The 60,948-nt window shown below is 35.3% G+C and overlaps 1 protein-coding gene across 1 annotated transcript; it reads right to left on the reverse strand.

Moving 5' to 3' along the window:
* Positions 1–33,678: 33,678 nt before the first annotated feature.
* AADAC (arylacetamide deacetylase) lies at positions 33,679–51,666 on the reverse strand. Its single transcript, XM_042954374.1, is given in 6 exon segments — positions 33,679–33,968; positions 33,971–34,274; positions 41,537–41,708; positions 42,785–42,854; positions 45,120–45,342; positions 51,529–51,666. Coding segments are annotated over 6 exon segments (1,197 nt in total).
* Positions 51,667–60,948: the final 9,282 nt, after the last annotated feature.

The raw sequence follows: 60,948 nt of genomic DNA on the forward strand, positions 1-60,948 counted from the left end.
AGCCTCTTTCCAGATAGAGCTCCACATTGACTAAGAGCTGTTGGGAATAGAATCCAAATAAACCAGGACAGAGGAAAGGACAATGCAGATTAAATGGCTAGAACATAATGTAGTATTTGATAAGAAAGAGCTCAAGAGTCATAAAATTAGGAAATCTGTAAAACAATTCTTTCCCTACAGCTTCTAGAAGTTAAGATAATTAGTTTCATGTAAAAATGAGCATCAGAAGTAGGAGCCAAGATGGTGGAAGAACATGGAAGTTTTTTGTGTGTCTCGCGTCCATGAAATACAGCCAGACCAACACTAAACCATCCTACACACCTAGAAAAGTGATTTTGGATTAACACAACAATCTGCACAACCTGAACCACAGAAATCAGCAGGCATGCAGCGTGGAGAGGTGAACTGGGGGAGAGAAGCTGCAGAGGGCAGGGAGCCACTTTTGCATGCAGAGAGAGGATGAAGATGGGGCGGGGGGAGAGGGCAGATAATATAGGAAAAGCACCCCTCCTGGAAAGGAGGTAGAGACAAAGTGGAAAATTGGAAACAGCCACAGGGACAGAACTAAAAAGGTAGAAAGGAGAAAGGAGAAGGTTTAAATTCCATTAAGACTGTAAACAGGGGGAGCACAGAGTCTGAACATCCACAGCTTGATAACTGGTGGTACTCTGGTGGGAAGGGCAAATCACCAGTAGCAGAGTGGGGTCTTGGAGGTTCTCAGGCCAAACAGGGAGAAGTGGTTCCACTGCTGGAAGGATATGTGGTGGAGGCTGTGAGGCTACATGGACCCAGCAGACCCTGAGAACAGCCACATTTGCTGGTGCTGGAACAAGGTTGTTGGGGGTGAAGTCTGGTGCCAGATGTCTGTTGTGATTTTCCATAATCCCTGAGGCTCTGCTGCTACACTGTCTTGCAAACTTTTTCTGGGACAGGCTGGCAACTGGATGCAGTCTCTGGGCATTGGCAGCAGCACAGTACCGCAAGCATTCCTTGGTGCAGCTGGCACCCGGCCATTGATTGCTGAGACATTCCGCAGAGGGGTAGAGCGGGTCAAAGACACAGTCCCTCAGAAGTGGGGGCTGGTGAAGGCAGCCACATCTGAGACAAAACTCGGGAGGAAGGTACTTCCTAGGGCTTGATCACGGACAGTGTGGAAGTGGGGAGTGGGTGGAAATCAAAGATGAAGGACGGGTATGCGATTGCTGATCAAGAAGAAAAGAGTTCCAATACTAGAGACTGGGTAGCTGGGTGTCGCCACTTTCACCACTCCCACCTATGCATATAAGCACCTATAAGCTCCAAAACAATCCACCCCAGTAGGATAACAGTGCCATCTAGTGGAGAATGGAGAATGCCAACCAGAAGAGCCATTACACTAAGCTCTGCCCAACTGGGCCACCCTCGCTCTTCAAGAACACAAGCCTCACTGCCTACTTACTTTATGGTCTATCAAGCACTTCATACTTTGACTTTTGGGGGAAAATGAAGTAATTTCAGCCGTATTTCAGTCTGTTAGCCAGTCCAACTATTCAATTTTCTAGCTGTTTTTTTCTCTTTCTCTTTTCTTTTCCTTTTCTTGAATACAGATAGAAAAAAATTCATTTTTATTTTCAAATTTTATTAAAAATATTTTTCTTTAATTTGTTTTCTACTATATTTTTACTTTTGTGTAATTTTTTCCAAACTCTAAATTACTTCCATCATTTCAGTTAGCCTACTTCAGTGTATTCATTTTTTCAAATTTTCAAAACATTTCCTTTTTTCTTTTTTTCCCCTTTTTTCTCTAATCTATCAAGCACTTTCAACACCCAGAAAAAACACACCTAGGATCTAGCATCTTTTATTCCATTTTTTGTGTGTGTTTTTAATTTTTAATTTAAATATTTTTTAACTTTAATTTTTTTAATTTTGATTTTTCTACCTCATTAATTCCTTTTCTCATTTCAAAATGATGAAACGAAGGAATTCACCCCACAAAAAAGAGCAGGAAGAAACGACAGCCAGGATCTTAACCAACACAGATACAAGCAAGATGTCTGAACTGGTTTTTAGAATCACGATAATAAGAATACTAGCTGGAGTCAAAAATAGATTAGAATCCTTTTCTTCAGAGAAAAAGGAAGTAAAAGCTAGTCAGGATGAAATACTGTATATACTGAAAATATACTGAAAATGCAATAACTGAGCTACTCTTGAATGGATGCAGCGGTGTCAAGGATGGATGAGGCGGAACAGAGAATCAGCAATAGAGAGGACAAAAATATGGAGAACAATGAAGGAGGAAAAAAGGGGGAGACTAAGGCAAAAGAGCATGATTTAAGAATTAGAGAAATCAGTGACTCCTTGAAAAGGAACATCACCAGAATCATAGGGGTCCCAGAGGATGAGAGAGAAATAGGGATAGAAGGGTTATGTGAGAAAATCATAGTGGAAAACTTTCCTAACCTAGGGAAAGACACAGACATCAAAATCCAGGAAGAACAGAAGACACACATCAGATTCAACAAAAACTGATCATCAACAAGGCATATCATAGTCAAATTCACAAAACACTCAGGCAAGGAAAGAATCATGAAAGCAGCAAGGGAAAAAAGGTCCTTAAGCTACAAGGGAAGACAGATCAGGTTTGCAGCAGACCTATTCACAGAAACTTGGCAGGCCAGAAAGGAGTGGCAGGATATATTCAGTGTGCTGAATCAGAAAAATAGGAAGCCATGAATTCTTTATCCAGCAAGGCTTTCATTCAAAATAGAAGGAGAGATAAAAAGTTTCCCAGACAAAAAAAAAAAAAAAATTAAAGGAGTTTGCGACCACTAAACCAGCACTGCAAGAAATTTTAAGGGGGACTCTCTGACGGAAGAAAAGACGGAAAAAAAATCTAAATATAGATATATAGATATATAGATATCTTAAGGCAACAAAGATTAGAAAGGACCAGAGAACACCACCAGAAACTCCAACTCTACAAGTATCAAAATGGCAGTAAGTTCATATCTTCCAGTATTTACTCTAAATGTCAATGAACTCAATGCTCCAATCAAAAGAAATAGGGTAACAGAATGGATAAGAAAACAAGCTCCATCTGTATGCTGTTTACAAGAGACCCACTTGAGACCTAAAGACACCTTCATTGAAAATAAGGGGATGGAGAAACATCTATCATGCTAATGGTCAACAAAAGAAAGCCAAATAGCCATACTTATATCAGACAAGCTATACTTTAAAATAAGGACTGTATCAAGAGATGCAGAAGGGCATTATATTGTAATCAAGGGGTCTATCCACAAGAAGACCAAACAATTGTAAACATTTATGCACCAAATGTGAAAGAACCCATATATATGAATCAGCTAATCACAAACATATAGAAACTCATCTATAGTAATACCATAATAGTAGGAGACTTCAACACCCCACTCACAGAAATGGACAGATCATCTAATCAAAAAATCAACAAGGAAACAATGGCTTTGAATGACACACTGGACCAGATGCACTTAACAGATATATTCAGAACATTTCATCCTAAAATAGCAGAATATACATTCTTCTCCAGTGCACATGAAACATTCTCCAGAAGAGACCACATCTGGCACACAAATCAGGCCTAAGCAAGTACAAAAAGATCGAGATCATAGCATGCATATTTTAAGACCACAATGCTATGAAACTCAAAATCAACCACAAGAAAAAATTTGGAAAGGTCACAAATACTTGGAGACTGAAGAACATCCTACTAAAGAATGAATGGGCTAACCAAGCAGTTAAAGAGGAAATTAAAAAGCATATGGAAGTCAATGAAAATGATAACACCATAACCCAAAACCTCTGGGACACAGCAAAGGTGGTCAAAGAGGAAAGTATATAGCAGTCCAGGCTTTCCTCAAGAAGGAAGAAAGATCTTAGATACGCAACCTAACCTTGTACCTTAAGGAGCTGGAAAAAGAACAGCAAATAAAACCCCCAAAACCAGCAGAAGACAGGAAATAATAAATACTGGAGCAGAAATTAATGCTATCAAAACCAAAAAAAAAACAGTAGAAGAGATCAATGAAACCAGACACTGGTTAGTTGAAAGAATTAACAAAATTGATAAACCACTAGCCAGTTTGATCAAGAAGAAAAAGGAAAGGACCCAAATAAATAAAATCAAGAATGAAAGAGGAGAGATCACAACCAAGACAGCAGAAATAAAAACAATAGTAAGAGAACAGTATGAGCAATTATATGCCAATAAAGTGGGCAATCTGGAAGAAATGGACAAATTCCTAGAAACATATACACTACCAAAACTGAAACAGGAAGAAATAGAAAATTTGAACAGACCCATAACCAGTGAAGAAATCAAATTAGTAATCAAAAATCTGCCAAAAAACAAGAGTCCAGGGCCAGATGGCATTCCAGGGGAATTCTACCAAACATTTAAGGATGAGGTAACAACTATTCTCTTGAAGCTTTTCCAAAACATAGAAATGGAAGGAAAACTTCCAAACTCTTTCTATGAGGCCAGCATTGCTTTGATTCCAAAACCAGACAGAGACCCCTCTAAAATGGAGAACTATAGACCAACTGCCCTGAAGAACATGGATGCAAAATCCCTCAACAAGATATTAGCCAACTGGCTCCAACAATACATTAAAAAAATTATTCACCACGACCAAGTGGGATTTATACCTGGGATGCAGGGCTGGTTCAATGCCTGCAAAACAATTAACATAATTCATCACATCAATAAAAGAAAGGACAAGAACCATATGATCCTCTCAATAGATGCAGAGAAAGCATTTGACAAAATACAACAAACTTTCTTGATAAAAACCCTTAAGAAAGTAGGGATAGAAGGATCATACCTCGAGATAATAAAAGGCATACATGCACCACCCAACGCTAATGTCATCCTCAATGGGGAAAAACTGAGATCTTTCCCCCAAAGGTCAGGAACAAGACAGGGATGTCCACTCTTGCCATTGTTATTCAACATAGGATTGGAAGTCCTAGCCTCTGCAATCAGACAACACAAAGAAATAAAAGGCATCCAAATAGTCCAGGAGGAGGTCAAACTTTCACTCTTCTCAGATGACATGATACTCTATATGGAAAACCCAAAAGATTCCACCAAAAAACTACTAGAACTGATTCATGTATCCAGCAAAGTTGCAGGATATAAAATCAATGCACAGAAATCGGTTGCATTCCTATTCACCAACAATGTAGCAACAGAAAGAGAAATCAAGGACTCGATCCCATTTACAATTGCACCAACCATAAAATACCTAGGAATAAATCTAACCAAAGAGGTGAAAAATCTATACACTGAAAACTATAGAAATCTTATGAAAGAAATTGAAGAAGACAAAAAAAAATGGGAAAAGATTCCATGCCCCTAGATAGGAAGAAAAAATATTGTTAAAATGTTGATACTACAGGACAATCTACATATTCAACGCAATCCCTATCAAAATCACACTAGCATTCTTCACAGAGGTAGAACAAATAATCCAAAAATTTGTATGGAGCCAGAAAATACCCTGAATAGCCAAAGCAATCTTGAAAAAGGAAACAAAAGCAGGAGGCATCACAATCCCGGACTTCAAGCTGTACTACAAAGCTGTAATCATAAATTAATATATATATGTAATCATCAAGAGAGTATGGTACTGGCACAAGAACAGACACTCAGATCAATGGAACAGAATAGAGAACCCAGTAATGGACCTACAAACATATGGCCAACTAATCTTTGACAAAGCAGGAAAGACTATCCAATGGAATAAAGACAGTCTCATCAGTAAGTGGTGCTGGGAAAGCTGGACAGCGACATGCAGAAGAATGAACCTGGACCACTTTCTTACACCATATACAAAAGTAAACTCAAAATGGATGAAAGACCTAAATGTAAGACAGGAAGCCATCAAAATCCTCAAGGCGAAAGCAGGCAAAAACCTCTTTGATCTTGGCCACAGCAACTTCTTACTCAACACATCTCTGGAAGCAATGGAAACAAAAGCAAAAATGAACAACTGGGACCTCATCAAAATAAAACCTTCTGCACAGCGAAGGAAACAATCAGCAAAACTAAAAGGCAACCAACAGAATGGGAGAAGATATTTGCAAACGACCTATCAGATAAAGGGTTAGTATCCAAAATCTATAAAGAACTGATCAAACTCAACACCCAAAAAGCAAATAATCCAGTGAAGAAACATATTGCCAGTTATAGTTTTTTTCCTTATGTGATAAACTTACTGAAACTTCCAAAGCAAAAACCACCACCATGAATATAGATGACAGCCGGTCTTGGGATTTCTGACTTTCTCTTTGGCAAGTACAAATGTACTGGAGTACCAACAAATGCTGTATCGGTCTCTGTGACATTTTCATCTAAGAGTGGTTGTGTATAGTCCAGACTGAATATCATGGAAATTAAGTCTCCATGTCTAATAATACCTAAGTTTTCAAAACACATACGCTGTAAAAGCAAAACAAAAATGAATATTTTCATCTTATATTAGACCAAATGTATATAAAGAGAAAATAAAACGTAAGTGAAATGGACAGAAATAGAATATTTGTAATATTTATTTCCAAGTAATACTGTATAGACTTTATTCAATACCTTTTTGCCCTTGAAAATCTCAAGTGTCCTGTATTTTATTAGTAACTGGGTCATTCAAAATCTGTCAATTTACTGGCAGTTATTTTATAATCGTAAATTCTTACCTGGAAAATTTCCAGGTCTTATAACACCTTTTCTTTCCTTTTTGTTTTATAGGCATGCTGTCATATTTTTCTTCTTTGTTGTTCATTTTACCTAATCCAAAATTTTAAAAGTTCTCTTATGCTCACACTAACAGTTATTTAATGCTGTGGTTATCTTTTTTTTAATGCTTTTTATTTATTTATTTTAATCCAGTTTAGTTAACATTCAGTATAGTATTGGTTTCAGGAGTCGAACCCAGTGATTCATCACTTACATATAATATCCAGCCCAACAAGTGCCCTCCTTAGTGCCCATCACCCATTTAACCCATACTCCCAATTACCTCCCCTCAAACAACCCCCAGTCTGTACTCTGTATTTAAGAGTCTTTTATGGTTTGTCTCCCTCTGTTCTTATCTTATTTTTCCTTTCCTTCCCCTATGATCATCTGTTGTGTTTGTTAAATTTCACATGAATGAAATCATATGGTATTTGTCTTTCTCTGACTTATTTTGCTTAGCAAAATATACTCTATCTCTATCCATATCGTTGCAAATGCAAGATTTCATTCTTTTTCATCACTGAGTAGTATTCCATTTTGTGTGTGTGTGTGTGTGTGTGTGTGTGTGTGTGTGTGTGTATACATACACATACACATACATACACACCACATTTTCTTTATGCATTCATCAGTTGATGGACATTTGGGCCCTTCCATAATTTAGCTATTGTCACTATTGCTGCTATAAACACTAGAGTCCATATGCCCCATCAAATCAGTACTTTTGTATCCTTTGGATAAATGCCTACTAGGGCAATTGCTGGATTGTAGGGTAGCTCTATTTTTAATTTTTTGAGGAACCTCCACACTGGTTTCCATAGTAGCTGCACCAGTTTGCATTCCCACCAACAGTGCAAAAGTCTTCCTCCTTCTCTGCCTTCTTGCCAACATCTGTTGTTTCCTTAGTTGTTAGTTTTAGCCATTATGACAGGGGTGAGGTGGTATCTTGTTGTGGTTTTGATTTGTATTTCCCCGATGATGAGTGATGTTAACCATCTTTTCATGTGTCTGTAAGCCATATGGATGTCATCTTTGGAAAAGTCTTTGTTCATGTCTTCTGTCCATTTCTTCACTGGATTATTTGTTTTTTGGGTGTTGAGTTTGACACATTCTTTATAGGTATTTCATATTAACTCATTGTCTGATATGTTATTTCCAAATATCTTCTTCCATTCTGTAGGTTTGCCTTTTAGTTTTGCTGATTGTTCCTTCACTGTGCAGAAGCTTTTTATCTTGATGAGCTCCAAAAGGTTTATTTTTGTTTTTGTTTAATGCCCTGTTTTCAACTTTAAATAGCTGTGTCCTAGCACCCAGCCCCCATCCTCAAATCCCATATTTGATATCACTGGAAAAAACTATCTCCCTGGTATTTCTGATAACTTTTCTAGGAAATTCGTGACATGTCACTTGGAAGTTTACTCAAAAGAAAAAGACTTAAAAATACATGGTCAATAGTACATTAAACACATTCCTACAATTATTTCAAAGAGTATGGTATTACAGGATCTTAGAGAATGTCTAATTCCTACACTTTAACAATGAGGAAGCATGCAGAAGCTCTAAGTTGCAGCCAGTAAAGGTCAAAGCTAAAATGCACTCATTTTTCCAGACCAACCACTTATACCATCACTTACTGAATATATGAGCTGAAGCAAATTAAAATTACACTCTACTTCAATTTTTTATCTATATAATTGTAATCATAATAATAACAATAAATCCCTATGTGGGCTGTTGTATGATTTAAGTGAGTTAGGACTTCTCATGTACATAGAAGAGTGCCTACTACATGTACGTATTTAATAAATCTTGCCTTATTTAAGTATTCTTTACTACTAAAAATTCTTAAGTAATTTCATGCTAATTGAATATAATCAGGTAGAGTGTCCTTTAAGGCAAGATTTTGGGAAATGGGTCAATTAAACTAATTTTTCATAGTGAAGTGAATTTTAAAAGATATTTGACAGATTGCTTTTTTTTCCTCATTTCTCAGACATTTTCTGTTTTTGAGCAGGTAAGTGTTTTTTGAATAACGAAAGTATCACCTTAGAGATTATTTTTTGCTGTTCGACCATACATGGTCTGTAATTCTCAGAGAAATCCTGAAAAGTATTTATGATTAATATCCCCACTTTATAGGTTAAAAATGTATAATGGAGGGTTAAGGAAAGTTTAGAAGATTGGACATGCTTTCTTTTACCAAACTCAGCCTTCCAAGTTAACATATGACTCCATAGCAATACATTTTATTCATCAAAATTACTTCCTCAAAAACTTTACTTTTCACTTCCATTTCATATGATAAAGTAATCTACCTTACTGGTATCTCAACTTTGAGTTACAAAATTCAGTACTGACAAGAATAAAATTGGTTGTTTTTTTTTTTTGTTTTGTTTTTTTTTTTTTGAGAACAGCCAAGGACTGTTAATTTTACTAGAATAATCTTGCATGTAAATACATGGGTGCTCTTCTTAGCATCTTTTTAAAAATAAAGAACAATCCATATACAATGTGAAATCTATAAGGTACATACTTGTGTTATAGATGGACAATGGTGAGAATAATTTGTAGCTGGAAAAGGAAAAGACTATGGAGTTGGCACTTTTTTCCCCACATCTTCTTTCATGTTACGTTAAATCAAGGAGTAGGAGCATTGGAGAAAGAGGCAGTTGTAGTGAAGGTAAGCCACTAGAAGTAGTGGATAGGTAGACTTAATATTGTTAAGATTCGTCAATACAACCCAAAGTAATGCAATTCCCATCAAAATTCCAACAACCTTTTCCACAAAAGTGGAAAAGCCAATCTTTCAATTTGTACGGAACTACAAAGGGCTCCAAATAGATAAACAATCTCAAAAAATAAAAAGTAGTTCCATATTTCCCACTGGGGGCCAGTGGAAGTTACTACTGAATCAGAAAATATCTGAAAACAAGCCACTCTAACACTTTATAAAAACTGAAGCAGGAACTCTTTGATATTAGTAAAAAAAAAATCTGAACTGTCTCTTTCTACAAGTTATAAAAAAACAAATTAAAAAAAATGGTGAAGAATCAAGGGTCAAATCTCATACAAAAAATATACAACATAGACAAGAAAACTAAAATAGAAGAAACAAAAAAATAAACACAACTATCCATTTATACAAAGAAAAGCAATGTGGAAAAAACAAAAATTTAAATATTAAACAGAAAAGAAGGGGGCACCTGGCTGGCTCAGTCAGTTAAGCGTCAGACTCTTGACCTCAGCTCTGATCATGATCTCAAGGTTTGTGAGATCAAGCCCTGTGTAGAGCTCTGTGCTGACAGTGTGGAGCCTGCTTGAGATTCTCTCTCCACCTCTCCCTCAATCTCTTAAGAAAAAAATAAATAAAAAACATTTTTTTTAAAAAAGAAGTGATAAATGGTGTTTAAGAGAAAGTGACAAATATTAAAGATAGGCAAAGAAATGACAAATATGACCAATTGCACTCATTTAAAAAAATTAAAACAAGATAACAGAAAAAATATTACACACTATAATCAAAGAAGCTTTCCTAAAAAAAAAGAAAAAACACTTGAAAATACATAATGAGAGCCTGCTCTGTGTACCTGAGAATATTGAACCAGAATAGCTAATAGCAAGATATATTCCTGTAAGTTATTGTACTGTAAAGAACAAAGGGAAAGACATTATATGTTTAGGCAAAAAAGTCATTTGGCTTCTGAGGGAAATAATTAGACCAACAAGAGAACTTAGTGGTCATTCTTTTTGTCAAGAGAAAATATAATATTTCATTATATAATATAATAATAATTAATTTTATTATATAAATGTGAATAAATAATTTAATGTCTGGATTTTTTTCAACTCAGTGTATTGTACTAAGAGTGCATCCTAAAGAATCTAGTAGAGAATGAGCTTCATGCAATCAAAATTAATAAAGAGACAATGTAAATACTGGTTAACATTATTAATGATATTGTTACTGTAAAATCAGTGTTCATTGATGGTTGAAAGGGGGAGGGGTGTAGCAGCAGATAAGGTATTGCTATTGCTGTCTAATAGCATAGATAAAGTGCAACCAGACAGTGAAAAGAAAGAGCAAAAAGACAAAATTTACTATTTTTAGTTATCAAAAGTAGTGGTGGTGGTGTTCATATTGTTATTCAAAGACCACCACCTTTGTAAGGTGAGTAAAAACAAGATGGGGGATAGGGTATATGTGGGTGGTTCAGTTAGTTAAGCATGCAGTGTTGATTTTGGCTCCAGTCATGATCTCACGTTTTCTGAGTTCGATCCCCACATGGGACTCTGTGTTCACAAAGCAGAGCCTGGTTGGGATTTTGTCTCTCCCTCTCTCTCTGCCCTTCTTCCATTCACACTATATATCTCTAAATAAATAAATAAATAAATAAATAAATAAACATTAAAAAAAAGAAATTGTGGGATGTTTTTATTCCCTCATTTACATGTATCCCCAAGTGTCTAGATTCTTGGATTGTCAGTGTGGAAAAAAAAGACAAGCGATATAGAAGAGATCAAGTAAAAACCCTGTGGTCTTCTCTCTGACCTCAGCCGTAGCAATTTCTTACTTGACACATCCCCAAAGGCAAGGGAATTAAAAGCAAAAATGAACTACTGGGACCTTATAAAGATAAAATCTTCTGCACAGCAAAGGAAACAACCAACAAAACTAAAAGGCAACCAACGGATTGGGAAAAGATATTTGCAAATGACATATTGGACAAAGGGCTAGTATCCAAAATCTATAAAGAGCTCACCAAACTCCACACCCAAAAAACAAATAACCCAGTGAAGAAATGGGCAGAAAACATGAATAGACACTTCTCTAAAGAAGACATCCATATGGCCAACAGGCACATGAAAAGATGCTCAATGTCACTCCTCATCAGGGAAATACAAATCAAAACCACACTCAGATAGCACCTCACGCCAGTCAGGGTGGCCAAAATGAACAAATCAGGAGACTATAGATGCTGGCAAGGATGTGGAGAAATGGGAACCCTCTTGCACTGTTGGTGGGAATGCAAACTGGTGCAGCCACTCTGGAAAACAGTGTGGAGGTTCCTCAAAAAATTAAAAATAGACCTATCCTATGACCCAGCAATAGCACTGCTAGGAATTTACCCAAGGGATACAGGAGTACTGACACATAGGGGCACTTGTACCCCAATGTTTATAGCAGCACTCTCAACAATAGCCAAATTGTGGAAAGAGCCTAAATGTCCATCAACTGATGAATGGATAAAGAAATTGTGGTTTATATACACAATGGAGTACTACGTGGCAATGAGAAAGAATGAAATATGGCCCTTTGTAGCAACGTGGATGGAACTGGAGAGTGTGATGCTAAGTGAAATAAGCCATACAGAGAAAGACAGATACCATATGTGTTCACTCTTATGTAGATCCTGAGAAACTTAACAGAAACCCATGGGGGAGGGGAAGGAAAAAAAAAAGAGGTTAGAGTGGGAGAGAGCCAAAGCATAAGAGACTGTTAAAAACTGAGAACAAGCTGAGGGTTGATGGGGGGTGGGAGGGAGGGGAGGGTGGGTGATAGGTATTGAGGAGGGCACCTTTTGGGATGAGCACTGGGTGTTGTATGCAAACCAAGTTGACAATAAATTTCATATATTGAAAAAAATAATAATAATAAAAAAATAAAAGCAAAAAAAACCCCTGTGGTCTTGAATTTGAGTTGGAATAACAGACTGCAATAATTATCAAGGATATCAAGAATCATTTTTTTCTTTAAAAATGGGTATTTGTAAAAAAATAAATAAAAAAAAATTGGTATTTGTATAAAATTCCTAGTTTTTTCCACTGAAGAAACCTAATGCTCAGACTGTGGTATTGAAATATCACCACCATTAAAATAAATCAAATATTAAAGGAAAACCAGGGATCTGGGATGAATGGCTAATCCAAGATCCCTTTCAGAAAATGTGTAAGATGAGCCTGGAAAATACTGACATATCAGGTTGCAAGGAATATCATATCAAGAGCCATATCAAGAGGACTGAAAGGAGCTTCCAGTGGCCCAAAGAGGGAATACTGAACTACTTTAATAAGAAATTAATCAAAATGGGGCACCTGGATGGCTCAGTTGAGTGTCCAACTCTTGATTTTGGCTCAGGTCATAATCACATGACTTGTGGGTCAAGCCACGCATAGGGACTCTCTATCTCCTTCTCTCTGTCCCTCCCCTACTCACTCGCTCTCTCTCAAATAAAATAAACTTTAAAAAATGCTTCAAAAAAAGAGAAATTAATAAATAAAATAGGCTTTAATTCTCAAGTGTGTACTGATATGTTATTTTTTAATTAATCATTTAATTACATTCTGAAGATAACAGGGAATCAATTCATTATCTTGAAAAGAGGAAATGAATACAAGGAAATAACAAACATTTTATCTTGCTTTTCTTATGTGAAGTATGCGGTTGTTGAACTAAAAATGAAGGTAACCATCTTGTATAAAACTTTCAAGGTAATATATAAAAGAAATAATCAAATTAAAATATCACTTTGCAATCTCCATTGAATTAATAAATCTGTATCTTCAGCCTCAATGGTTTTAACCTAACATGTAGTGACAAATATGTGTTTCCTGATGAAATAAAGCCCCATCATATATATTCTTGCTAAACAGATTGAACCTAAGTCTGGTCAAACCTCTGGATTCCAACTGATAATTCCCAGGAAACACAGAAGACAGAAAAAAATGGTAAACTGCCAAGAAGTGTGCAGTCAGCAAAATCTAGACTGTAGGAAACCGTACAGGCTGAGATTCTTCCACAGATAAATTAGGAATAAAGTGTCCTTGTAGGAGAGCCCAGTGGCCAAAGGGAAAAAAAAAAGTATGAAGCGTACTTGGAGAGTGAAAGAGATTTAAGAAGACTGCCATGTTTCAAGTTGTGAAAGAATAAATTAGAGTTTCTAGGGATTCACAGTTGGGTGATAATATTATATAGAAATGCAGTGAAGCTATAACTAAAATTCAGGACAGCAGTTCCACTTGGAAAGAGGGGAGAGTAGTGATTTAATTGTGAGTCAAGGATGGGCACATGGGTAACTTGGCAAAGTTGCATTTCTTAACCATAGTGGCGGTTGATATGGGTCTTCACAGTATCCTAATTCATTAACTATATACTTGTTTAATGTGGTTTATCATATCTGTTTGATTTTACAGTAAAAAGTATTTTGAAATAAACATAGTCTAACAACATATAAAAAAAAATTAACTCCATAACCTAATATAAGACCTAAAACTATTCAACTAGAAGAAAACATGGGGAAATTGGATTTGGCCATGATTTCTTGGATATAACACCATAAGCACAGTCAGTGAAAGCAAAATAGACAAAAATTAAACTAAAATTTTTCAGGGAATCAAACTAAAAATTTTCAGGGAAACAAAGGAGTCAATCAACAGAGTGAAGAGTGGGGGATGCCCTGGAGGTTCAGTCAGTTATGCATCCAACTCTTGGTTTCAGCTCAGATTGTGATGTCATGGTTCATGAATTCGAGCCCTGCGTTGGGCTCTGTGATGACAGTGCAGAACCTGCTTAAGATTCTTTCTCTCTCCTCTCTCTGCCCCTGTCCTGCTTGTACTCACTCACTCTCTCTCTCTAAGTAAATAAATAAACTTAAAACAAAAGCAGAGTGAAAAGGCAACCAGTGGAATGGGAGAAAATATTTTCAAATCAAATATCTGATAAGAGGTTAATATCTGGAATATATAGACAACTTCTACCACTAAACAACAAAAACGAACAACATCCTTAAAAACTGGGCAAAAAACTTGAATAAACAGTTCTCCAAATAAGATACACAGATGGCCAAAAAGCACACAAAAACATGTTCAACATCTCTGTTCATAGGACAAATGCCAATCAAAACCACAGTGCGATATCACCTTATAGCATTAGTATGGCTATTATTCAGAAAAACAAAACATAACATGTGGGTGTGAGGATATGGAGAAATGGAATACTTGTGCACTGGGTTGCATTAATGTAAATGTAAGATGGTGCAGTCATGTGGAAAACGGCATGAAGATTACTCATAAAATTAAAAGTAGAATTATCATGTGATCCAGCAATCTCACTTCTGAGTGAGATGAAAGAGAATGAAAAGCAGAATCTCAAAGAGATATTTGCACACCCATGTTCACTGCAGCATTATTCCCCATAACCAAAAGGCGGAAGCAACCCTAATGTCCAACAACAGATAAATGGATAATGAAAACATGGCATATACATATATTAGAATACTATGCAGCTTTTAAAAAGAAGGAAATCATGTCATGTGCTACAACATGAATGAAACTTGAGGACGTTATGCCGAGCAAGAGTCAGCCAGTCACAAAAGAACAAATATTGTCAGATTTTACTCATATGAAGTATCCAAGACAGTCAACATGACAAACAGAAAGTAAAAAGCTATTGCCAAGTCCTCAGGGCAGGAAAGAGGGGAATTAGTGTTCAGTTGGTAAAGAATTTCAGTGATGCAAGATAAAAAAAGTTCTAGTGATCTGTTGTAAAACAACATGAAGATATTTAACACTACTACTGAACTGTACACTTAAAAATGGTTAACGTGATAAATTTAAAAAATGGGCAGTAATTCTCATGACTAGAACCATAATAAGAGTTGCTTTAATATAGCGTAAAAATAAAATAAACATAGTCTGATAGGATTCTTAAATATCCATATATTGGTCACAGAAATCACATCTAAAATATAGTATGCAAAAATATTGGCATTCAATATATTACAAAACATATTTCAAGAAACATATGGTCTAGTTGGCAGCTGGTATAGCTACATTGCTCGAGGCAAGAATCATTTTTTGCCTATAGACAGATAAAGAAACGATAGATAGATAGATAGATAGATAGATAGATAGATAAAGAAACTATAGATAAAGAAACTCACCAAATAGTGACAAAAAATTTTTATGCACCTAGATGACAGATCAATTCCATACTCTAGTAAACTAGCCTCAAAATAGGGACAGAAAAAAACATAAAACTCAAAAAGAAACTGAAAAATTCACTGCATTAATGAGAGAATTTTAATACTTCTTTCCTATCATTAAGAGATCAAGTAGATAAAAGTTTTAGGAAAGATGTGGAAGATTTATACAGCACATTAATTAACAAGCTCAAACTCATGGTATAAGTAGACTGTTTCAACCAACAATTAAAGATTAATATTCTTTAGAAATGCATATGAACGTATACACAAATTGATCACATGTTATGCAATAACCCTAATCTCAAGAAGTTTTGTAGGACTGTAACATACTGACCATATTCTCAGGTCTTATCACAATTAGGTTAAAAACTAAAAAAAAAAAAAATCTCTAAACAACTAAATATCAAAAAAGACTCAATTGAAATAGAAAATACTAAGAACGAAATAGACATCAACAAGTATAGAAAGCCATTTAAACAACAGGGGAAAATCTATGCTAAATTCTAAAAAAAAATCCTAAAATTTATGAGTTATGCATCCATGGCAAATTCTCCATTTTTCCTAGCTCTCACCAATAAATGAAAGAACAGCTGTATAGAAACATAGTCTATGCATATGAATGTATGTACATGTGCATTTGTACACACTCTTTTCTCTTTATTTCAGTGGTGAATTCTACTGAGAAAGGGTCCCAAGAATGTATCATAGAGCAGTTAAATACCTCTGAAGAAGTGAATCGAAAGCTGCATATGTGCTTCTCTGGTGTTTGTTTGGGGAGGCTAAGAGGTAGCATCTTCCTGGCACAAGGAAAGCCTCAGGCATGTAGAAGATGTTGGTTTGGTGGCCTCATTATATACAGCTAAAGCCACGGAGACAGACAGACCTGGAGACAAAGACAGGCTTCGTAAGACAAATGTGGGAATTCGAGCTCTATCCTGAAGGAACTGGGGAAACGTTCCATGCTGTAGAGGGTGATCATATGTTCCTCTCACCTGAGGTCATCACCTTCACAATTACCTTGGTTTACACAATACATTATTTGGACATCCATCTATAAAGGTGTTTAAAGAAAACACAAGTCTGACCTGGTATAGTTAGGCTGAGAAGGGAAAGGTATTGGAAAAAAATACCCAAACACCCACAGAAGATCAGATAACTGTGAATTGTGTGTGATGCAAACACCTGAAGAGAGGACAATAATCTTCCTCCTGTTGCTTCATAAACTTGAAACCAGAAGGCAGAATTTCACAAACTAAATCCCTGGAGTCATGATCTTTAACTTGGAACTGTAACACCATGACTGAATATTTCAGCAAGGAGGAGAAACAATATAAGCTAAAGCCCAATGAGAGAAAAACTCTCTAAAGGCCTGGTCTTTAAGGGAAGCCACTTTAGATTTCTTTCCAAGTCAGCACGAGTGTACATAAACTTTGCTGAAACTGAAAGCCTGATTTATGGCCCACCAAATGCATGTTGTATACCTGGTTTGTAAATGAGCAGCCTGAAAGAAAATCATGTTGTCTTTAAGATAGCCATCAATGCTTCTACTCCCTGCATTCCTTGATGTTAAAACTCATGATTCCTGTCTATATGTTAATCTAAATCTTTTGAACTTCCACAAAATGTACAAATATTCATTCTCTGTAAAAACTGTTCATTCTCTGGAATTTTCTTCCCTGTGAAGAGCCTGTTTCCCAGGCAGCTATCCTAACTTGGGCACAAATAAAACTTTCTTTTAGATATTCTAAATGGTCTGTCCATTTTGTGTCAATAAGCCCATCATAAAGCAAAGTGGAGGATGGCTCGTGCCAGTAGGAAAATGCCGCATCTACTGAGTTGGAAGGAGGAGGTGTGTGCTCTATACCTTTCTCTAAAATTGGCATAGGCTGCCTTGGGGGTCAGAATAGCACCCAGGGATGAGGCACAACCTACAAAGTGGGTCAAACTCTTCAGGTGTCTTCAGTTCCACTTTCTGCAGACTCTCCCCTGTCACCTTCAAAGTGGCCACTCCCCAGTGGCCACCTGTTCTTGGATCTTCCCTTTCCTGCAGTGCATGGGTGCTACCTAAATCACCTCTAGTTCTCTCCTTCTAATCCCAACCTCCTTTCCTTTAGAGCAGCTGAACTATTATGAAAATATTAATAACAACAGCAACAACACACTATAATTGAATAAACATACACCTGTATCAGGCAAACCGGCACATTCTGATTAAAGCAAACACAATCATCACTCGGTACATCTCCCAGATTTCCAAATATCCAATTGTTAAACCTCAAAAACATGATACCCTATTTTTGAAATAACCTCACTTCTGATTGTGATTTTATTGTTGTTGCTTTAACTGTATCTCTTAAAGCTCTTCATTTAGCTCATCCAGCCACCTCTATATACCTACAGATACAATTCCCCTGGTAGTTTGAAGAGTAGAGAACTTTATCTTCACCTGGTCCTTCTTTTCACTAAAGACAAATAATGTACCTCAATAAGAAATAAATTGCCAAAAGATACTCTCTGGGTCACCTGTATACGTGTCTAGGTTATTTGAGTCTAGGCTTTGTCTTTGAAATATTTTACATCTATGCATTGCCTCCATTAAGTACACTCTCTATGCTCATTGTCTCTGAGATGTTTGCATTATATTAGTCCCTTAGGTTCTCTTTTAAAGAAGTTACAATATCTGCCTGGTTTCCTAACTGAATTAATCAAAATACAGTTTTTAATATGTATTCATTTTTATATCTGCATAAGTCATAATTTTAAGATATTCGAAAAATCATATTTGATGACATAGACCTGGTTAATCACTGTATTTACACATCGGTATGGTGGCTTATAACATTTATAGCTACAATGTTTTCATGGTATTATATATCAAGCTTTGTAATGAATTCTGATGTTTAAAATTTTTTTTGATGTTCATTTATTTTTGAGAGACAGAGAGAGCACTAACAGAGGAGGGGCAGAGAGAGGGAGACACAGAATCCAAAGCAGGTTCCAGTCTCTGAGCTGTCAGCACAGATCCCGATGTGGGCCTCGAACCATGAGATCATGACCTGAGCTGAAGTCAGATACTCAACTAAGCCACCCAAGTGCCCCTGAATTCTGCTGTTTTAAAGAGGTTTATTAAATTCTTAAAATGCCACCTTCACTCTGACCCCACCAGTAGTTTCATATACAGAATATTACCTTTTATATGGATATTGTTATATTATTACCCATGATTGTATAAGCTTGAAAATGATGGACCAATGAATATATTTCCTAGGTTTTGAAACTTAGTAAGAATAGGACATGGCCAATAGCTTTGGTATCTGAACAGATTCTGACATGTGATTATGGGGGAAAAGCCTCTCTCTCTTTCCCTTTCTCTCTCTCTCTCTCCCTCTCTCTTGATCTGTCTGGTTCCAAAAAGAATAAATCTTGAATAAAATGTGATGTCATCTGCCATCTTATGTCAATATCAAGTGATGCATTAGTTTGAAAGTTTTATCCCTAACCAAAATGAGCCAAATCAGCATGTCATATGTTCTGAAATTGTATTAGTTTCTGCAAACTCCAGCCGATGAACATGATTAGCCTGCATTTTCTTTCCCAGGCCCTGTGGCATAGGACAGGCGATTTACTATACAAAATACATCATTCATCAATGCACCACCCTCAATGGTGTAAGGAAAAAACAACAACAACGATCACATAAACCTCTATAAACAAAGTGAGGGTAGAAGATTTCACTACACCCTTCTTGGGGTAATACCAGAAATAGATAACGCTAATCCAAAAATGAGCCAGCAGGTTTTGCTTGTTCAGGGGAAATGCAGAGCCCATTATTCAGCCTCATCCCTTGACAAATTATATTGAAATAAGGAAATTTGGAAATTAAATGCATAGTGTTTTTAAGCAAAAAAAAAAAAAATTAACAAAGCAACAATAGTTTTCCTAGTAGGGATTGCAAACTACCCCCCACCCACACCACCACATTAAATCTAGAGGTAATGCCAATATTATATTGGCATAATTATATATTAAATATTATTAATAAATCATATAAATATTAGCATAAAGGGAAAGGAGCAGAAGGGGGATGGAATGTATAGACAGGTGGAGAGAGGCTTACAAGTACCATATCTGCTGGGTTGTTTGGGTCACTAATGTCTCTTTCTCTACCAATGCCCACTGTTCTAAAGCACTATGCTGAGATGGTGAGAATCTCTTCCCTTACCTCTATAAACTCTACAATCTCCAGCCTTTGTTACAACTGCCAGGAGGTGCTGCCTAGTGCACAAGGGTGTCCAAGTGAATCCTATGCCAACCCCTTTAGAAATGCTTGGAGGGTGATATTTATTGTGAAACGTGCTTCTTTTAATTGGGCGGTTAATAGTAGGAGGCGTCATTGCCTAAATATTGACAAGCTTAGAGAACTCATTACTTTTTTATGTAGCCCACTCCATTTTTCCAAAATAATTCTAAATATTTATTGTTTGAATAGTAATACATTCATATAGTTAAAGTAATACAACCAACATGAAAAAAGTGTATCTGCTGAGGCAACCTGCTCCCATTCCTGTCCTTACCCATCCTTTAGACATTGATAAAATGTCATTTTGCTTGATTTTGTTTTTTGAAGATAAATGATAAATTTTATCATAATACAATTTTGTTTGAGGTCCTCTTAATAGGAGTAGACTTTAGAACCAGAAAACCTCCTTTTCCCAGTTTTAATTGAATTTTTGCTCTTTTTAATTTCTTTCTATACTGAGGAGATTAGGCCTTTGTGGAAGAAAGTGCAAATTTTGTTCCCCATTTATCTTTTATCTTTAATACAATAAATTGGCCATATTGAAGTGTTTCTTTTTATTTTTCTTCATTTTAAAAAAATTATCATTTGTCAATGTTTACATTGTGTCTTCAAAACTTTGAGAGTTAGAAAGGCCTTCACCAAGATTATAGAATTCACTCATAGTTTCAACCAGTATTTTCATGGTTTCCTTTTTATACTTACATCTTAGTTCCGAGTGGAATATGTGTTAATAAATGGTGAGAGATATAGAATGAGCTTTACTTTTTCAGCTTCTTATCCTGGTACCATTTATTTTAAAGTTCCTAGTGATTTGAGATAATATAAAAGATCTATACAGGTCTCTAAAAAATAGCGAAAAAAAATGATTCCTACATGATCTACCAAATATATTCGATGAAGATATGCATGGTAAATAGTACAGTGCTCTCAGAAAAGGGGGAGAAAGTGCATTCAATATAAAGGGGCATATTTCCTTACATGCACAACAGATGGCCAAAAATGAGAGTGATAATGGCAGTGAGCACCATGCTCAAGAAGACTAGAAAACTGTCACAGGAGCCTACCGTGAACCCAAATCCTGGATTTTTTCTTATATTTAAAGGTTCACTTGCATCTTATTTATTTATGTATTTATTTACTGCTTATATTTATTATTGTTTATTTATTTATATGATTTATTGCTAAGTTACCTAACATACAGTGTTTACGGTATGCTCTTGGCTTTGGGAGTGGATTCCCATGTTTCATCATTTACATACAACACCCAGTGCTCATCCCAACAAGCGCACTCCTCAATGCCTATCATCCATTTTCCCTGCCCCCCCACCCCCACTCCTTTCCGTCCTTAATTTGTTCTCTGTATTTAAAAATCTCTTATGGTTTGCCTCCCTATTTGTAACTATATATATCTATAGATATAGATATATAGATATAGATATATAGATATAGATACATACACACACATATATATATATAGTTAGTGATTCTTCACTTACACATAACACCCAGTGCTCATCACACAAACTGCCCTCCTTCATGCCCATTGCCCATTAGCCCATCCCCCAACCACCTCCCCTCCAGCAACCCTGTTTGTTCTCTGTTGTTAAGAGTCTTTTATGCTTTGCCTCCTGCTCTGTTTTTATCTTTATTTTTCCTTCCCTTCCCCTATGTTCATCTGTTTTGTTTCTTAAATTCCACATACAAGTGAAATCATATGGTATTTGCCTTTCTCTGACTTATTTCACTTACCATAATACACTCTATCTCAATCCACATTATTGCAAATGGCAAGATTTCATCCTTTCTGATGACTGAATAATATTCCACTGTGTATATGTATGTATGTGTTTGTGTATATATATGTATACATATTTATTATCACATTTTCACATTTACTCCTGAAACCAATACTTCACTATATGTTAACTAACTTGAACTTGAATAAAAACTTGGAAGAAAAAGAAGTGGAACACACTATTATATGATAAATAAAAGTAAGTTGTAAAAGCACTGAAGATATAAATCATAAGTCAAGAATAATTAAATATATTGCAAGAAATATTAGGAGTAAGCAATCTATCTGACTTGCTCTGTGGCAAGAACCACGCAGTGTTGTCCATTGCTATTCCTAAGCTTAGAAAATGTGCACATGGAGATCAAAGATTTCTGTGTGCACATGGAGGTTCAGAGATCTGGCAGTTTCCAATCTCTACCACCAAACAATCTATGCTAATTAAAGTAAAAAGTTAAAAGAAAGGGAGAGAGAGAAGTTTAATTTTGTAGTGGGAGGTTTAGAGAAAATAAACTGGGTCACTTTCCCAATGAAGTAGTAGTCACAATAGAGATAACAGAGAAGCATTCTTCCACAGCCACTAACCAGGCCTCTCATTGTTTTTAAAGGCATTTTTCAGTCAAACAATCTATACTCTATTTTCATAAGAACCTACTTGCATGTGTACACTATACACTCCAATTCCAAATTCAATGCTTAAATACCATAGTTAACTACAGGGTAGCTCAAACATATGACTTCTGAGTTTTGTATAAAATTTTTAAAAATCTTTACTTATTTGAGAGAGAGAGAGGGAGAGAGAGTTATGCATAAGCAGGTGAGAGGCAGAGAGAGAGGGAGAGAGAATCCCAAGCAGGCTCTTTACTCAGCACAGAGCTTGACATGAGGCTCAGTCTCAACAACCATGAAATCACGATCTCAGCTGAAATCAAGAATCAGATGTTTGGCCAAGTCACCCAGGCACCTGTGCATGACATTTTTAAATCACACCTAAGTAAAAAAAAAATAATAATAAAATAAAACAAAAAATTATTACTCTTTTTTTAAAAATATTACTGCTACTTTAGAATGTATCATTTTAGAAATATAACCTGAATGCTTCCTTGATCATCTTGTTATCAAGACCTATTTTGAGGTCATTCAGAGATATAATAAAGAAGTCAGCAGAATTTGAAGTCAAAGACATATAGAACTTGAAAAACAAAATAAAACAAAACCTAGAATACTAGAAAACTTGCCTCTCTAGATTAATAAATATTTTCACATAACAAATATTATGCCATTTTTATAAGAGCATTAAGCAACATCATATTCCATGGTCCCTTGACATTATCTGGGAGGGGTTTATAATATGCTATGAGGACTTCCAAGATTAGAAAGTAAAAGGAGGGATGCCTGGGTGGCTCAGTCTGTTAAGCGTCTGACTCTTGATTTCACCTCAGGTCTTGATCTCAGGGTGTTGAGTTCAAGCCCTATATTGGGCTCCACCCTGGCATGGAGCCTACTTAAAATTTAACAAACAAATAAACAAACAGAAAGTAAAAAGATGTTGTCATCATCTTGTAACTCAGGTTCTGTTTCTTCATCAAGACAGTATTATAATTTCAATGCCTGAAATTAAATAAACATTGGGCAAGCCCTACCCAGAACTATTATCTAATTTCTGAGCCACAGTTTCCTCAGTTTGCCCAAAAGCATCCCATGTGACAAAGTCTCAAAGAGTAGTGTTGCAAAAAAGTGCTCAAGATCCAATGCACCCCGTGTAAAAGAGAATATACATGTTGTGGCAAGTCCTGTCAAATCTGCCAGCATTGTTTTATCTTCAGGTAGTCACTGCACAAATAATTATGGAACATCCACTTGGAGAAAAGTGTGTTAATTCTCGCAGATTCTGGAAAATATAGAAGCCCATCCCTTCTAGAAGAGAAGAAAAGCAAAGAGATTCATAAAAAGTGAAATAAACAATAATAACAATAACTATGTTTTGATATATTTTACTAATACATCTTATCTTTCATGAAATCCAAATTATTATATGCAAATCGAATGTATTAAGTGCTATGTAGTGATTGGAATCATTTGGAGTGAATAATGGAAACTTTGTTGCAAAGGTAACTGAGTCAAGCCTTAGACAGGTTCATTGTTTGGTATGCGGAAGAAAGATAAAGGAGCTTTTAAAATAAAAGGCACTTAAGTAGACTTTCTAAGTCTGGTTTTTAAGGTAGTTTCTCAGCTTACTATATCACTTCTTGCTCCTTCAAATTCTATCTTGATTAATATATCATCTCACTTGATGTATTGTTAACTAACCTCGCTGAATCATATCAGAAATGAAGACATCCTAGGTATCTCATTAAGCTAGTTCTGCTGACTTTAATGTAAGATTATTATTCTTTTCTTGGTCACCGTTCTACTTTTCAGAAAAGCAAACAAAAGAATGTGTATAACCACCTTTCTTCTATTGTCAAGAGAATTCTGTAAGGAAGGTGGGTGGTAAAAATAAATAAATAAATAAAATTTTAAAAATGTGAACTTTCAGCAGTACTTGCCCAGGAGAGAAAAACTAAATGTTGTGTTCTACTACAAATTTTCTGACCTTAATGATCTTTTTTTTTAAAGTTATTTATTTATTTTGAGAGACAACGAGTACGAGTAGGGGAGGAGCAGAGAAAGAGGGAGAGAGAGAGGCCCAAGCAGATTCTGATCTCAGCACAGAGTCCCACATGGGGCTCGAACTCACAGACCGTAAGATCATGACCTGAACTGAAATCAAGAGTCGGACATTTAACCGACTGTGCCAACCAGGTGCCTCATGACCTTAAAACTCTTAAAGAACTGTGAACTTTGGAAAACCTTGACCTGAATCTAACTGAAGATCCTTTCCTGACTAATGATCAATGGGACTTGTTTTGAACTGATTGTGCACTGATATATGAACTCATCTTTACTACATAGAGAACTGGTTCTCAGTTCTTAATCATCACAACCACTGTGTGTGTGTGTGTGTGTGTGTGTGTGTGTGTGTGTGTGTGTGTTTCTCTTCAAAATATTAGTTTTAAGCAGGTTGTCTTCATGATGAGTTTCACTGCCTGAGCTGGCAGCCCTAGTGAATTCTATATAACTAATCCTATGTTTTATTTACATTATAGCAAGAAGGAAGACAGGAATTCCAAAGCAGTATGAAGAAAGAAGGCTAAAGTCAGTAGACTTCAGCTGAATTCCAGCAGGGTGGACTCTTGGATTCATCACTTTGAGGCCAGTTCAATTCCAGTGTAATCAAGTTTGTCATGTGCCAACAATGAAGAAGCTGGAGTTCTGAGTAAGACGAAGGTACAGAAAGCTAAATAAACCCTCTTCTGTCCAATCGTAGTTTATGTAACCAAAGTATTTATTATTTTAAAAATATAGTAAGTTTATATTATGCTTACAGTTTTTAGATGAAATAATTGAAACATATATTTACTAGCTGTATGATCAAAGGGAAAGTTCTTAGACCACTCCTGAGGCAATCATTTCATTTATAACAATGGCATATCGATGCATACCTAATAGGGTTGTTGATTGAATTCAACTAATGCATCTAAAGAACTAAGCATAACTTGGCATCTAGGAGGTCCTCAATCAACGGTAATGTTATAATTACTATTATCTTTGTACATATTACTGTTATTAACATTACAGGGAGAGAGGAACACAATCAAGATTCATGCTCTGATGGATCTGACTTAACCCATCCTCCACTTAAGAAAATTGATCCCTTGATGCTGTCTACATTGCTGGATTCAAATATGAAATGCAGCAATTTAATAAATGAGACCTAGGAACTGCTCAGGCAAATTGGGAGGCAACATAGAAAAGGCCAAGATTGTACAGTGCAGAAATAGCAGTAGAATAAAAGCATAATGACCAGTGAAAATTAAAACCTTATTATCCATGGGGTGCCTGGGTGGCTCAGTTGGTTGGGCGTACAACTTTGGCTCAGGTCATGATCTCATGGTTTGTGAGTTCGAGCCCTGCCTCAGGCTCTGCCCTGACAGCTAAGAGCCTGCTTCGGATTCTGTGTCTCCCTCTCTCTCTACTGCTCCCTCACTTGTGCTCTGTCTCTCCCTCTCTCTTAAAAATAAATAAACATTTAAAAAATTAACGAAAATAAAACCTTATTCTCCTCAAATGTTGATACATTCTTAACCTGTTAAAAATGGAGAAAACGGATAATGCATTCTGATTGGAATTCTATAAATTAAGGAAGGATAGCTTCACAAAGATATGAAAAAGTTTTTGCTGATTTTTCCCCCCACTTCCTACCTGGACTACACCCTCCCTTTTAGATAACGTACACTAGGTAAGATTCAGGTCAGTCAGGCTTCCAAGAGTGAGCTGGTGGGAAAAGTCTTCCTCCTTATCCATGAGCAAATACTGAAAACAGAGAAGCATGCTGTGTGGGGCAAACAGGTTAGAAAAGAATGGTGCTGACCAGGAAGAGGGTATTTTTCCCTTACATGGATCTAGAGAACTAAAACAGGAAATCCAAATGATGACACATCAGAGCACCATTCACAATAAGACGGTACAAATACTGACATAAGAGCTTGCTGGTGAACCAAATTCTTGACTTTTTCTAATACTCAATTTCACTCATATTCAAACAAATTTCACCCAGACAGGACAGAGGTCTGACTTCCAATCTTACAGCCAGGAACAAGTTTCCAAAATATTAATGGAAATGCTTTTTAAAACTTAAGTAATAACTACATTCTAAGATCTTATTTTCTGTGACCCAACTAAGTGTTAATATTTAACTATGGTCCAAAAAGCAAATTAAGGCTTTTCTCGCATGGTTAGTAAATGATTGCAATTTGAGGGTTTATGATTCTCACTGAATTCCTCTCAGCTTTTCAGTAAATACTTAACCTTTCCAAGGATTCAGAACTCTGCTCAGGCACGTGAAATGTCATTGTGGATATTGTAAAAGATCTTCGAGAAAACCATTGTGAAAGTGGTTGCATTTACTCCCCTCAATCTTCTCACCCCATCTAGGAAAAATAGCTCACTCCAAGCAATCTGTTTATCAAATGGGCTCTCATTAGCTGTTGATGGACCAAAGTGATTAAATTGAACCAATGCAATTTATTGCTGCAGAAAGATACAAGGCCAACACTGACGTTAATCTTGATGCATGCACATAAACCATTCAAAATAAGGCAACCATTCATGTTGCAATGCAGTACCTCAGCTGGCAGGGCCACTGGTTGCATGATGGGAAACTGGAGAGGATTGGACTTGGAAGTGAACACACTGGTTAGTTCCTTAATGGACTGACCCACATGGCTGTAGGTCAGGGAGCACAAAACAATCTTAGCAAACTTCTATCCCACAGTCAGGATTTTCAGCTATGTCATGCTGCAACACCTACGTGCCAAGATTTTGAATGCTTGCACAAGGCTAAAGAAATAGCTGATTTTTTGTAATTTCCCTCAGTTTGGTGGCAAGTTTTGAGGCTTAGGAAACATTATAAGTGCCATAGGTTTATGATAGGAGTTAGAATCTATGCCTCACTGAAGAGAGCATCAAAACAGGCTAAACTGTGATCCATGCACCCACACATTTATAGGCATCTGTATCATCTCTAACAAGGTCTACATCCTGTCATCCCTTTATGTCATTCAGTCGTGTTCCATTGCGTACATAAATCAAAATTTATCTGTTCACCAGATGATGAATACTTGCATTGTTTCATTTTTGCCCATAATGACTAAAACTGTTTTGAACATAAATATGAGTATTAAGAAGGATATATATTTTCATATTTTTTGAAAATGGAATTTCTGGGTCATATCATAGGTTCTGTTTAGCTTTATAAGAAGTGGACAAACTGTATTTATTAATAATTAACAGTGTTCAATTTTTTTTCATGTGTTCATTGGCCATTTGTGGGAGATGGAGGAGAGAAACATCAAAAGAAAAGACTTCAAAAGGGAAGGGCTGGAGAAGGTGCAAGGCCTTAGGACATGTTTACATAGTTGAACGTGGCTGCAGCTCATAAGGAATGCCTAGAGCCATTAACATTGTCCAGGGCTGGATCCTCCTTCACACCTGACCCTTCCTAGTGTTATAGAAACCAATTAACTCGAAATTCAACCTTGAAAAGCTAAACCATTGGATTGATTAACACACTTGCTTAGCTGACTTTATGCACATAGTCTTTAGCAATTATCCTAATAAAAAGAAGCTTCACTCTGGAGTTGGGGCCTCATTCCGACTGGAGTATGAGGACCTTCATTTAATTGCACTTTGTGGACTAATCTTTTGCGACTCCAGCCGTACTCCCAGCAACAGCCATTTATATAATCTTTTTCAATGAAGTAGAGCTGCTCAAATATTCCATGTATTTTTTTTAACTTGTATATTTTGCTTCTTGTTACAGAGTTGTAAAAGTCCTTTAGGTACTGTGGGCTCAGGTTTGTTATCACATATATATTTCTCAGATATTTTCTCTTAGTCTGTGGCTCGTCTTTATATAAGGTCTTTCAAGGAGTAAAAGGTTTGAATTTTGATAAAGTCCAATGTATCTATTTATTTAATATCTGTTGCCTTTTTTCTGCCTCACGTCTTGTCTAAGAAATCTTTGGCTACAAAATGTTCACAAATATTTTTTGTATTTTCTTCTAGAAGTTTTAAACTTTGAGGTTTTTATATTTAGATTCATGATTTATTTAGAGTTAATTCTTCTATTTGGTGTGAATTAAAGGTCATGGTTAAGAATTTGTTATGTGGATGTTCAAGTGTTCAAGCATCATTTAAAATATATAATTCTACTTTTGGAATTCAATTACTTTAGCAACATTGTCTCAAAAATTGACGCTGTATGCATGGGTTGATTTCTGGACTATTTTATCATCTGCTGCTTATTATTTGTTTATTGACTAAGTGTCCATCCCTATTGAAATTCCATACTATCCTGACTACAGTAGCTTTATATTGCCTAGAAATCAGGTAGTGTACATACTCCAAATGTGTTCTCTTAAAACAAAATAGTTTTTTTTTTTAACGTTTATTTATTTTTGAGACAGAGAGAGACAGAGCATGAACGGGAGAGGGTCAGAGAGACGGAGACACAGAATCTGAAACAGGCTCCAGGCTCTGAGCTGTCAGCACAGAGCCCGACGCGGGGCTCGAACTCACGGACCGCGAGATCATGACCTGAGCCGAAGTCGGCTGCTTAACCGGCTGAGCCACCCAGGCGCCCCAAAACAAAATAGTTTTTGATATCATTTTATTTCCATACATTTTTTAGGATAAATATGACATTTTCTTTCTTTTTTTAAAAAAAAATTTATATTTATTTATTTTTGAGAGACAGAGTGAAACAAAGTGAGACTGGGGGAGGGGCAGACAGAGATGGAGACACAGGATTGGAAACAGGCTCCAGGCTCTGAGCTGTCAGCACAGAGCCTGATGCGGGGCTCCAACCCACAGACTGTGAGATCATGACCTGAGCGGAAGTCGGAGGCTCAACCAACTGAGCCACCCAGGAGCCCCTATAACATTTTCTTTAAAAAAAAAAAAACTTAAAGCCTCCTGGGATCTAAATGGGGATTGTGGTAAATCTATAGGAGAACTGACACCTAAATAATCTTGAATGTTTAGAAAGATGCACATGTTATTTCTAGTTCTTTAAGGACATGTTTACTATCTCTTAGAAAAGCTTTCATTTTGCCTATAAGCCTGTCTTGCACATATTTTGGTAAATCTGCCTCTGAATATGTCACGGTTTTTGGTGCCACTTCTAAAATCACTACGTTATTAAAACATAATTCACACACCAAAAATTTACCATTTTAAAGCAATTTGACATGTCAGAGACTGTACTAGCACAGTGCAATAAAATTTGAAATAGATTTTAAGATAATAGCACATCAAATTTGATAGAATGAACACAAATTTTGTCAAAAGATAAATGACTATCTCCAAAGATAAATGACGATCTCAAAGAATTGACAACTCATTTAGCAACAAAGGATTAATTTCTTTGCTATACATAACATTCTTTCATATTAATAATAAAGGCAGCGATGACTTAAGAGAAAAGTAGAGAAAGATTATGAAATAATGGTTCATGGAAAAAGAATTTAAATATGACCCTACCACTCATTATGGCAATAACTGCAAATTAGTCCCATTATTTTCCATGTATTTAATCTCTTTCAAATCTTCCATATCTGTCTCTCTCCAATGTAGCCTACTTCTTTATATCTATCTTTTACGCCTAAAATTCACTTCAGCTGACTTTAATATGTTGTTAAAGCACCTTTTGTGTTTTAATTTTTAACTGTTATCGTCCAAGTAGTCAAGGATAATGGTGACTATATAAATTCAAATCTTAAGAAACATCCTCCCCCAAGCTACACAGTCCAACAAGAACAAATAAAATTTAACAATCAATCTCAAACTTCAAATTGCCTATAAAGAGAAATTAATCAGCAAATTACAGCAGCATCATTTCTCAAGCTCGTGCCTCAAATCTTTACAGAGAATGGGAGAGAGATGTCTGGAAAAACTATGAAGAAGAGAGGAAAAAATGAAATGGGTAAGCCTGAGGAAAAATCACACCTCCTACCCCCAAAAGAGAAAGTATTGGTGAACATGGTGTACATGAGTCATAATAGATCATAGAACTTTACTCAAGTGAAGGGACTTAAAATGTGCACAGTGCTCATTGGAAGGGGATGGTAATGGGAAAAGAGCAAAGCCCTATAGAGAGACAAGGGAGGAAAGTGAAAAAGATCAGAGAAAATCTGTAAATATCTTCTAGCTTTTCTTCTAACTGGTTGTTTTTTTTTGTTTATATGAAATATAATAATTTTCGCTTATTGATTTTCTAAACTTCCACCTTTCTGAATTTCTATCTTAATGGCATCTTATAGGCTATCTTAAATTATCCAAGTAAATTGAAATAGTGATCATTTAAGTCCTTTCCAATTGTTTACATTTTAAATTTCATTTTCTTGCCTAATTGAAATGGATGGTATCTATCCGGAAAAATGAAATTCAGTAAAGGTAATAATAGATATTCATGATTTCTGAATAATTTGAATAGGGATTAGCATGGGGCAAAATTTTATATGGCAAATATTTAGCCATATAAATATCTTTCTATTATTATCACATATTGTTTAAAATTAAAAAGTGAAATTTAATTTTTAGATCTCTTTAAGATATTTAGAGACAAGAATATGATTTTTCTCATTGTTGCTAACAAAAACATTGAATAATCTTCTCACCCCTTATATCAACACTTCTTAGTCATGATATATTAGTCTTATGATCTGCTAATGTATTCTCCTTATGTTTTTAGAATTTTTCATTGCACTGCATAAGTGAAATCGATCTGTAGTTTTATCCTTTTCTGTCATTCTAGTTTTGATAAAATTACTTAATAAAATGAATACAGAAATTTTTTTTTGCACCCTAGCATTCGATTTTTAAAGGGTTGATATATTTTCTCCTTTAGACTCTCTCAGGAACACTGTTGTTGTTGTTGTTGTGTTTGTTTTTTGTGATAGGAAAGGCAGTAGTAGCCTGATCAGTGTCAAAATTCTTTTGAAATTTTTAGTATGCTAATGTATCATTTAAGATAGAAAACATATTTTAGATTCATGTTGATTTTGCTAAAAAAAGGTTTGCCAGGTTTAAAAGTTTATTTTAATTGTTGAACAAACTAATCTACAAACTTCTTTTGTAACTTTTTTCATTTATCCTTTCTTATTTGGTGTATTTTTCTTCTCAACTAGGATGCCAGGTTGATTAGGATCATCAATATTACTGAATGTATGAAACCCAGAAATTTCATTTATTAACGATGCCAATTTATTTACTTATTTATATCTTTTTAAAATTTGGTAATTCTTTCTCCTTAACTTTCTTGGGTTTATGTAATTTCTTCCTAACATCTTGAGATCAAGTTTAAGCCTTTTTTTTCTACCATATTGTGATTGGTGTATGAGACTGAAATTTCCTTTCAATGCAACAGGATTAGCTGTGTCCTCTAGACTGTATGATATTTCATACATAGCTATATATCTATCTTCCCACATACACGTTTAAAAGGTGAGAGTTTTTGTTTCCTGATTCTTTTGCAAGTTTTGTTTTCATATCTTATTTTTTCAGAAGTTAAGAAAACTTTGAAATAGAACTCTGATGTATTTGGAAGTGTTTAAAAATTTTTTTGTAGTACCTGCATGAATCATTTTGGAGGCACACACTACTTGGACTACTGCAGAGGGAGTCTCTAATAGAACTCAAATATTGCTACCCAGTGGCATCCTTTGGGATTTGTATTAAGGTATCTTTTTATTTTCTAATACTTTGGTGTTTTGATATCTGAGGACTTGCTGACAAGGAAAGGACTGTCCCTCTCAGGGTCAGCTTATGCCTAGAGATAAGCATCCAAATGGCCTGTGAGTGTGCCATTCATATGTAAACCAACCAAGAACGCTTACCCACCCAGTCTCCTACAACTATCACCCCTTTAGTCAAATCACCTCAGGACCAGGTACCAGACAAACAGAAATAGCCCCACTACCTCAAAGTCCACTGAAATTGTTCATGCTGCCCAATCCTAACCCTGCTTACTCTGCCTTGCCTATTCCTTCCTGTGGAAGCCACAAGAGTTTTTCATTCACATTTCTCCTTGCTCTCTCTGCCTTCAGACCAACTCTGGGGCTTCCCCATGTGGTCCCCTCATGAAGTATCATACTCATGCCTCTGGCCACCTGTGAGTAACAAACTTTCCAACAAGAGTCATCTCCTGATCTGTTTGCCTCACCATACTATAATAATAATAAAATCTACACTTTAAGACAGGATTATAGATTTAAGAACTGCCTGATGAAAGAAAATTATTTGCCTATCACTGGGCGATGATGCAAATATCTCCCACCACCTCAGGCCACCTGATAGATGTAGGTGTCACTTATAATGTCAGAGATAAATCTCAGGTAGGAATCTGGGTTTGCATGTTCTTAACGTTTTTGCCCCTGAACATTCCTCTACTTTTCACTCAACCCATTCATGATTTGTAAAGATTTGTTATTTATTTCATGCAGCAGGTTGAGGTGTATGTACTTTAAGGTTTTCTTAGACATCTTGGCTACTACACTATTGAAGACAAAACTGAATATATAAACTTATGTAAGTTTATTTTATAATTTCATAGATTAGAAAAACCCTGTATTTTTAGGATTGAAAAGAGCTCTCCTTTTTGAAATGGTATTATTTAACTGTCTTAGTGCCTACAAGGCAGCATTTCAAGGCCCTAAACCCATGTCAGTTGAAGCTCTGGCATTTCACAAGCCAGATGTGTTGAAGCTTTCTTCTCAATAGTAATACTGTCAGGCAATCAAAAAACTAGAGCTGTGGGGTACCTGGATGGCTCAGTCAGGTTAAGCATCCCACTTTGGCTCAGGTGAAGCTGTGCTGTCTCCCTCTCTCTCTCTGCTTCTCCCTTGCTCATGCTCTCTCTGCCTCTCAAAAATAAAATAAATATTAAAAACAAACAAACAAACAAAAAAACTAGAGCTGTGAATTAGAGCTAAAGAAATGAGTAACAGCAGCAAGAAAAGAATATACAGGAAAGTAAATATTTTCTAAGGTACAGAAGTGAATAAACAACACTTAGGACAAGAAATAGAGAACTCCCTGAGTTAAAAAACAAACAACATGATGGCTATGAAGACTTTAGAAAGGTCACAGATGATAAACATCAATCCAAACATAACCTTTGATTCTAAGTTGTTTCCTATTCTGGGGCTTATATATATTTTATGGACCCCTCCTCAGATTTTTACTATGGATTTTCACTTAGCCAACTCATATACTGATTTTCTACTCTATGTGTAATTTTAAGTGCATAATTGGAAAGTGCTCCATGGAATCCATCCTCAATATGGTTATGGGTCACCTGAACTCCAGCATTCTGAAGTCAGGTGACATACATGATTCCATCATCTCTTAAGACATCATATTGACAGGTGATGACATAGGTCAAGGGTAAACTTCGCAATTTGTTGTCATCAGTCAACAAGGGGGATGCCCTCACATCGAGAAATCCTAGATATTTTTTAGCCAACTCAGACGACCATAAGTTGGACTGTTATAAAAGTGCCCTTTCTTAAACTTCTCAGGGAGCAAAGAACTCCAATTAATAAATTTGAACAGATGGCTTGATTCCACTGGTACATGTTGATTGAAGAGCATAACTTTTGCAAGTGATTTGTCCGTGGTAAAGTATTCACTCCAGAACCTGACCATCAGTGATTTGGGCAGAGGTGGAAAGTGTGAATTTTCCCAATATGATGGTAAATCCATATCAAGAGTCTGAAGAGCAGGATAAATTAAAGACTGGGTCTTGAGTTTGATCTTGACATCCGGGTCATCTATGAGCTGAAAATAATTTAAATAAGTTGCTCAGAAAATAATTTTTATTTAAAAATATTTTTATTTACAAACAGTAGGTGGATATAGGATAAATCCAGAATCTCAAAAAGATAATCAGAAACAACAAAAAATAGATCTCAAAGAACTTTCCAATTTTCAATATTATATTGAAGACTACGTGTCTTAACTTAAATAGTGTGAATATAAACAAAATGATTTGTACAACTTTCCTCATGAGTGGGGAAAGAGATCATCTAATATGTGATTAAAAAGCAAAATATCTACCCTGACAACTAAGAATGGCAATCAGAGGAAACATTTTTTAAGTAAAGCAAGTATGTACATATATTATGATATCAATAGGCCTTAACATTTAAAGGAAAGATCATCTAACTAACATTCTAATTTGGCTCTGATACAAAACACATGAATCATAGGCAAAAGTCTAATTCATTTGAATATTTATGTTTTTAAAATATTCAAATTACATTAGTGCATTAACACAAATTTATCTATAAATTAATATGCATATATTTGTGGGGGTATACTAGAGGTTTCTTTTATTAATAGGACACATGATCAAAAATATTTGGAGACCAGTAACATTGAGCACTAAAGTTTAGCAGATGTTTTTGTGTACATTTACTTGGTCCTGCAAGTTGGAATGACCCATTGTGTCTTATAGATTAGCTTCTCAAAGTGTGGTCCCTGGACCATTAGCATCTGCATCAGCTGAGGATTTATTAGAAATTCAAATCAATCCTTGGGTCCTCACCCAGACACACTGACTCAAGTAGGGAGGAACCAGCAATTTATGTTTTAACAAGTCTTTCAGGTGATTCTGATGTATACAAAACCTTGAGATCTGTTAGCATAGGTCACAAGTAGTAATTATTGAAGCCACATGTACTCTTATGCTCCTCAGAGTAAAGTATAATGTTTAAATTTAAGTTTATTTCTAAAAATTTAATATAGAGTTGAAAAAGGAAAGCATTCTGACATTTTTTCATTTGGTATAAATATAACATTTTACACACACACACAGACTTACATACTAGCAACAGCAAATGGCAGCACTGTTTATTTCATTGCATTTAAAGCAAGTTAGTAATTATAGTTTGTAAAATAAAATATTTATAAGCCATTACCATATTGTGTTATGTAAAAATAATTGTTTTATGTAAAAAAATATGTACTGAAGTTAAATAATCATTTCAGTGTTTTGTCTCAGATAAGTTTACATTCCATTTAGCTCACTATCTAGTATGAAGAACACTGTTTACATTAGCAGATGTGTGGTAATCATTAAATAGGTAGCTAAGAGGTAGCTGATTGAATTAAGAAAAGATACAAAACTATTTTATATTTGACCAATAAATTCAACTTTACAGGTAGGTAGCTAAAATCTTTGAACATGCATATTAAAAGCAAATTGCCTTTGTAGCTAAACATAATACATATAAAATCAAATATATAGCCTTGTAAGACAGAAATTTAAATGTAACTATGTTCAAGGAGTTTATCATATACCCTGAATTGACCACATACCCTCTTCCTCCCCAGAAGGACTGCACTGCCATTTCCTCCTCATCCCCCATTTTATGGTATTTAGTTCTGTGTATTTCTTTAAAATTATACCATTTGTACACATTTAATCAACGTAGTTTACCTGTTTAAGGATGTTCCATCTCCTAGTGAACCAATAATTGTTACTGTGACTTTTACTAAATGCTTTTTCTGCATCTAGTATGATTCTGCTTCCTTTATTAATGTGGTAAAATTCACTTATTTTTGTAAAATGTACTTTTCCTTGCATTATTAGCAACTTGGTCATGGTAAATCTGTATGTGGTATATGTATATTTTTCTAATACTTTATTCATGATGGTAATATCTTCATTTGCTGAATGTGATTGGCCCACTGTTCTCTTTCCTTATGTCAGATATAACATAAACAATGTGCTTCTCTGAAGATAATTAAAGAATGCACACTCTTTTCCTATTCTCTTGAATATTTTGTATTTATTTGGAGTGGTTTCTTTCTGATGTTTGTGTAAATTTCCAGTGAAGTTTCTTAGCAGTACAATTTTTTAATTATTGATTTAATTTAATGATTATAAAATATCTCAGATTGTCATTTCTTCTTCTGTTTTGAAAGTTATATTTTTCTTGGAATTTGCCTATTGTATTTAAATATTATGAAATATCATTTTTACTTTAAAGTTTTTCCAAATTTCTCTTTTAAAGATTACAATGTTCATTCTGAACTCATTGAGGGCTAGTTCTTTTTCATATTTTAGGGACTGCAGAATTGTCCCTTTTTCAATCCTGACATTATTATGCCTGACTTTGTTCTTTTTCATGTGTCTTTCCAGAGATTTAAATTTTTTATTAGTCCTTTCAAAGAATTAACTTTTTGCTTTTTGTTCACATTTACTGTAAACTTGATTTTGAATATAATTTCTGTTATCGTTATCATCTTCCTTCTATTTTTTTCTTTGATTTCTTGAGTCAAATGATTATTCTAGCCTTTCTTCTTTTCAAACATATGCTTTTAAAATACAATTCCTATAAATATTGTTCTAAATGTGGGGAAAATATATACAAGATATATATTCTATTAAGTACTGGCCCATAGGTAATTACTTGTATTTTTTAAATTTCCATAAAAAGAAGGATGTTTTCTTGTTGGTCTTTTTCTTATTGATTTCCCACATTTTTGCACTGTGGTTAAGAGTCCGAAAGGTGTGATTTAAATTCGGTGATTTTTTGAGTCTTGCTTTACGGACAAGTACTTGATCAATTTTTAAAAATGATCACATGTACTTGCTTTCTTCCCTGTTCTTTTCAGGTCCCTTGAGTTAAGTGTATTAATCATTATTCCAGTCCTCTATACACTTGTTATTTTTGACTGTTTTTCTTAATTACTGAAAGAGTTCTTTTTAAATCTCTCATTGTGGTTCCGAACATTTGTGTTTTTCACTGTAGTTCTGTTAATATTTTCTTCATATATTTAAGACCATGTTACTAAATCCATACAGATTCAGAGTTGGTATATTTTCTCGATGGTTTAACCTTTTCTGTAATGATGTGATCTTCTTAACCTGGCAGCAATGCTTTTAGATGTTATTTCCAGATATACATATTCCAACCATTTACTTTCAAATTTTCTGCTTACTTACGTTTTTAATCTGACAATATTGGTCCTACAACCAGATTATTTAGACCGCTAATATTTACTGTAATTATTAAAATAATTGATTTTAATCTACCACTTTATTTTGTGAATCCTCCTTCTTTTCTATTTTTGACTTCTTTCAGATTGGTCGACCTTTTCATTATTCTGTTTTTTTCCTGTAATAGTTTACAAGTTATACCCCATTTCTATTAATTGATTAACTGATTTTGAGACAGAGTGAACAGGGGAGAGGGGCAGATGGAGAGAGAGAACATTTTTTTTAAATTTTTTAATGTTTATTTATTTTTGAGAGAGAGAGAGACAGAGACAGACAGAGCCCGAATTGGGGAGGGGTAGAGACAGAGGGAGACAGGGAATCTGAAGCAGGCTCCAGGCTCTGAGCTATCAACACAGAGCCCAGCACGGGGCTTGAACCTGTGAACTGTGAGATCATGACCTGAGCTGAAGTCATACACTCAGCTGACTGAGCCACCCAGGCACCCCTGAGAGAGAGAGAATGTTAAGCAGACTCCATGAGCTTGATGCGGGGCTGGATCCCACAACTCTGGGATCATGATGTGAGTTGAAATTAAGAGTCAGACACTTAGCTGACTGAGCCACCCAGGTTCCTCCCTATTTGTATTCACTAAATGATTATCCTAAGAATTATAAGGTATATTCTTAACCTCTCAAAAACAAATGAAATTATGAAAGACCTATCATTTATTTCTTCTTAGACAATCAAAAGAGCTTGGAAGACTTAAAATCTATCCTCTCCTCCACTCTTGAAATTATGATTTGTTTTTCTCATATTTTAATTTTATATATCTTATTATTTTAAACTTTCCGAGTTTAAGATTTACCTACATCTTAATAAAAAAAGATTTACCTACATCTTGCCACATTATTGCTCCTTGCTTCTTCCTGTATTATAAACTTTTATCTGCATTTTCATTCTGTCTGAAACACTTATTTAAACCACCTTTTAGTGTGTTTTATTAATAACAGCTCTATTAGTTTTTGCTTATCTGAATATGCCTTTATTTCTCCTTTATTCTTAAGTAATATTTTTATGCATCAAAGAATTTGGTTAACGGTAATTTTGTGTTGCACTTTGATGATATTCCACTGACTTAGAACTTACATTCTCGCTATTGAGAAGTAAGCTGTCAGTATGATTTGTACTTCTGTGAAGATACCCTTTTTTCTCTAAGATTTTCTTTCTTTCTTTTTTTTTAGGTTAAAAAAATTTTTTTTAAGTAATTTTACACCCAACATACTCACAACCCTGAGATCAAGAGTTGCATGCTTTACCGAATGAGCCAGCCAGGAGCCCCTCTATTTCTTTCTGTTGTATCTTGGGTTATTGATTGTCAACACTTTTGCCTTGTTGTCTGTATATCTAAGTATACATTTATCTCTAGCTATTTATTTAATTTTAACCTCTTAAAAAAGTATGTTTAAGGTTCATGGAGCTTCTGTTATCGGTATCTTGACATCTTTCATCAGCTCTGCAAAATGCTCTAATATTGTTGTATTCTTAAATCTTCCTTTCTCTCCCATTCTTTCCCCTCTGTTTCTGGCATAACATTTAAAAGGCTAGTGGATTTTCAGTCTGTATCTGCTATATTTCTTATCTTCTCTACTGTATTTTCTGTCTCTCTGGGCTTCTATGCTTCATTGTGCATAGTCATCCATGAGTCATATGGCCCATCTTTTAGCTTATAAATGATATCTACAGCTTGTGTAAAACCACTTAAACAATTTATAAAATTTTAATTTTGTTGATTTTATTTTTTTAGTTTTGGACTTTTGTTTGTTTTTCAAAATTCTACTTTTAGGCCAAAATTTGCAATCATGGTTGTGAATTAATTGAAGAAACTTGGATAGTTACTTTATATGCTGTGGCTGATAACTGCAGTATCTGAATTTTGTGAAGTGTCTTTCTTTTGTCTGTTGATTCTGCTTGCTTCCCTTCATGGCTTCTTGTTTACTTTGCTTGGATATGTTTTATTCTGTGCTGGCTACTGATTTTGAAAAATTTTTGCAGGAATAATTTGAAGTCTATTACGATACTATATTTCTTCAGGGAGGATTTTTATACACTGTTAAGTATACTTGAATATCAATTGCTCATCAATTTAATTTAAGTTCAAGGACAGATTTCCCACAACCATTCAGGTGATACAAAGCAAGACTCTAAATGCACATGGTTTGTTTTGTATCATACTCCCCCTAACAATGAGACCATACCTCTTTAGAGCCTCACTTAAAATCAGAAGTACTTCATAAGTGTCCCTGTTTTTTTGGAGGGCCCTGGAATTTGACTGCAACTCTGTAGCTCATCTTGGTTGAATAGTTTTCTTTTGATTCACATACGCATTCACATACGCTCATTAGAGCAGAGAGACATTGAGTGCTAGGTTATCTTTGCATGTGTTTGTTTTTTTTTTTTCCATACCCTTTAAAAAACTTTTTGGCCTAGGGGCACCTGGGTGGCTCAGTCAGTTAAGTGCCCAACTCTTGATTTTGGATCAGGTCATGATCTCACAATTTGTGAGTTCAAGCCCCACATAGGGCTCTGTGCTGACAGTGTGGAACCTGTCTGAGATTCTCTCTCTCTCTCTTCTGTCTCTGCCCCTCCCCTGCTCACTCTATTTCTCTCTGAAAATAAATAAACTTAAAATAATTAAAAACAATTTTTTTGGCCTGGAAATCTTTCATATGTTATTAGCAGTTTAATGCTCTCCAGAATATTATATTTTAATAATTACGGGTCAGAATTGATTGGTTCACCACTGTAGAAGTCTGAACTACATAAGAGAAAGGGCTCATTATGTGACATGATAAAAAGAAATTATCTCCAAAAATCCGTGTCTTCTGATATACCCTTTGTACTGCATCAAGATGCCTCTCAGAGTGACAATGAGTAGGCAGTAGGGAAGTAAATTTCTGGGAAGTAGCAGAAAATCTGTTCTGCAGTATTTTTTATAAAAATCCCAAAATTTGTATCTTTCCTTTGTCTACAAATCATAAGAAGGTTATTCTGGAGGTATCAATAGCCAAAACTTATATACTTTAAAATGTGTATAGAAATGAATAATCAACAAAATCAAGAGCAAGTTTTGTTTGATTGCATAATAAACTTATGAGCAATATTTATAATTAGAGTTAGTTATTGAATTGCAGATATTCATTTTTAAATCTACAAGTAATTTTTTTTTTCATATAAGAACATTTCTTCCATGCCACTGGTGCCTGGTTTAATATTTAGGTCAGATAACCAGTATGAATAACAATTTTACTCATTATTAGACTAATTATGATTATGTGTCACTTCAAATTAATAGTTAATAGATGCCCAGTTTTGGGGTACCTGGGTGGCTCAGTGGATTAAGCTTCTTACTTTTGATTTTGGCTCAGGTCATGATCTCATAGTTCTTGAGTTCCAGCCCCTGTGAGTGCGGAGCCTGGTTGGGATTCTCTCTCTCCCTTTGTATCTGCCCCTCTCCCACTCACTCTCTCTGTCTCTCTCTCAAAATAAATAAATAAACTTAAAAATATTTAAAAACTAGATGTCCAGTTTGGCTAAATATCATAGAGATAGTGTAATAGTTGGCATCTGAAAATTATAATTCCTTCTGCAAGTAAGTAGTATCTATAAACCTGTTAACATTTTTTGTCTATAGGCAAGATGATTATTCTGATAACAATAGTTTTCATGTAAGTTTTAGTATATGCCATGAAGAATACTGGAATAATCTGATTTTGTAACTATAGTGACTGGTATCATTGGCTGATTGCACAAATACCAGCCCTAATATAACAAAATAGCATAGCACTTAGCCGACATATTAATGATGTTTAAACCAATGACCTGGAAAGAGTACTTTATCATTTTATTTTTTAAAAATCTGACAGAAGGTAGGAATAGAAGCACTCAGGATACAAATGTTCTCTAATGTTGATTTCTATGTATAATCTCTAATTTCTAACATATTAACATAACATAATTTGCATGGATATTTTAATGTTTGAAATAAATATTTAAGGGTAAGATATTTTTAGAAAAAAAAATCTGAGCAACATACCTGTTGAGTCACTGCTGCAGCTAAATTCCCTCCAGCACTATCTCCAGAAATTCCAATTCTTTCAGGATCCACACCATATTTATCAAGAACATCTTGGTGTAAGAACCACTTTAATGCATTATATACGTCTTCACATTGATTTGGAAAGTGATATTTAGGGGCTAGTCTGTAGCTGTGGGCAGAATAACAATGTTCGTTAAGCCAATTATTTTTCAAAAAATAAAATGTGTGTGTGGGGGGGCATTCTCTAACCCTTAAAATCATAAGTAAAAACATTTTCTTTAGCAAACCTGGTATTTGAGGTCATTATGAATCCAAAGACAAATGTCATTCTTATGATAATGCTTGCTATAAAAGCCTTTACAAATTTTTACATGTTTACATAAATAAAGGCTTGAATGCAAAACTTGGCTAAGACTTAGGGGAAAAAACTCACGTGATAATTTCCCTTAAATAAATTTTTACCAGAATGGTATTTTCTTTGTAATCATTTTACTTTATTAGTGACCAATAAATAGCAAACAAACGTTAGGAATTATTCTATTCCAACTTAATCTAATAATCAAGTTGGCAAGTAGTCACTATTATCCTTTTTTTTTTCAGTTTCTTCATTTTTCTATTTATTCCCATTTGTTTTGGTTTTTATTATTAATAATTGATGTAGAATGTTTTTTTGAGAGTAGATTGTGCCTGTATTCCAATACGTTATTTGGTTACTAATTACATTTAATGGAGGCTTGTACCATGAAATATTCTATACTAATTGTGTTAAATTTATTTGAGCACTTAATCTTTAAAACAACTCTATGATACAGAAAACATTATATGACTCTCAGTTTACATCTGAGAAAACTGAGCTAAAATGGTATTTATCTGGTACAAAGTTATTCAATTAATTCTAGAACCAGCCTTTAAACCTGATTCTCTCACCCTGAAGCCCTCATTTTACTTTGCTAATTAAGAGTAGGCTAGAAATCCAGCAGAGGTCATTTGTCTCTAAGATGCAGTAGTTTAATTTTATTGTAACAGTTTTTTGACTTCCTGTTTTTGATCCCCGCTTGACCTAACTGTACAACTCTTTTCTCTCTGACTCTTTTCTGGTCATGTGAAGTTCATGTTCTCTATTCTCACCTTCTCCATTTTATTTGAAACACTCCTAGAATAACCAAGGAATGACTAAGACAGCTTAGAGCATCCTACTCTGTATGGTATCTGGCCCAAACTCTAACAAATCAAGAGTACTCTTACTTGACTGAAATGACAACAACATCAAATCTATCCCCTGTCTGTTTTGACAGAAAGTCATAACTAAACAAAGCTGAAATAAAAGGAAATAAAATCAGAAACTAACCAGTGTATCGATGAGTGTTTCCATCAACACAGAGCTTATAACTATAATTTGTTCCTAACTGAAATGTTCTGGGAAAACTATTTCTAGGATTTCATCATAGGTATAAAACATGAATTCTTCTGCTCAGTGATCCTATGATATACGCATTGTCAACTCTCTTGTCCTTCCCCACATTTCACCCTGGATAACTTAAGCCAAATTCACCCTCTTTAAGATCAATCTCTTCCTCCTTCATTCAGCAAGTAGTAGGTGGTGAAAGAATAAACACAGACAATTAACCCTCTGGCTTTCAGCAAGTCACATTCTACCACAGACAGGGGCAAGGAGGGCCAGGCATATAAATAAAAAGCAACAATGCAAAAAATATTAGTTGTTTTAATGGAGGGGTACAGAAAGTGTCATGTGGAAATGGCATTAGACTTTATTAAAACTGCCAGAGAAAACTAAAGAAAAGAGGATGTAGGGAAAGCTAAAACCTGATTTATATATTTGTATGTTCTAGGCAGACAAAAAATGTGTTTTCTGGAGCTTTTTTGGTCTTGTGAGCGGAGTGGGGATGAATCACACATATTTGCTATTGGGATTGGGTAAGTGCTTCCTTTTGCAGATAAGAAAATTTCAAGAAGATAAAATAGAATTTGCCAGTAATGAGAGGAGGGAGAAATCACCAAATGTTACAAGGGGAAGTATCAGAATATGTAGTTGTCACAAACATTAAATCATGTGGGCCATGAAAAGAAGAGATTCCAAAGTCAGGTACTGAATATTCTTAAGATATCAAATACACACTAAGTTTTAAACTTTTACTTAACATTTATATAAAAAGGTCATTCTTGGGGCACCTGGGTGGCTCAGTTAATTAGGTGACTCTTGATTTTGGCTGAGGTCATGATCTCATAGTCGTGAAACAGAGCCCTGAATCAGGCTCTGGATCCAGACTGGGCATGGATCCTGCTTGGGATTCTCTTCCTCTCTCCCTCTCTGCCCTGCCCCAACCCTCTCCCTTCCTCTCCCCACCCCCTCTCTCATAGATAGATAGGTAGGTAGATATATAGATAGATAGATAGATAAATGGTCATTCTTATATTTTGGATTAGAACATAGATTTTTATGTCTTTTTAATATAAAAATAAAAAACATCAAAATTTTGCTTATTGCTAAGTAAGCTTATTCTTACTTAGTTCCTTTCTCTTGGTAAGCATATTCTCATTCTTCAGTAATACTGTGATGAAAAGATTTTTAAAGAAGGGCTTTGGGTAACAGGGACTCATGGAAACAAACTGAGGCATGGCATTATCAGATTTTGTCTTAGAAACCTCACTTCATTGCCAGCTAAGGCCTTTACTGCCTGTATTTGTAGAAAATCATAGAGAGGATCACATCCTTTCCTACTTTGATTTATGTTTCCCATCTACATCACTCCATCAACACCTCTTTTCTTCTTGTCGCAGAGTGTGTTTCTCTTCCTATGTGTTGCCAATCCTTCTCCTCTGTACTAAGTCCAATTTCATCTCATATCTTCTAGATCAGGCAAACCTCATTCCATCCTCCAGCCCCCTCCCCTTTTCTGCAACATATTTCTATTAACCCCCACCTTTACCTTGAGTTTACAAACATGTTCATAGATCTCCTACAGGTAGATATAAAATAAATATAAAACATGCTTTTATACATAAAATAAAATATAAAACTTTATATTATATAAAGTAACATGATATATATTACATATTTAACATTTATGTAAATATTAAAAATACATAAAATTGAAATACACATTTTTTATATAAAATAAAGATAAAATACTCATACTCAACTCTTCTTTTCCATCTAACACCTTTCTCATTTCTTTCCATATCTATGCTGATTGAAAGACTAGAGTCACATCTCCATTTCCTCATTCCTCATTCAGTATTCAATGTACTCCATTTTGGTTTCATTGCAACATCCCATCATTTCTGCCATTAACAAGTTCAATAATAAATTTCTAAGTTCATGAAACACTTTTCTTTCTTCTGAAATTTGCTACAGCCTTGGCTATTGATTATCCCTTTAAGAAAGAGATTTAACATAATTCCTTTAAACTAACAGAGCTCAAAGAAATGAATTTCAGACAACTGAAGTGTTAGCTTATCTGGGATGTTTAACAATATATCTTCTTGATATGTTGAAATCACCATCTTAATACAATGTGTGTTGTATGATAAACTACAATTTCTAACAAGGGGCACATACCAGCACTCCCCAAACACCAACCACCACCGTGAATATAAAATAAGACTCTTCTTAGTCTCTCTGGCTTTCATTTTGGTACATATATGCAGACAGGAACATTGTTGAAAGTTGTCTCCATCACAGTGACATTTTCATCAGATGTGGGTGGGACTTCTTGAAAGCTCATAAAGAACATTACAATGTTCATGGCATGGTTGATTCCCAATAGTTCAATAAACAGAACCTAAAAGGGTGGGGGGAACCACACCAGGTTACACATAGCAAATATCAATATTATTTATGCATGTAGGAGTATGCTATATGCTCCCAATGGTCCTGTGTCATACTGTCACAGGTAAATCTGAATGCCATGGTTAGAAATTTCCATGACTGGAAATTCAGACTTTTTACCATAATAGTTGCTTTAGATTTAAAAAAAGATATGTAAAGAATTATTCAGGTATTACAACTTGGTGGGTTCTAGGCTTCCTACTTTGAGCACAAAGATCAACAGGGTAAGTTCCCTACTTTAAATAAGCTCAGAGTCAAGTGGGAGAAATGGATATATATAAGCAGTTATAAAGCAACATAATTGCATAACTGCATGTCTCATAGACATGTACAATGAACTTTGGCAAGGGCCAATGGAAAGGTAAACTAGCTGCCTGGATGTGAGACCTAGGGAAGAGTTTTCAAATAGTAGGTGACCTCTGATACGGAAGAAAGTTTGGCTGAACAAAGGAGGAAGTCTCACTCTAGGGCAAAATTAAAGACACAGGTACACTCCTACTTCAATCAGAGAAATGCAGGTAGCTTAGTAAAGCTAGGAAGTCAGGTCCCTACAAGGATGCATAAAAGAAAAAGGACCTCAAAAGGTAATTGGGAGCCAAACCATGATCTATAATGTTGGAATTCCAAGAATCAAAAAAATTGTTTTCCAACCTTACGTTGGAAACATGTGGAGTATGGTCCTAAGTGATCGATTAAAGAGTTGGGTCAACCTCTGTCCCACTTAATGGAGATAAATGCAAAGGGAATAAACAAAATTATCTAATTTCAACACCAAATCATCCCCATGTTCCTGAAAGGTAGGTCAGGGAGATACATTTCCCAGAACTCCTTGCCAGGTTAAATTGTGTTACACAGAGGCACTCTTGTAAGACTGATAGGGTAGAAATAAAGAAAAAGCCATTATTTCCTCTGAGCCCCTATGGATATTTATGTGAACATTGACAATTATGTGGCTTTCCGTACCTCTGGTTGTCCTTTTGAGAATTACCAGTTCAGTGATGCAAGCAGCTTCAAGTACTGGTGGCTTCCCTTCACCCCACACTCTAAAGGTTGTATACCTCAAATTCTATATTCTCAAACTGTTCCTATTGGGAAATTTATAACAGTATCTATATTGTAAGAAAACAATGATTGATAGAGAATATAGCCCAGAAGTTCTCAAGAAAGGAGACCATTTAAGACACGTGCTGGAATTAGATAACTGACCTGGTTAGATTTACAGCTAGTAAATTGTCTCATTGCTAATGCAAAATAGAATCTGTTCACACATGAAATGTAGTAGCAAAAACGTTATTAAATTAACAACTGTAATAGTTCTTATTAAAGGATAGTTTTGAGAGATCAAGTAGCTATTGCAAAAAAATATTATGGTGAAAATAATGAGTTCAAGCACTAAGCACTAACTGAACTTGAAACATTACTGAAAGAAAAATTACATTCTCAGTTATTTAGGTTTTCAGTTCAAGTTACAGTCAGTAAAGCAGATACTCTGTAAACTTTCCCTAGAAGAAATCTCATCTTTAACAGCTCTAAAAGCAGAACCAAAGTTTGATCTTGTAAATTGTAGAATTGCCATGCAAGGTAAAGTCACCATCCACCAGACATTTTAAAAGCTTGGTCTAAGTTATTATGTGGGTGATATTCTGAGTAGATTACATACATTTATATGGGTTCCGAACATCCTCAACTCCCAAATCCTCCCAGACCTCCCCTAGTAGAAGCAACAGAAACCAGCTTCAGTAGTAGAAGTATTTAAGGAAAATGAGGCACCAAATTTCCCAGCTATTGGAGGGGAAGAAATCCAAAGGCTGAGGGAAATAGTAATATCTAATATCTAATTTGGTATTGTAAATAAATATCTAATTTATTATTGTAATCCATAACCCACTGCAACACTGTGTATTCAGCAAACTCCAGAGGATATCTATACAAAGACATTGAGAAATATATTAGTGAGTGGAACCTTAGCATCTTAGCATACCAAAAGAAATGAGAAAAGATAGTATAAAATCAACTAACAGATTGATGACAGGTTGATAAATACTAACAGCTACACACACACACACACACACACACATAAATATGCACTCACATGTATATAATGCACTATATATATATTTATATTAAGTTATAGATCTCATTAATATCTAAGTCTAGCCCATGTACAAATCTGTATTTATATGCACATCAATATCCATGTCTGTTTCTATCTCTATAAAACTTTTAGGTATTTTTCCAGAAATTTTACTTGAACATGATTTTCAATATTTATTTCATCCAGGATTGCCAAGGTTCAGCTGGGAAATTTTTTCATATGGTTTTATCTGGCTATAAAATCACAAGCATACAGTGATAACACAGGCAGTTGTATGGAGATGGATATAAATAACAATAATATTTACTGTGTTTAGTTTTTGCCAGGTACTGTGCTTGTTCCCATTCAATTCTTACTAAGACCTGGTAAGTACTAATATATTCCAGATTTTCAGTTGAGTACACTGAGATGGGAGAGTTTAAAATTTCTGTTCATGTCCACCTAGGCAGTAGATGCTGGATGTGGAATTAAGTCCAGGTCTGACTCTGGAGCAGATGTCACTCTTGACTGGCCAGTATGCCATCTCTTAGTGACCATCACTGCAAAAGGCCCATTGAAGAAGACAGAGCATGACAGTGGATGCAGTAGTCAAGGATCCCTCAGTATCCATAGAACTTTGACGGGTATGAGAGAAAACACAGAAACCTAACTCTTTGGCCACCTTGCGGCTGGCCCAGGGTCCAGCAGAATGGTGTTATGTTTTATGACCAGCTGCATTTTCCAATCTACGAATGCTACATCTGGGTGTGTGTTTAAGCATCAAACAAACACCCCCTCCTTACTGATGCCCAGCACCTATTCCAAAGGGACTTCAGTTGTTAGACTCACAAAAAGTATACACTTACAAGAAATGACTGCCCTCATGTTACAATTGCAGCCAGAAGTGTAGAACTTCATGCAGAGTGAACTGCAAATGCCTGACAGGCTTTGGGAGGCCAATTATTCTAGCTATGAGTGTGCTTTAGGTCTTCTTCATATTTTGGATATACTCCGCATACAGATATCACCACACATGCTGACCATGCCCCCAAAACTTGGGCGTCTCCTACAATTGCTCCTGTCTACAATTACACAAGGGGTGGAGACTTGTACCTCCAGTAGACCATTTTCTGTCATTTATTTCTATGTTATTTCTACAGTGTTAAATAATGTTCTCCATTTTTCAGCTGGGTGTGACTTTTGCACAAACACTCCAACCAATTAACAAAAAATGTCTGAAGAAATCACATAAATATCAGGCCTGCTGATTTTAAATGTTAACACAGAAAAGCGATAGATTGTTTAAGCATTAATTTATTTAGTTTTAACAAATTTAAAATTTCTACAACCTATGACATAAAGTAGGTATCAACACAACATTTTCCGCATGGAGGGAATATAGTTGGCCCTCTGGCTTTAAATAAAAGCTAAGTACAGAAAATATAAGGCCCTCTTTCAAAACATAAGTCACTGGACTCAAGTATTTTATCTGCAAAATATGAGACTGTTTAGTTCAAATAAATATCTTTTTAAATGATAGAAAATGGTCTATGTTATGCAAGTTAAAGAAAAGGACTTAGTTATAGAAACAGTAATTGTCACATGTTGTATAAGACAGTACTAGGTATAAAATTTTGTAAGATGACTTTATAATCTCACAAACTTTTGGATCCTACTAGAGTGTAATAAATGTATAACAAAAGACTAGGAAGCCATCAGTATGTTAAAAATAGTGTCTGTTGTCCCTGGAGTCTGAACTGAATAAGAAGGGCTTTACAGTTTCTTTAATTGTCTTCCCTTTCATGAAGTCTGATGAGTTAGAGCATTAAGTTAATGGATATATCTTCTCAAATCATTTACTGTTTTTACACTAACTCTAAACCCTAAAAGGATTTTTAATGTAAATTTGAGATATCAAATTATAAACAAAAAAAACATTCCGACCAACTCTGGAATTTATACCCTTCAGTTTATGGACAAAATGATTTCTTGCATCTTTATCATCCAAAGATCTATCATCTAAAGGAAAAATAGTAAAACTGAATTTCTGATGATCCAAATTTAAGAAACAGTGCTATGACTTTGGCTGCACCCAAGTTACAGATCTGCATATCAATTGTAGGTATTCAGCAATTTGAAAACTAAAAAGATAATTGGGCCTCAAAGTGTTCATCCTTTATAGGCCAAAGAGTAGCAAAACGAAATAAGCAGGGCTAGAAGAATCAATGCCAAATGTAGGAAAAGAACAGAGATGATAAAACCAGTATTTTTAAAAATGGTCTCAAACCTAGGGAACTTCAAATTGTCCCAATACAATTAAGGAAAACCTTGTAATCTGGTATAATGATGGAAAACACTTTCACAAATGCTTATAACCTCAACCCCGAGATAGAGCTGACAGTGTTATGTTATTTGATTATAATGTTACTTCTTACCAAGACGAGATGCAACCTCCAAGTCCTTTCAAGGTGATGCTGAGCCATCTATCAAAGTTGGCATTTTGGTTAATTATATTTGATATTTCTATTCCAGGAGACAATGCTACATCACAGACAAGTTGACAGGTGATTATATTCAGTGACTTCCATTTTTCTTCATCATTGAATTATTAAAAGTTTGAATTACTATTCAAACAGCTTCCAACTCATGAAGAAAACAAATTAGAAAAAAAAAATTGCTACAAAGTGGATGATATACTACACAGTATTGCAGAATGGATTTTAAGAAGAATGGTATGAAGAAATATCACAAAGGAGAAATATACATATTCATAGAAGACATGGACATATTTGGTGGTGATCACTAGTCAAAACAAGGAGGTGACTAAAAACTGGTACTGGTAGAACTTAGAAGAGGAATATATAATGAAAGATAAAATAATTTCAGAAATAAACACTAAGTTGAAAGTAACACAAGGTATTATATACGATAGAAATGAGAAAATCAAAAGGAAGAAAAAATGTAGGAAAAGATTAAAAAGTACTAGGAGGGAAAATGACACCATTTTTGAAGACATACAGAGAGGATCGTGTATGTATTTACATGTGTATATATGTATATATACACACAAAATTAATCTAAATAATAAAAGAAAACAAAACTATAGACCAAAATAAATATTTTAAATAAAATTCAAGAATAACTTATAAAAGATAAAGAGTTGAAGCTATACTCCAGTGAAACTGACCCAAATCCAACAACATACTTGCTAACAAAATTACTACAAATGATCAAATCACTAATAAAATGAAAATAAGACAAGTCTTGCACTTATTCAGAGCTACATTAATGCCAGAAGAGATATTTAAGAACACCTTTAAAAATTCAAGGAAAGAGATAATGAGCCAAGTGTTTAATACACAGGTTAACTGTTCTCAAATTATTATTATTCTAATTTTTTTTTGTTTTTTGCTCCAGAAGGCAGTTTGCTACAAGATGTTTAAAGGAGATGAAAAAAAAAAAGCTTCAATTTCACATAATGAGCCTTACTAGAAAAGAACCACAAGTCTTTGAGGAGCAACTGGAGACACTGGATAGGGCAGCCAGCTGCCCTGTCACCTTAGCAGGTCATGCTTTACAACTGGAAATCATGTACATCCAGTTTCCTTTGGCTTTTTACCAGCTGACTTGTTTACGAATATTTCAGTATGAATGCATTTGCATGCTTAAATACAAGGTTATTGCACAGAATTCTGTAACTAATCACAGCGCTAGTCAATCTTACTGTTTCTGAAGTTCACACTTCAAAGTGCTTCATTTGGGCAGGATTCATGCCATGAAACTCACGATACGACTTTTTGTCGGTCTTCCTGTCTTTTAATATTTAAAAGATCACATTTGTCTTTTAATATTTAAAGCTAAAGCTACTTGACTACTTCCTTCATATTTATTCTATTAGGGGTCTGCATTAAGGAATAGTTAAAATAAAAAAAAAGTTTTTAAAATCAGCAAGCCAGTTTTACGAACAAAATTTCCAAGACAGAAATTTTTTTTAAATAACAATAATACAAATACTTTCTCCTGATTAAACTGTTAAATAGTCAGTCAATAAAGCTCTATAATTACCAAATCTGTTGAAGTTTTCATATATGTGTTAACCAACATTAGTTTCCATGGCTCCTCAATGTTATCTGGGACAGGTGTATAAACATAATATGCCCCAAGAACCCCCATAATCAGAAGTAAAATGGTCTTTCTTCCCATGATGGTTCTCATCTGCTCTTTTGACTTGGTGACACGGCAAATACACTTGAAATATTCAGTGGCTGAAAATTACACCCACGTTTTGGCACCCTCATAAAGTGTCATCTAACTTCCAGAACACAAATTCCACTGCTTAGTCTGTCATTTCATTGGCTGTCCTGTTACTAAGTTTACTCATTAAACTTAGTAACAAGTACAAAGAACTCTTCTGTTGCAAATTTTATCATATCCAACAGCCTTTATTATGTTGCTAGTCAAGTCAGTAAACAAACATGTATTGCACAGTTACTAGGTGTAGTAACTACTAAAGAATAGGCCATGATCAAATATAAGAAACTCAGTATATGCTTCAAATAACAAATCTCAGAGTTGGGGAGAACCAACAAATATTTTAAAAGTATTGAGAGCTTTTACAAAGTACTATAGATATGGTCATATGTATTTTGTATTACTTTTATTGTCTTGCTACAATTAAAATTACCAGTGAATAATAATCATGTTAAAATTATATAATAATCATGGAGAGAGCTAACAGTTTTTGACTACTTACTCTGATCCAAGAAAGTGTACTAAAACAATTAAAACTTATTTAAAGTTCAAAAGTATTGTCACATGAGAGAGAGAGAGAGAAACTGAGACAAAGTTCAGAAACTTGTGCAAGCTCATTCAACAGTATGGAGTGAAATCAGTACAGTCCTCTAAGAGTGCACATTAAAACCTCACTTGTCCCAGTCTTCAATTAGTCTCAGATTACAGATAAATACCTGAAATTAAGAAGATTAAGTAACTTGTCAAGGTCATACAAAATCAAGTAGCAGTGTTAGAGACACTTATTGTTCACTAAATACCCCTGTAATATTTAGATCCCTTCTCTTGAGGTGAAGTGAGGTTATGGGGCTAGTGCTGGTAAAAAGGACCTGATAGAAAGTCATTTGTCATTTCCAGACAGAAGTAGTTAAGTAAGATCCAAAGACCTGGAAACCATCTGTTTTTGTTTTGCTTCCAAGATTTTATTAAAACTCAAATTAGTTAACATACAGTGTAGTACTGGTTTCAGGAGTAGAATTCAGTGATTCATCACTTACATATGACACCCAGTGCTCATCACAAGTGCCCTCCTTAATGCCCACCTCCCTCTAGCAACCCTCAGTTTGTTCTCCAGAGTTAAGATTCTCTTATAGTTTGACTCCCTCTCTCAAACCATCTTTTAAAATGGTAGGATCACAAAATGTAAGTAGTTTGGATTGCTAAGGGACCCAAGAGTTTAAGTGCTCAAACTCCAGAAGCATTTTCTTGTGGAGCAAGTAAATTTCATGCCAACTTTAAAATATGCGACATAATCCCCATATCACTTTAAATATATTATATTACTTAGCTCTCATATCAACAGTGGAATGTAAGAACTAAGACTATGAAAAGTTTCTTTCCCAAGATCACTTCATTACATATTTCCAAAGCTTTCATTTTAGCCTAGATCCTCAGGCTCTGAGGTCTTTATTCTTAACTCTGCAAATTAACGAGAAGGGGAAATCCATAGGAGTTGGTCATGTCCATGTAGTGTCACTGTTAATTTTATTCAAAAAAATTCTTGAACTTCCAGGACTTAGATCCTTTTTTACCTACTTGTATCTGTCTTATCTAACCACACCCAGGGAAGGCACTGATATCAGCTTCTCTTTCCATACTTAGTTCATCTGGGACACAGATTTATTTTGGACATAATAAATCCTTCAAGAAAGTTGAGAGGATTTTGATATACAGGACATGTGGACTAAAGTATAATCAATACTTCAATTACTTGATAACACTTCAAGTCTGTTTACTGTCCATCTTGACAGAAAATCGTATCTATAGAGTTTAAGTAAAACAAGACAAAATCAAAATATTAATGAGAATTAATAAATCATGTGATTTGATTTTTTCTTCATAGAAAGCCTCCCATGATAATTTCGTATTTCTACAATTTATATTGAAATCCTAGGAAGAAAATCTAACAGTGATCCCAAACATCAACTAATACTGCTCAGGGATTCTTTGACTTGCTCATGATTAGCTTTCTAAGCCCCATTCTGTCCAGTCCCATTCAAATCCTATACCAGCATCCAGCATCAATGTAGCTGTCTTCATTCAATGTGACTGACATGGTGTTAGTTGCTGGGAAGGCCAAAATGAAATACGTTTTCTGATTTCAAAGAGCTCATATTGTGGGGGCACATACGTACACATGAACAACCCCTGCCTTGAAAAGAGGAAGGTGCTAAAGGAATTCTATCAATTTTGAAATCTTTTATGAAACAAGATAAATACAAGAGCTACAAATATGCAAATTATAAAGGTTTATGGCTAAGGTTACACTGAGCCACGTGTTTGGGTAAGGGTAATGGGTTGGTAAGTTAGAGAAAGTAATACTTTCCAGCTAAAATTCTTTTCAAATAAAGAGTCCTTTATTTAGTAAAGGAGTAAAGTAATCCTTTATTTAGGATTCTTTTCAAATAAAGAGTCCTTTATTTAGTAAAGTAATGAAGGAGATTTAGTAAATACAATTTTTAAGAGAAATTTCTCAATTTAACATATAACTATTCTTTTATACAAGTTTTATCTTAATTAATATGCAATTATGGCTGACTGCATTTTGTTCAATTTGTTGTTGATTAACTGAACTGATCCATAGCAGCTAGACTTTGGGTGTATGTGTTTGTTTACCATCTAGAAGTTGGATGAGCCCCTCCTTCTGCATTACCAATGGGATTCCCACATAGAAAGAGGGGGTATAAATGAAAACTTTGGATTTGTAGCATTACTCACTAAATACTGCATTTTACATCAACTGCTCTTGCATTAGTGCTCTGAAAGAACCATGATCTTAATAAACTTGCTAAGTCAGATGAATGTAAGTAGAGATTTTTTCCAGGCCAAAGAATAATGAGACTTGGTTAACCAATAGTGTACAGACCTATGGATTCATTTCCCCTAGACTTTGAGCTCATTTTCAATCTTCAATCATTAGTTACCATTACCTCCATCAGCCATTCTTTCTTCTTTTCCTTTCTAGCACTTAAAACTTTGACTTTTTCCCCTCAGAAAACTACACAGTGCAATTTCTTTCTGTCATGTGTAGTGTTGTCTGGCAATAAAGTTATCTTCTGAAAAATGTTCTATTTATGTGCATTCACTTGGGAAGAGTAGGAGACAGAATTAAATGACTATTTGAGACCCAGCAAAAGGAAGTAATATTTGAAGAGTGCCTATCAATGTGCCAGGTTCTGTGGCATGAGTTTTAAAAAATTTCTTCATTCAATTTTTACAAATATTTTATGAGTTGTGTATTATTTTACCAATTTTTACTAATGAGAAAGTTGAGGATCAGGGAGGAATAAGGACTTTGCCCGTGGTCACAGAGTAAAGGGTTTGTTAAACAAACACAGTGATTCCTAGTTCTTGACTCTCCTACCAAGAACCAGGATCTAAAACTAGATATGTCTGACAACAAAACTTCTGCTCTTTCTTTTACTTCAGTGGTTTCCTACACTCTTCTACCCTCAAAAGAGTTAAGGAATATCATTCCATTAGTAATGATGATTCACAGTGGGGGTTATATTCAACTGAGACAGTCAAGTATCCCTTGAACAAAGCATCAAACCCTTAATGGTGCAGTGATTTGGGAAGAGAGTAACACAGAGATTCTTTTAAAAACCTCTTAAATGATTCTGTCATGGCCCTTCCTCCCAGAGCTTATATTAAGAATCACTATTTTATGGGCAGCTGGGTGGCTCAGTCAGTTAAGCGTCTGACTGCGGCTCAGGTCATGATTTCATGGTTTGTGGGTTGGAGCCCACCATCAGGCTCTGAGCTAATAGCTACTTAGGATTCTGGGTCTCCATCTCTATCTGCCCCACCCCTGCTTGTGCTCTGTCTCTGTCTCTCAAAAATGAATAAATGTTAAAAAAAAATTAAGAAGCACTATTTTATATTGTTCTACCTCTATGAAAACACTCTTAGTTAAATAGTTCTAACTTAGATTTAATAGGAGTAGGACAGTGAAAACTTAATCCAGCTGATGAAAGTGAAAATCTGGGTAAGTGATTGGGAAATATGAAATTGTATATCAGTCAAATGTTTTTAACTGAGATTATGTTATTATAGAAAAAAAAAAGCTTCAAAAAATCTTCCTTAAACTTGCCAAAGTAGTTTGGACACCAAGAAAACAGAAGCTCTCTAGTTTGGACAACCTCTTTTCTACTAACCACCTAAAGTGTCATGAATATGTATTAGCCTGTTTCTAAGTGTTTTTCTCACAGGTCCCCTTGTGAAAAAAAATTGTAATATAGATTTTCAAGAAACAAATTAAGTATTACTCAAATATAAAAAATAACCGTAGAATAAAATGCAAAGCACCTTTTTCTCTGTCCTCTTTTTGACTTGTTTTAAGTATATTGTAAACAAAATTTAATTTGAAAGAAGCCAAGGAGGAGCCAAGTTAGATGAACAGCATGGAAGTTTTTTGTGTGTCTCTCATCCATGAAATACAGCCAGACCAACACTAAACCATACTACACACCTAGAAAACTGATTGGAGGATTAACACAACAATCTGCACAACCTCAACTACAGAATTCAGCAGGTACAAGGCACAGAAAAGTGAATTTGGGGAGCGAGAAGCCACGGAGGGTAGGGAACTGCTTTTGCGGGAGGAGAGAGGACACAGACTGGGAAGTGGGGGGGAGAATACGGGAAAAGCACCCCTCCCCAAAAGCAGCTGGAGAGAAAGTGGAAAATTGGAAACAGCCACAGGGACTAAACTAAAAAGGGAGAAAGGAGAGGGTTTAAATTCCATTAAAACTGTAAACAAGGGGAGCGCAAAGGCTGCAACTCCGCAGCTTGATACCTGGCAGTGCTCTGGTGTGAAGGGCGAATCCCCAGGAACAGAGTGGGGTCTGGGAGGTTCTCGGGCCGCATGGGGAAAAGCGGTTCCACTGCTGGAAGGATATTTGGTAGAGACTGCTGAAGCCACCTGGTCCCAGCAGACCCCAGAAAATGGCAACATTCACTGATGCTGGAACAAGGTCATTAAGGGTGAGGCCTGGTGCCAGATGTGTGTTGTGATTTTCCATAATCCCTGAGACGCTGCTGCTACACTATCTCGTGAACTTTCTCTGGGGTGGGCAGGCCGCAGTCTCGGGGCACCGGCAGCAGCAGGGTCCAGCGGGCATTCCTGGGTGCAGCTGACATTCAGCCATTGCTCATTCAGCCATTGCTCAGTGAGACCCTCCCACAGAGGGGCAGAACGGGTCAAAGCCACAATCCTTCAGAAGTAAGGGGCCGGGGAAAACAGCTGCATCTGAGACAAAATTCGGGAGAGAGGTACCACCTGGGGCCTTGTCACAGACAGTGAAAAAGTGAGGAGTGAGGGCACAAAACCTGAAGACAGAGGACAGGTGCGCAATTGCTAAACCGGGAGAACAGACTGGGTAGCTGGGTGGTGCCATTTTCACTGCTCTCATGCATGCGCATATGCACCTAAAGCTCCAGAGACTCCACCTCAGTAGGGTAGCAGCGCCATCTAGTGGAGAGCGAAGCTGTTACACTGAGCCCCGCCCAGCTGGGCCAACTTTGCCCTTCAAGAACAGAAGTCTCACCGCTGGCTTAGTTTATGGACTATAAAATGCTACAGAGACTGACTTCTAGGGAAAATGAAGTGATTTCAGTCCTACTTCAATCTGTTAGCAGGTTCATCTATTCAATTTTCTTTTTTTCCTCTTTTACACTTCTATTCTTTTTCTTGAATACAGAAAGAAAAAAATTTTATTTTCAATTTTTATTAAAAATATTTTTCTTTAATTTTTATACTGTATTTTTTACTTCTGTGTAAATTTTTCCAAATTCTATTTTACTTCCATTATTTTATGTTAGTCTACTTCAGTGTATTCACCTTTTCAAATTTTCAAACAAGTTCCTTTTTTTTTCTTTTTCATTTCTTTTATTTTTCTTGAATGCAGAAAGAGAAAAACTTAATTTTTACTTTCAATTTCTTTAAAAATATCTTAATTTAATTTTTTACCATATTTTTTTGCTTTTATGTAAATTTTTCCAAATTCTATTTTACTTCCACCATTTTATTTTAATCTACTACAGTGTATTCACTTTTTTCAAAAATGCGAATGATTTTTTTCTTTTTTTCTTTTCTTTCTATCTTTTTTCTATTTTTCATTTCTTTTCTCTTGGATACAGAAAAAGAAAAAAATCCTATTCATTTTTAATTTTTTATTAAGAATATTTTCTTTATTTTTTTCTACAATATTCTTTACTTTTGTGTATATTTTTTTCAAATTCTATTTTACCCCATCATCTCATTTTACTCTACTTCAGTGTATTCATTTTTTCAAATTCTCAAATAGTTTCCTTTTTTTTCTTCCCCCCCGTTTTCTCTCATCTGTCAAACTACTTTCAACACCCAACCAAAACACACCTAGGATCTACCATCATCTATTTGATTTGTGTGTGTGTGTGTTTAAATTTTAATTTTAATATATTTTTTTAATTTTTTTAATTTCAATTTTTCTACCTCATTAATTACTTTTCTCACTTCAAAATGACAAAATGAAGGAATTCGCCCCAAGAGAAAGAGCACAAAGAAACGACAGCCAGGGACTTAACCAACATAGATACAAGCAAGATGTCTGAACCAGAATTTAGAATCACGATAATAAGAGTACTAGCTAGAGTCAAAAATAGATTAGAACCCCTTTCTGCAGAGATAAAACAAGTAAAAAATAGCCAGAATGAAATTAAAAATGCTATCACTGAGCTGCAATCAGGGATGAAGGCAGTGGTGGCAAGGATGGATGAGGCAGAACAGAGAATCAGCGATATAGAGGACAAACTTACAGAGACAAATGAAGCACAAAAAAGAGGGAGATGAAGGCAAAAGAGTGCAATTTAAGAATTAGAGAAATCAGTGACTCATTAAAAAGGAACAACATCAGAATCATAGGGACCCCAGAAGAGGAAGAGAGAGAAATAGGGGTAGAAGGGTAATGTAAGCAAATCATAGTGGAAAACTTTCCTAACCTGGGGAAGGACACAGACATCAAAATCCAGGAAGCACAGAGGACCCCCATTAGACTCAACAAAAACCGACCGCCAACAAAGCATATCATAGTCAAATTCACAAAATACTCAGGCAAGCAGAGAATCATGAAAGCAGCAAGGGAAAAAAGTCCTTAAGCTACAAGAGAAGATAGATCAGGTTTGCAGCAGTACTATCCACAGAAACTCGGCAGGCCAGAAAGGAGTGGCAGGATATATTCAGTGTGCTGAATCAGAAAAATGTGAAGCCACGAATTCTTTACCCAGCAAGGCTGTCATTCAAAATAGAAGAAGAGATAAAAAGTTTCCCAGACAAACAAAAATTAAAGGAGTTTGTGACCACTAAACCAGCCCTGCAATAAGGGGGACACTCTGAGGGCAGAAAAAGTGAATATGTATGTGTGTGTGTGTGTGTGTGTGTGTGTGTATATACACACACATATATATATGCATATATATGTATATATATATGTGTGTGTGTGTATATATATATATATATATATATATATATATATCAAAAGCAACAAAGATTAGAAAAACCAGAGACCACCAGAAACTCCAACTCTACAAGCATCATAATGGCAATAAATTCATATTTTCAGTACTCACTCTAAATGTCAATGCACTCAATGCTCCAATCAAAAGACATAGGGAAACAGAATGGATAAAGAAACAAGATCCATCTATTTGCTGTTTACAAGAGACCCACTTGAGACCTAAAGACACCTTCACTTTGAAAACAAGGGGATGGAGAACCATCTATCATGCTAATGGTCAACAAAAGAAAGCCAGATTAGCCATACTTATATCAGACAATCTAGACTTGAAAATAAAGACTGTATCAAGAGATGCAGAAGGGCATTATATCATAATCAAGGGGTCTATTCACCAAGAAGACCTAACAATTGGAGACATTTATGCACCAAATGGGATAGCACCCAAATATATAAATCAACTAATCAGAAACATAAAGAAACTCATCGATAGTAATACCATAATAGTAGGAGACTTCAACAACCCACTCACAGAAATGGACAGATCATCTATTCAAAAAATCAACAAGGAAACAATGGCTTTGAATGACACACTGGACCAGATGGACTTAACAGGTATATTCAGAATATTTCATTCTAAAGCAGCAGAATGTACATTCTTCTCCAGTGCGCATGAAACGTTCTCCAGAATAGACCACATACTGGGACACAGATCAGCCCTAAGTAAGTACAAAAAGACCAAGATCATACCATGCATATTTTCAGACCACAATGCTGTGAAACTCAAAATCAACCACAAAAAAATTTGGAAAGGTCACAAACACTTGGAGACTGAAGAACATCCTACTGAAGAGTGAATGGGCGAACCAAACAGTTAAAGAGGAAATTAAAAAATATATGGAAGTCAATTAAAATGATAACACCACAACCCAAAACCTCTGGGATGCAGCAAAGGCGGTCATAAGAGCGAAGTATATAGCAATCCAGGCCTTACTAAAGAAGGAAGAAAGATCTCAGATACACAACCTACCCTTATGCCTTCAGGAGCTGGAAAAAGAACAGCAAATAAAACCCAAAACAGCAGAAGACACGAAATAATAAAGATTAGAGCAGAAATTAATGCTATCAAAACAAAAACAAAAACAAAAAAAACCTAGATCGATGAAACCAGAAGCTAGTTCTTTGAAAGAATTACCAAAATTGATAAATCACTAGCCAGTCTGAACAAAAAGAAAAAGGAAAGGACCCAAATAAATAAAATCAAGAATGAAAGACCAGAGATCACAATCAACACAGCAGAAATAAAAACAATAATAAGAGAATAATATGAGCAATTTTATGCCAATAAAGTGGGTAATCTCGAATAAATGGACAAAATTCATAGAAACATATACACTACCAAAACTGAAACAGGAAGAACTGGAAAATTTTAAGAGACCCATCACCAGTAAGGAAATTAAATTAGTAATCAAAAATCTGCCAAAAAACAAGAGTCCAAGGCCAGATGGCTTTCCAGGGGAATTCTACCAAACATTTAAGGAAGAGTTAACACCTATTCTCTTGAAGCTATTCCAAAAAATAGAAATGGAAGGGAAACTTCCAAACTCTTTCTATGAAGACAGCATTACCTTGAATCCAAAACCAGACAGAGACCACACTAAAAAGGAGAACTATAGACCAATTTCTCTGATGAACATGGATG

Source organism: Panthera leo, chromosome C2, assembly GCF_018350215.1.
Source record: "Panthera leo isolate Ple1 chromosome C2, P.leo_Ple1_pat1.1, whole genome shotgun sequence".
NCBI classification, from domain to species: Eukaryota; Metazoa; Chordata; class Mammalia; order Carnivora; family Felidae; genus Panthera; species Panthera leo.